Genomic DNA, 72089 nt, shown 5'->3' with positions numbered 1-72089 from the left:
ATGAAATCGAATATTTGCTAAGTGTTGTTATGTGTTTATCATTTACAGATTTACAACATACATTATGTCTTCTGCACTATCACTCAGGAGCATACTAGATGCTCACAAATTGACTGGTCCTAATTATGCTGACTGGCTTCGAAACTTGAGAATTGTTCTCAGGATTGAGAAGCTGGAATACGTGATTGACTCACCTAAGCCTACTGAACCTGCTAGTGATGCACATAATGATGAACATGTTGTGTATCGTAAGTTGATAGATGATGTAAATGTTGCTCAATGCATCATGCTAGCTTCCATGAACATTGAGCTACAGAAGCAACATGAGCATATGGATGCTCACACTATCCTCATGCATCTACAAGAGTTGTATGATGTGGCGGGGAGGATCGAAGGAGTTGTTCGGTTGTAGGATGTCTGAGGGATCATCTGTGAATGACCATGTACTTAAGATGATCAATTTGATTGAACGTCTTGGACAACTTGGTTTTGCCATGGATGGGGAGCTGAGCCAAGACTTGGTCTTGCAATCGCTTCCGAGTTCGTTCTCGCAGTTTGTTGTGAACTTTCACATGAATAAGTTGGATGTCAGCCTGCCTAAACTCCACAACATGTTGAAGACTGCGGAATCGAATTTTCCCCCTAAGAAGAGTTCTGTTCTTCTAATTGGTGAAGGTTCCAATCCTAAGAAAAGGAAGAGGAACTCTTCCAAGAAGAAGAAAGTAGGTGAAAAAACGCCGGTTCCACCAAAAGCTAAAGACCCCAAGAGCAAAATTGTTTGCTTTCACTGTAACAAGGTGGGGCACTGGAAGAGGAACTGCAAGGTTTACCTTACAGAATTGAAGAAGAAGAAGGGTAGTGAGACTACCGCTTCTAATTCAGGTATGTTCATGATAGAAGTGAATATGTCATTAAATCAAATTTCTACTTGGGTATTAGATACCGCCTGTGGTTCTTAAATCTGCAATTTGTTGCAGGGACCAAGGAGAAGTAGGACTCTTGAGGAAGAGGAGGTGATTTTACTGATGGGAAATGGAGCAAGAGTTGCAGCTGAAGATGTAGAATCATTTCATTTACATATGCCTACGGGCAAGACTATTGTTTTAAATAATTGTTATTTTGTTCCCTCGATTGTGAGGAATATTATTCCCATGTTAGACTTGGCTGGATTTTCATTTATTATTGAGAATAATGAATGTTCTATTCTTAGAGATAATATTCTTTATGGACGTGGTACTTTAAATAATGGTCTGTATAAATGTGACATAATTTACTTCAGATTGAACAAACTAATAAAAGAAAAGGGATGATGAAAATCTCACTTCATAGTGGCACTACTGTCTCCATTTAGTAGACATGGAGAGAGGACTGCAAATTTGCTAGGAATGGTACACACAGATGTATGTGGACCAATGTCTAAGCAAGCCATGGGTGGATTTTCATACTTCATTACTTTCATAGATGATAGATCTAGATTCGGATATGTGTTTGATGAAACACAAGTCTGAAGCCTTTGAAAATTTCAAAGAATATAAGTATGAAGTGGAGAAACAAACCATACATAGTATTATAATTCTTCGATTAGATCGAGGTGGTGAATACTTTAATGGAGTGTTTCTAGATTATCTCAAGGAAAATGGTATAGTCTCCCAGTGGACTCCTCCAGATTGGTATCTGAAAGGAGAAATCGAACTTTGTTAGACATAGTTCGGTCCATGATGAGCTATGAGAATCTTCCAGTATTCCAATGGGGTTATGCATTGGAAACCTCAGCATATTTACTGAATAAGGTGCCTTCCAAATCTGTTCCTCAAACTCCGTATGAGATATGGAAAGAAAGGAAACCGAGTCTTAAACACGTTAAGATTTGGGGATGTCCAGCTTATGCCAAGTAAGTTGACCCAAATAAGCTGGAATCTCGATCCGTAAAATGTAGTTTTGTGGGATATCCTAAAGAGACTTTAGGGTATTACTTTTACACCGATCATCGGGTGTTTGTCTCCAGACATGCTACCTTCTTGGAAAAGGAGTTTATCCTTGAAGGAAACAGTGGGAGCAAAATTGAACTTGATGAAGTTCAAGAAGCACAAACTACTACGGTTCAAGTGGAAACACTTGTTCTGACTGAACAACCTTTTGTGGAACAGCCCATTCATAGGTCAGGGAGAGTGTCTCGCCAACCTGAGAGGTAATATGGCCTTGTCATTGAGAATGACAATGAGTTGTCGATCATTGATGATGACGACCCTGTGACCTATAATGAGGCTATGAGTAGTGTTGACTCAGAGAAATGGCAAAGTGCCATGAAATCCGGAATGGAATCTATGTATACGGTATACGTAAGAATGATTAGAGCAGATGGCCAGGTGGAGACCTTTAAGGCCAGGATTTTGGCAAAAGGATTCAAACAAAGGCAATGGATTGACTTTGATGAAACCTTTTACCTGTAGCCCTGTTAAAATCAGTTCGGATTTTGCTTGCGATTGTTGTTTACTACGACTATGAGATCTGGCATATAGCCAGATGGTTTTCTTTCCGAGGGAAATGAAAACCTAGTGTGTAAGCTAATGCGAACCATATGTGGTTTAAAGCAAGCTTCTCGTAGATGGAATATCCGTTTTGATGAGACAATCAAAGAGTTTGATTTTATCAAAAACGTAGATGAACCATGCGTCTAAAAAAGGGTTAGTGGGAGCGCGGTAACATTTCTTGTATTGTATTGAAATAGAGTTGACACACATAACAACATAGCAGACCCACTCACAAAGCTACTTTCTGAAAGTCACTTTGATCGTCATAAAGACTAGATGGGTATTAGATACCAGAGTGATTGGCTTTAGTACAAGTGGGAGATTGAAAGGAATATGTCCTAAGTCCAATCATGTATTAGGATTTATGAATAACTTTTTATGTAATATGTTTTGATTTCATTGATATTAATAAAAGACTTGTTTTGTTTTTATTACGGGCTCTATCTATTTAAGTGTTTAAATAAGATATACCATAGTTTAGAGTAAAGCTTTTTATGGATTATGATGAGATCATAATAGTGAGACCTAAAAGATGATAACTCTAAACTTAAATAGTTCCTGGTCGTAGGATTACTAACTGGTAATTAATAATCCGCAAAGATCGGTACATACTATGCTTGCTTCATTATGAAGGATGTCTGTTCTCATAGACATTTGTGTGGTGACACTATAGCTAGTATGTAGGTGCTTATTATAGAATAAGTTCACTGAACATGACTCGCACAGCTGAACAACTGATGGAGTTCACTCACGTGTCAGCAGTTGTTCACATAGTGATAGTTGTACAAGTATCCTTAGACTTGAGGTCATCATAGTCATCTTGTGTACACTGAACTATGCTTTGGTTTAGTTCTTAGTCTCCAGGGACAATTATTAGGGCTCTACTGGGTATAGGAATTTGTACACGAAGATAGTGTATGATCAATATAGAATCTACCCCTTCCAGTGAAGGAAGCGAATGTTCAAGGCTGATCCACTTATGCTAGTTCAGGAATCTCTGGCCAGAGTGAATGAAATTAGAAAGGAGTTTCTAATTTGCATAGAACTACGCATAGTAAATGGTAAGCAAGTGATTGAATTAGATAGGCTTGACACGAGATCCATGCCTTGTATTTAATCGGGACATTGTAGGGAAGAAGGAGTTTATTGTACGGTAACTATTCACTGAATAGGTTCTTGGTATTCTAAGCAGTGAATTCATATTATCCGGATAGTCGCGATATGCTGAGAAGTATCCCTCACGATGTAGAATAAATGTGATTAATTAATTAATCATATTTAATAAATTAGAGAATTTATATAAATAATGATAAAATAATTTTATTATTATTTATTTCTACTACCGGCTTAATATTGAACCTACAGGCTCACACCATAAAAAGAGAATGATTTAATGGTGGAGGAATTAATTAATAATGGCTAATAATTATTTATTTATGAAATAAATAATTAATTGGCAAATTTAATAATTGATTAAATGAGATTTAATTGATTATAAATTAATTAAGAAAAGTTCTTAATATTATTAATTAAGGATTTAATTTTTGGAAATTAAATCAAGAGAGAGAATTATTTCTAAAGTGTTTAGAAAAAGGATTAATAATTAAAAGGTGTTTTAATTATTAATGAGAATAATAAATGGGATAATAATAATAATATTTATGGGAAAATTTTAGCTGAAAATTTTGCCTATAAATATACTATTATAGACCCTATATTTTATTAGAACCCCAAAAACCCAAAAAGTTTGGAAAACCCAATTCTCTCCACCTCCTTCCTCCTCCTTAACATCGTTTTCTTGGTGGATACCGGTGGAGTGCTTCACACTTGAGGAGCAACTGCTAAGGATCTCTGATCGTTGTCTCCGAATTATTTTAAAGGTTAGATTCGATCCCTATGTTTTTACCACGATTTATATGCTTTTATTTGGATTTTATATGTGTAAAAGTGTTTTGCCATTCCCCGCTGCGATTAAAAATCCAACAGGCGCTAGCTCTAGATCAAACATTCCACCTTGGGTGTTTTCAAAAGAATGTGATGAGCAACATTTCAAGACAACTCTTTTTCACATCATTCAACAGACATACACTGCTCTTCAAGCCACCACTAATACTAGCACCAAGAAGCTTCTACAATCACACCTCAACTCTCTACAAATACATCAAATACAAGCTCTTCAACATAATCAAGATGTCACTTCAATCAAAACAGAGATTTATCAAGTCAAGAAGGATGTCTCTGAAAGATTGGATGCTAAATTTCCAGATACAACAGTGCTTGACATCAACAGATAGTTGAGGAAGAATTCTAATCTTGCAACTAAAGTGGATTCCCTGGACACAAGACTGAAAGTAGTTGAAGCCTCTCTCACAGCTATTCATCCAGATCAAGCACATCAAACTCAGTTGCTACAAAAGCTGGTGGCTGCACAAACTTCTACCTCCACTCTACTTGATGATAACAAAAAGGGGGAGAAAGATTCAGCCATCCCAGTTAGTCAAGGAGAGCCAACCAGTGAGGGGGAGCATGTGATAAACGTTCAAATTAGTCAAGTAATAGTTCCAGAAATTGCTTTGCCAAAGCCACCAGTATTGGACAACATTGATCTGATCCAAATAGCAGCTGCTAAACTGAATTCAAACTCAAATCTCAAGATGCTTGATGTTGCAGCTGTTGAGAAGGAATCGGATGACAAGTGGAGGAAAATAGATGAAGAAATTCAAAAGAAATTTGGGCCAATTGATAAACCAGATAAGACTTTTCATCACTACTCACAAGTCAAGCAAATTCCTGTGAATGAAATGAGTCTAGGTAGCTTGGAAAAGGGCCAACCTTCATGCATAAAGTCTCCAAAGGCCAATCTGGTTTTGAAGCCTAAAAGAAACTATCCAAAGTTCTCAGACAAAAATCCTGTGGATCTTATATTTGAGACACCAAGGCCAGATGAAAAGAAGCTGTTGGCAAGGTCAATTGCATTTTTCAAAGATCCAACTGATTCAGTACTGAAAAGAAGAATTTCCAAGACCTACAGGAATGGTAAGGAAATCTATGTGGTGGTTGAACACCCTCAGTTTGTAGAAGCCAAGAAGGAAGAAAAGGAAAGAATTAAGCAAGAAAAGAAGCAGGCTGCTTTAGATGCTAAAAATCTCAAACAAAAGAAGAAGCAAGCTGTTAACTTGGACAAACTTCAAGCTGTGAAATCTACAACTGAGATTTATGAACAACCACATGTGATTACTGAAGCTCAAGATCAGCAAATGCAAAATGAACCTCAGCAAAAAATAAAATTCAGATACAAGCTCCATTCCAAAAGAAAATTGGACTTCAGTGATGAGGAAATGGAAGACTACATTCCCAAACAGTCTACAACTTCAACTCAAACATTCAAGCCCTCAGTGGTACATGAGGAATTCAAGGTGGATCCAACAAAGAATTTTCATGGTGAGCCTATAATTCCCAAGGATGAGCCAATAGACTGGGAAAGTTTGCCAATTCCTGAACTCAATTTACTTATCTTCAACAAGCCAAAGAAAACAATGATAAGAGAAACTAAGAAGGTCAAGCCTGTGACTCTCCGAACCAAAACCTTAGTCAAAACTCAACCAACTGTCAACAAGGGAGATCTACTCTACATCTGTGATATCAAGGAATTTTCAGATATAAATCTCTACTTGGATGAATTGGAAGAGGTAATAGGAATTGATGCTCACAGACATCTTACTAAAAGACTGTTGTTTAAGTACAAGGGAGGGAAAAAGATCACATGGCCTCTTCATAGGATTCTTCAAGAAAGCTGCTCTGTACTAATAAAGATCTTCTCATCCTTCAAGAAAAACTTTGGTTTTAATGTAACTGCAAGGAAATTGGTCCTAAAGAAGATAGAAGATCTAAGGAGTAATAACGCCAAAGATGCACTCCCAAAGACTCTATCAATTCCCTTCACAGGAAATAGAGTGCATTTGAAGCCTTATTGGCTGATGAAATTATGGATGACAAGGGTGTTAGAAGATTCTTCAGACTGGATGACCAATTGAGTATATCTAGCAATGAGACTCTATTGGAAATGCAAGAAAAACTGGATGTGTCAGATGCTGAAGAACTTTAATTCCACAGGCAGCTCCAAAATCAAATAGAGGAAAATAACAGGAAGCTTGGGAAGAAATCCAGACAATCAAGGAAATAAAAATCATCTGCTCAGAATAAAGGAGCACCTTGATAATGATTGTGAGAACTCTTTGTACATTTTATTTTGTTCAATTTTCAATAAGTATTGTAGCACTTATTAGTTTTATCTACTATAATTCAATCTGTACATTTAGGGTGTTTTGTTATCATCAAGTTTCTCTTAATTTATGGCTACAATTCCAGTAGAAATAAATTGGGGGAGATTGTTAGGAATATGTTGTGAACATGATGATAAGTTAAACAAAACACCTTAGTAGATTTAATTTAGTGAATTTTGTAGCTCTCGACGGATGTTCTAATATAGTCTCGATGGATGAACTTTATAGTCCCGATGGATGACAATTTGACATCCATCGAGAGTGTAGCTTATGTAACAATAAGTATTATAGCACATTTCTGCAAATAACATATTTATTTTAAGTAGATGCTGTAGGATTCTGTAAGTCATGATGACTACTAGATTGATGTACAAAATAGGTTGGCTAATTGTAAATATAAGATGACTTGTAATTCTGTACAAATGAAATAGAGTCAAGTGTCAGAAAGACTCCCAACAGATAATCTACAAAGACTCCCGACGGATGATCACCAAAGTTCCCAACGGATAATCAACAAGACTCCCGACAGATGACCAACATAGTCCCGACGGATGATCATATTCAAAATAGCTGTTGATAGTGACAACACAGTCACATGCATCGGGTTTGCAAAAGGAATGTGGCAGCCTGTTAAGCAGGATTTTGAGAACAAAGAAGCATTACCATTTCCATGCAAATGTGAAGATATTCAAAGATGCTGGACAGAGTAATGTAGGAGCATGATATTAGACTAGTTTTATTTTGTTTTATTATCTTGTCTTACTGTCATGTAACTTGGTGATATATAAACCAAGTATAGCAAGTAGAACAACTAACTAAGCAAGCACATTTTTCAGAGAGATAGATAAAGCTGTACTTGTTAAGAATTTCTCTGTAGTTTGTTTTGTTCACTTGTAAAGCATCTGTGTGCTATTCAAAGCATCACAGATTTCTCTATCTGATATATATATATATATATATATATATATATATATATATATATATATCTGGTGGATACTTTCAAATCCACCTAGAAAGTTTTAAAGCTTGTGTTTTATTACTTAGTGTTTTGATTTCTATCATTCTTTCATTCCGCATTACTGTAAATCAAACACTATTATATATATTAAGTTAGAACATTTTTAAAATCTTAAAAAGAAGCCAGAATTACATTCAACCTCCCCTTCTGTAATTCTTGTTGTATTGTTTAGGAAATAACAGCCACCATACACAGTAGAATGACAGTCTCGCAAGATACCCTTCATCTCATTATACGGAATGCCCCTCTTGATAATCTGATCTGCCCCTGTCTAAACAAGAATGGCTCATCCCATCGATACCACTTCACCTCATATAGAAACTTCTTCCTTTGAGCATAAGAAAGTTTTGGGGGAATAACATTACTCACAAGATAGTTCACAATGTCTCCAAACCATGGTTCTTCTTCTTGCACTCCATAGAGTTGCTCGTCAGGAAATGATTTATTGATCAACGTGTTATCTTGTGAAGCTTTGTCGTGATCTTCCAAATGAGAGAGATGATCCGCTACCTGATTTTTTGTACCTTTTTTATCCTTGATTTCCAGCTCGAATTCCTGAAGCAATAGAATCCATTGAATTAATCGAGGTTTTAAATCTTTCTTCGAGATAAGGTATCAAATAGCAGCATGATCAATAAAAACTGTCAGTTTTGTCCCAAGTAAGTAAGATCGAAATTTCTCGAAACCATAGACAATTTCCAAGAGCTCCTTCTTTGTGGTAGTGTAGTTCAGCTGAGCACCATTAAGGGTTTTACTAGCATAGTAAACCACATGAAAAATGTTCTTCTTCCTCTGGCCAAGAACTACTCCAACTGCATAGTCACTAGCATCACATATCATCTCGAAGGGCTCATTCCAATCAGGTGCAGTGATAATAGGTGTTGTAGTCAAATTATTTTTCAAAATCTCGAAAGCAGCTAGACATTCTTCATCGAATTTGAAAGGAATATCCTTCTCCAACAGATTGCACAAGAGTTTAGATATTTTGGAGAAGTCTTTGATGAATCTCCGATAAAAACCCGCATGACCAAGAAAAGTGCGGATTTCTTTAACTGAGATTGGTGGAGGATGATTTTCAATAATCCCCACCTTGGCCTTATCCACTTCAAGACCTTTGCTAGATACCTTGTGCCTAAGAATGATACCCTGTTGCACCATGAAGTGACATTTTTCTCAATTGAGCACCAGATTGGTCTCAACGCATCTTTTCAGCACCAAACCAAGATTATGCAGGCACTCTCCCTACGAAGTCCCGAACACAGAGAAGTCATCCATGAACACCTCCGTATTAGTGCCAATCATATAAGAGAATATGATCATCATGCATTGTTGAGTGGCATTTATGACACTACATAACGCTCCGTAAAGCTTTGAATTGGCGTTTTGTACTCGAGTTGTTAGTGTTTTTAACGTGTTTTTGTAATGTTTTTGCATTTCAGACATTATTCAGGAATACAGGTGAATTAGCATTATTTTGATGTTAATATGGTGTTAGGATGATGTCCAGAATAAAAGCTTGTGAAAAGACCAACTCAAGTTAACAAGAAAAGAAGAAGTCGGAAAATTTCTCCAGAGAGACGGCGCGCCTACGCTGTAGAAGCGCGCGGTTGCGCCCAAAGAGCAGAATGTCAGTGCGGCTGTGCTAGGTCATGAAATTTAAATCCTATTTCTTCTGGAATTTTGATCCGTTGGACTTCTACTCTGCATGGGCTGCTATATATACATAACTTATGCTCGTTTTTCATAACAAGACGTACCAGAGCTTAAGGAAGGCGTAAGAAGACCGTACAGCACAATTCAACCAAGGCGAAGAAGATCTAGTTTATTCTTGTGATTCTTTGTTTTAAGTTTTAACTTTGGATGTTAGTTTTCTTATTCGTGAACCTATACTCTTGTTTCGTACTTGGTTTATTATTTATTCAGTATAAAGACTACGTTTATTATACCACGCTTTCATCGGAACCCACGTTGATGATGAGTCCGATTATGGGCTAATCATTATCGTGGGGTTCTAATGGATTTATTTATGGATTTCTTTAGTTAATTAGTTTCGATTCCTTAGTGTGTGGTGATTGTATGATAACCTAGTATTGGTTGTGCTTATTCGTCTTATGAGCGTCGCGAACTTATAAGATAGCGTGTTAATCTTTAATGAAGCGAAAGTGAATTTAAGGGTTTAGAACTTGCCATGCTAGTATAGGTTCATGTATTTGATATGCATGATTCGTAGGTAATTTTAACCATCTTACTTGCCCTATGTAATCAAGATAGATAACTTGTGTGTTAAACCGTTATGTTGTCAAATTGTATAGACATATAGGGTCTCAATATAATTGGTATTTATTCAGCTTCTATCTCTTTTGTGGATGTTTGGTAGTATGGTATTCGTACAAAGAAAGTTGGCGTTTATCAACGCCTACAGGAAACTGCGGGACATTTCCTATCCGCTCGCGAATTGGGAGCTTGGTCATGTTCATCTTGTCTATCTGTTATTGTGTGATGAAAGAATAAAGCAAGGGTGAGCAACATGTATACTAGTTAACAATATATGAGCATTCTTATAGTACTCATGAAAGTCTTGGTCAAGCAAAAATGAACCAAGTTTGATATCCTAACGCAACCAAGTCACAAAATAATCAATATATATGAATATATACTTTTCAAAATCTTTAAAATCCTCTTTAATGCATAATATACACAGAGTTCCAGTTTATAACTATATAAAAATATCATTGCAAGGTGATCTCATATATCTAACCTTGTCTCAATGTTTTTCTAAAAATCTTTGTCATGCATAAGATAATCCTTTACTAGATATAAGTTGAAAAGATGAAGTTACAGGATACTCCCATATACTTATATCTTTTACGAATACTACTTGAACTACCACCGTTCAAGGTATAATCAGTTTCAAAAGTTCATCACATAAATGAGACTACAAGATTAGATTTGAATAGATTCAATCTTTGAAATATCATTTGAAAGAAATGAAGTTACGAGATACTTCATTAAGTCCCGATATATATACACACCTATATATATATATCATACTTTCCTTGAAAACCTCTGTTATGAATAGTATAAACAGAGTTATAATACCCAATGAATTTAGAAAGAAGAAAAACTTTGGCATAAACCCGATATCTTGCCAATCAGGCAAAGATACCCATTAAGTAACCTTTTCTACTAGTAGATGGATGAATTCCTCGCCGGTCATCAACCTGGCCGCATTAGGACCTCACGCTAGACCATTACCGGGCCACTCACGCATTGATGGACTGTCACCCAGCCTCTTACACCTTGATAGACCGTACCCCGGCCTGTCGCTTATGCCGAATCAATTAGATGGACTTACTTCCCGAATGTTGGGTAAGTAATCAAATTGTTTTCTCAAAACAGCAACCTTCTTGCGAATATAAAATACACCACAGAGCCGGATTCCTCAGATTTTTGAGCGAGTATTCAAGTCCCCTTCGAAAGGAAGATCTTAAATTTGAAAACAAGTTTTGGGATCCGCTCTAGCCTTTAAAATCATTTTGAAGACTCGAAAATATTTTTGAAAGCGTTTGGAATAAGGATGATTTGATAGAATAAATCAATTCCAAGATAGTCAAAGGATATCTTAATATTATGCTATAAATAATATTCAAATAATGAATAGCTTTTATCAAAGCAAATGAAGTAAAAGTTTTGAAAATAACTTTATGAAAATATTTAAGGTAAGAATGATTGACGATATCAATCATTTCTCGAATACTTGGCGAACAACAAAACATTATTCTTTAAGAAAATAATGAATATTATTTAATAAAATAAATGGAGTCATAAGTCCTCGAATGAATATTCAAACTAATATTCACTTATAATTTAAAACTATTGAATAAATATTATTCGATTAATCATTTTGTAAACTATATATATATATAATATACTCGGGAACCTAAACTCCCGGTTTAGAAAAATGTTAAACTTTGGGTCCCCTATACTAAGTGTATACGCAAATAATGCCTATCTCTAGCATAGGTATTATGCAGTTTATAACAATTGAATCAACAATGAGGTATCAATATTATGAAATAGGTATGCATACATATATATATATATATATATCATGCTCCAATATATCCCAAGATTTTCTAATAACAATCATGCATTTATCATAAGATAATGCATGTACATATAGACATCACAACAACAGTATAACGGGTAGAAAACTTACCTTAGTGTTCCGGGGCTAGACTTAAGCTTAGAGTGGGTCCGGTAACCTATGAATAACAACATAAGCCGGAATTAGACCACGATCGCTTAAGAAACTAGTCAAAACTCACTCATACCCTAACGGTCGCTTACGGTCGCTTATACGCTTAACGATTTACATTAATAGCTCATGTACCCTCGGCTCCACCAATTTTAATAAATTAACTGTTATGAATTTTATGGCGACTCTTTCGCGATAACTTTACTAACTGCCTTATTCACTTGAAATAATTCTCTCGTGTTTCAATTAATCATGTAAGGGTCTTAATTAGGGTCTCAAAGTTACTCGAGGTTTCGGGGTTCGCTTGCGAAATGTTGTTGCTTAAAACGGTCAGTTCTCATCGCTCGTAACTAGGATTTAGGCGAACGACTTATCAAAACGAAGCTGTAACATGAACTATCTAAACATGGAAAAGGTCAGAATCTTACAGTGAGTTCACGGGTCCTAAAGTTAAGCACATAAACTATTAAGGAAAATCGGGCATTATGATGGATAGAACTTAGCAGATTCCAATATTTTTACCACTTCAAATAAATTCATTTCAACTACAATCCATTCACAACTTTAAGATCCAACCCTAGGATACTTATTTTAGCAAAAATGAGCTAAAGATCCTCAATCCAATTTAATATTATACCATCTCCATAATCAACTAATCTACTTAACAATCAAAGTCCAATTCAAGTTTAATCATTCAAACAACTGCTCATCCATCCAAACCATCCCAAAATTCAAGTAAACAAACTTAGTACTTAAAGGTCCAGAAGTTTTATACCTTGATTTGTGAGGGGAAAGTTTCTAGGAAGCCTTAACACCTTGATCAATCCTTATACAAGCTTGGATCTCACAACCAATCAAGAAAATACAAAGTTAGATTTTGAAGTTTCTAAAAGTACGATTGAAAGAACTGTACAAATGAGGGTCTTACCATGCTTATTCGAACGATACTTGTGAACAAGAGTTGTAGTCCATCTCATTGTCTTTCCAAAGAGCTATAGAACACAATATTTGAATGAGAATTGAAGGAGATATGGTAGTTTGAAGTTGCTGGTATTGTTTTGGCCGGGAGCAAGCTTTCAAGGGGGAGAAAGAGTGAAATGCTTCTTGTTTTTCCCATTGATTAATTGTGTGGTGATTTTAGGCTTTGGTTAAGTTAACCTTGTCTTAATCAAGGTTAGTTTGTATGGCCACAAATGATCCTTGCAAAATATCTCTTTAACTATGCTTATGCAATGCTTATGCCATCTTGCTTGCATCATCCTTATGCCACATGTCCACTCCTTATGGTGTGATGATGTCACTTGCTCTTATCCACTTGTCTAATCCCCTTGCTTCTTGTACAATCTTGATTCCTGGTCACTTATTTATTTTACGGTTTGCTTAACTCTCGTCTTCGTTGTTCGTTTGAGGGATCATATACGGGATCTTATTACTTGGGTTTCCCTAAACCTTTCTTAATATTTTATATTCCTTAAATGATCCTCTCTTATAATCCTTGAATTTAAATCCTTTTAATCATGTTACCTTATAGTCAATTCTTTCGGTATTTGATGGATTTTCGGGAAAAATCAAAGTGTCCGGATTCGAATTCTGACGACCTTTACATATACTCATTTATTTTATGGAATACTAATACGATCTAAGAATTTCCATAACAGTATTCCTATATAGCGTGGTCTGATAATTTTCCTTAATCAGCATAGTCAGCAAAAGTTACTATTCATCAGGGTTTCAAAAAATTTCAAAAATTGGGGTTATTACAGTCTCCCCTCCTTAAAAGGATTCCGTCCCGGAATCAGATAGAAAACAGTTGGGGATACTTTCTTAGCATTGCACTTTCTAACTCTCAAGTCAATTTTTCCGCATTGTGGTTCTACCACCAAACTCTAACTAGTTTGATAAACATGTTCCTAAGCACTTGTTCCTTTTTGATTCATAACCCTCACTAGTTGCTCTACATAGGTTAAGTCTGGTCGCAGGTTTACATTTTCATATTCCCCTATGTGTCTCACCTCTAGATCATATTTCCTTAACATTGATACTTGGAACTCATTGTGAACTTGTTACAGGTTCGGGGGTAGGGCTAGTTCATTTGATAACCTCCCAATACGTCTTAATATCTCCAAGGGTCCAATAAATCATGGACTTAGCTTTCCTTTCTTTTCGAATCTCATCAATCTTTTCCAAGGGAATACCTTTAATGGTACTGGGTCCCCTATTTTATACTCTTTGTCCTTTTGGGCCAAACCGACGTACTTCTCTAGTCGATCTTGGGCTGCTACCAGCTGTCCTCTGATTAGATCTATTATGTCCCCCAATATAAGGGAGATTGACATATTTTTTTTGTACAGGGCCTCGTAAGGCGACATTCCGACACTGTTATATCATCTATCGTCGTAAGAAAACTCAATCTGTGCTAAGTGATCATTCCAAATTTCTTTCAAGTCTATCACACAGACTCTCATTATATCATCTAGCTCTGCAGCTTTCACTTCTCAATACTCATTCTTTTCCGGTTTACAATCATTACTATCTTCCATATAGAATACTATTCTGGATATACTTTTACTCGCTTGCATTCTATAACCTTTTAATAATTACGTCAACCTTAGTATCACGAACGCGTTTCGATTTCAGAGACAAACGCACTTACAGTACTCCTTTTCTAGCTGCTTCTAACTTTGGAAGCTTGATCAATCATATAGAAGAAAATAATTTATTAAGAGATCACTATGATCATGAACACTTGTTCTATTGCATAGTTAGTATAAAAGGTGGCCAACTTTAGTACTTGACAAGCAATTAAACAACATGTGGTATCCTACCAGGCTTCTATCACACAGATAGATAGTCATTCGGAAATACCTCCCCTTTTGGAAGGGTTGTTCTTCTCAGTTTACACGAAATGAAAAGGAGAGAAAAAGAACAATTTTAAGAAAATATTGTCACAAAATATCTATTTTGGAATCTACCTCTGAACTATAGAGGTTTATCATAGGAGAACGAAACATATATGTATATATATCAACATCAAGTATTATCGCATTGCAATTCACATGCCTGAATATTTACTATTCCTTCCATCATTCTATGGACCCATGCTCTTGCGCAAGCTTATAAACAATCACCTTTGAAAATCCCTCGACAGCAAAAATCGAATTTGGGATTTCATTCTAGACATCACCGTTACAAGAATCCATTGCTACATCGCAACCTTCTTCGTATAGTAATACTACTCTTTATCGATAAGAAGGAATAAATATATCATAGGTATATGTTCGGCTTAGTTGGTCTATCAATAATAACTTATACATCACCACGACCCGATTAGTGGTACTCAATCTCAACATCCATTCCAATACAACTCTTACGGTTGTAATCGGCTCATTACTCGCAGAATCATGGTTGCATTACTATAGTCCACTGCTGACCTACTTTAGTCATTCGTTTTCCATGAAATCTTAATATCTAACCATACAGAGTCCATACCTACCGTATCGAATTCTTCTAAGGAGGTAACATAATCACCATTCATGATTCATGAAGAACACTCCTAAACTTGACGTACATATGACATGAAGCAGATAAAATTGCAGAAGAGTTTTAATAAAAGCAACGATAGTAGGTTAATACCATTATTAACCATATGTCTTTATTGGGAGAGATGAAGCTCAAAGGTTCATTTAGTCCTTTCGTAACATGGTCCTATCTTATCTCAAGATAGGACCTTCTAAGATAGATAGCCCGCTCACGGCGATTACATGAATTAAATCTTTACCAAACTACTATTACGGTTGAGTATCGCATAATCATCAGAAGGAATGTCAATCTTTCACACCATAATACAACCTTCACGGCTTTAACCATCATCACTGTATTCCTCTGGCCTGAGCGCCTATGATTGTTCTCTTACATTTAGAGTGTCGACCATCTCATTGGCCTTTCCTGATAGTAATAGTTCCTTATAATCAATGTCTTTTGAACAATCTCCAACTAAATTTTCTACCTCATTTCCAATTACTACTTATGTGAAAATACTCTTCTTAAGTTCTTGTGAATAAAAAAAATCACCATTTTTCCATAAGTCACTGTCTTAGTCTTTAAATGTGAACATTATCACGGCTGACTCTCGATCATACTTAGGACGTCTTTTATCTTGGGTCCTTCTTGCTTTAACAATTCTTACCTCCATCGGTTCAATCTATACTTTCTCATGGTTTAACACGTGCCCCACTTGGCATCATTATTATTATGTCATATTTCCTTTACCAAAATTTTCTAATTTGGAAAAACTTAAATATCACCTCTCTTTTTGTAACTTCTCCAAGATTATCCTAAATCATTCCTCCTATACTCCCTAGGTATAGGGCATATCAAGATACCGTTATTAATACTAGAACCATTGTCTATATAGTTCTGAAAAACTTTCTCCAGTGGTCTTTAAATATTGTTGTTACTTTAATTCTTCCCAGTTCATACTTTGACACTCATATTGTCCTTATCAAGGGTGAAATGCCAACCTTATGCATTCCCCTAGGTTCATCTCAATTTATCGAGGTTATATCCTTAATTCCACCTTTAAAAAGGTACTTGCATCATTTCATGGATAAATCAAGTCATCTATCCCTGATAGGGTATCTTATTCAACCATTCTCACCTCGATAGTCTATACCTAGTTTCATAATAGCATCCTTATTCAAACGGAGGTCAATCCATATGCCTCCAAAAGATAACAACCGTTATCCACTTTTCTTGCTTGATTTGGTAATGATAGCAGGGATGTTCTGGAAGATATTGGTCGTGTTCAATGTGAACTTTTTAGTTCTAATTACTCATTTACCTCTGTTATTTATCTTAACAGTCATCTCAATGTTGGGATATCTTTTGTACCTGGTGTCTCCTTCTCTGGGTATCAAGCCACCGGTCTTACATACACTTCACATTCTTGAAGGTCACTTCCTTCATCCCATTTTCCTAATATCTTGTTATCCTGTCTCCTCAGTCCATCCGTGTTTCCTTATTAATCCATCGGTCTATCTCGAAGTTTCATTAAATACTCTCAACTTAAAGGGGATTAATTATACGTATCACTTACGCCTTCAAACCTTGAATTTATCTCCTAATCAGTCACCATCGCGCTGATGATGACACACTTCTCTATATTTATTGCTAGGGTTTCTTAGGGTTTCACATACCTAACTCCCTTATCGCTTCTCAACTCTATTTCCTTTATATCCCTTTATACTCCTTCCCCTTTCAGTCTTTTATTTTTATTTCTATTACAACCATTTCATGAACCAACACAACATACACATTAATTTCAAACATCCCGTTATTCTGGATTCGTGTCCTTCAGACAAATCTTGACAACTTTCACAACCTAGATTCATGAGTCATCATACTTGTCCGCCTCTGGCCTGGTTTTAAAACTTCTACACTATCTCTCTATCTTCCTTAGCCTTCCATCAGTGGGTGACCTCTCTCTTAGGAAGGTAAGTGGCAAAAACAGTCTTATGCGCTTCGTCAATCATTTAGAATCTCAAATGATTCCTCTATTTCCTTTAGCCAGGCTTTTGCCTCGACTGGGTCAACTTGTTCCTTGGAACTCTGAGAGCTTAGCGACTTAAAGGTCCTGAAAGAATTTTTCCACCGCATTATTTCCTCATTATGGTGGTTGGGGATAAAAGTACAAGTTTTGTTTAGGCAGGTCCATGAATTTCCCCATAGGAGTACCGTCCTGGTTCTCCCTATCTTGCTCAACTTCTGTTTTCTCAGTTTAAAATGTTTCATCCTTATCCCATAATCGAGTTTATCTTATGCGTTAAAATCCTTGTTTTCCACTTCATTATGTTATGGGTTCTATCTATCTTGACGGCGACCTCCCTGACTATCACATTCGAGGTTTCCCCTAAATCTTATTCCTCGAACTATGGCTTTCATCTAAGATCACGTCCTTAAGCTCTTGAATACTTGGAACCAAAATTCTGTAGGAATAACTTATTATTGCCTTATCATCTTTCTCGGTATTAATCTCTTCTCCAGTCATTGGCTCTCTGCCTTCATTCATCACTTTTTCTTGGCACAATATGATATTTTCCAATAATTTGGGCTGCATTGCAATCTCAACAACTTTATGGTACTGGCTCCGGTTACCTTCACTTCTATTTCCATTTTCTCAAAATCTCTTATCAACTCTCCCAAAGATATTATCATCTTGACTCTCTCCTTTCTACTAAGGGCGTTACCCACCATATTTGCTTTCCCTGGATGATAAAGAATCTCATAATCGTAATCCGTGATTAGCTCTATTTACCTCCTCTGGCGCATGTTGAGCTTTTTCGACGTGGAAATATACTTGAGCTCTTATGGTTTGTGTAAATCTCGCACTTCTCTCCACACAAGTAGTGCCTCCAATCTTTAGGGCAAAACTATAGTCGTGAGCCCAAGATCATGGGTGGGATATCGAATTTTATATTCCCTTAATTGTCTTGACACGTACGAGATTACCTTGTCGTGCTATATATGAAGCACCCTAATTCCTTATGCGAAGCGTCACTAGAAATTACAAAATCTCTTTTTCCATCCGGCAACGCCAACATAGGGGTCGTCACCAATCTTTGATTCAGTTCTTGAAAGCTGCTCTCGCATTTCTCTGTCCATTCGAACTTCTTAGTCTTACGAGTAAGTCGCATTAAAGGGGCTGCTATCTTTGCAAACTTGAATGAACCTACGGTAGTAACCGGCCAATCCTGCCTCTAGTAGTCGCCCTGACCACGATCATCAATCCCTCAGCAACAATCCCTTCTGGGACAACATCCTTAACCAGTACATCCTCAATATGAACATCATCCGGTCCCTCGTTAGGGTACTCCATCGGATCCACAATCTGATCTCCAATATGTAATAAAACAACATCGCGTTGTTGCTCCTCAACCTCAGGGTTCGGTGCCCCGCTACCCTATACAATAACGAACTATGTTGCTATCATGATATTTATAAGGGTTCCCATAAGGGTTTTAACTTTCGTTAGACTATGAACTTGGCAAGAGTTCTTATTATCTCGGTGAACTTATCATTTTAACTACACATCATCTCTGAGGTTTATAACGCTTAGCTCCGATACCATTTATGTAACACCCCCAAATCCGGGGTCGGGGATCTGGGATGTTACGAGTTCCATTCCATTAATAACACTTAATCTTAATAAACAACCAACTGCTGCGTACTGTGACCCCATAATATACACACACACCACAAGTTATAGTCTCAGAGATGAATACCAAAAATAACACAAGTCATTTAATTCCACAATTATAAGCCATTACACCTCAAAAGGGGTTCTGAATAAATTTACATATTCTTTGCCATTATTACAATTCATAAATATACATAATTCTGGTACATCAAAAGTTGAAAGCCTAGCCTATTGGTAGTTCATGCCTCAGCTACAGCGGCATCAACACCTACAGGAAACTGCGGGACATTTTCAATCCGCTCGCGAATTGGAAGCTTAGTCTTGTTCATCTTGTCTAGCTGTTGTTGTGTGATGAAAGAATAAAGCAAGGGTGAGCAACAAGCCCACCAAAATAACATGTATACTAGTTAACAATATATGAGCATTCTTATAGTACTCATGAAAGTCTTGGTCAAGAAAAAATTAACCAAGTTTGATATCTTAACGCGACCAAGTGGCAAAATAATCAGTATATATGTATATATACTTTTCAAAATCTTTAAAATCCTCTTCCATGCAAAATATACACAGAGTTCCAGTTTATAACTATATAAAAATATCGTTGCAAGGTGATCTCATATATCTAACCTTGTCTCAATGTTTTTTCTAAAAATCTTTATCATGCATAAGATAATCATTTACTAGATATAAGTTGAAAAGATGAAGTCACAAGATACTCCCATATACTTATATCTTTTACGAATACTACTTGAACTACCACCGTTCAAGGTATAATCAGTTTTAAAAGTTCATCACATAAATGAGACCACAAGATAAGATTTGAATAGATTCAATCTTTGAAATATCATTTGAAAGAAATGAAGTTACGAGATACTTCATTAAGTCCCGATATATATATATACACCTATATATATATATCTCATACTTTCCTTGAAAACCTTTGTTATGAATAGTATAAAGAGAGTTGTAATACCCAATGAATTTAGAAAGAAGAAAAACTTTGGCATAAACCCAATATCTTGCTGATCAGGCAAAAATGCCTATTAAGTAACCTTTTCTACTAGTAGATGGATGAATTCCTCGCCGGTCATCACCCTGGCCGCATTAGGACCTCATGCTAGACCGTTACCCGGCCACTAACGCGTTGATGGACTGTCACCCAGCCTCTTACACCTTGATAGACCGTACCCCGGCATGTCGCTTATGCCGACTCAATTAGATGGACTTACTTCCCGAACGTTGGGCAAGTAATCAAATTGCTTTCTCAAAATAGCAACCTTGTTGCGAATATAAAATACACCACAGAGCCGGATCCCTCAGATTTTTGAGCGAGTATTCAAGTCCCCTTCAAAAGGAAGATCTTAAATTTGAAAATGAGTTTTGGGATCCGCTCTAGCCTTTAAAATCATTTTGAAGACTCGAAAATATTTTTGAAAGCGTTTGGAATAAGGATGATTTGATGGAATAAATCAATTCCAAGATAGTCAAAGAATATCTTAATATTATGCTATAAATAATATTCAAATAACGAATAGCTTTTATCAAAGCAAATGAAGTAAAAGTTTTGAAAATAACTTTATGAAAATATTTAAGGTAAGAATGATTGACGATATCAATCATTTCTCAAATACTTGGCGAATAACGAAACATTATTCTTTAAGAAAATAATAAATATTATTTAATAAAATAAACGGGGTCGTAAGTCCTCAAATGAATATTCAAACTAATATTCACTTATAATTTAAAACTATTGAATAAATATTATTCGATTAATCATTTTGAAAACTATATATATATATAATACTCGGGAACCTCATCTCCCGGTTTAGAAAAAAGGTTAAACTTTGGGTCCCCTATACTAAGGGTATACGCAAATAATGCCTATCTCTAGCATAGGTATTATGCAGTTTATAACAATTGAATCAACAATGAGATAGAAAGATTATAAAACAGGCATGCATATATATATATATATATCATGCTCCAATATATCACAAGATTTGCTAATAATAATCATGCACTTATCACAAGATAATGCATATACATATTTACATCACAACAACTGTATAACGAGTAGAAAACTTGCTTGAGTGTTCCGGGGGTAGACTTAAGCTTAGAGTGGGTCTGGTAACCTATGAACAACAACATAAGCCGAAATTAGACCATGATCGCTTAAGAAACTAGTAAAAACTCACTCATACCCTAACGGTTGCTTACGGTCGCTTATACGCTTAACGATTTGCGTTAATCGCTCGCGTACCCTCGGCTCCACCAATTTTAATAAATTAACCGTTATGAATTTTAAGGCGACTCTTTCACGAGAACTTTACTAACTGCCTTATTCACTTGAAATAATTCTCTCATGTTTAGATTAATCATTTAAGGGTCTTAATTATGGTCTCAAAGTTACTCGAGGTTTCGGGGTTCGCTCGCAAAACGCCGTTACTGAAAACGATCATTTCTCATCGCTCGTAACTCGGATTTAGGCGAACGACATATCAAAACAAAGCTGTAACATGAACTATCTAAACATGGCAAAGGTCGGAATCTTACAGTGAGTTCATGGGTCCTAAAGTTAGGCACATAAATAGTTAAGGAAAATCGGGCATTATGACGGCTAAAACTTAGCGATTTCCAATATTTTTACCACTCCAAATCAATTCATTTCAACTACAATCTATTCACAACTTTAAGATCCAACCCTAGGCTACTGATCTTAGCAAAAATGAGCTCAAGATCCTCAATCCAATTCAATATTATACCATCTCCATAATCAACTAATCTACTTAACAATCAAAGTTCAATTCAAGCTTAATCATTCAAACAACTATTCATCCATCCAAACCATCCCAAAATTCAAGCAAACAAACTTAGTACTTAAAGGTCCAAAAGTTTTATACCTTGATTTTTGAGGGGAAAGTTGCTAGGAAGCCTTAAAACCTTGATCAATCCTTATACAAGCTTGTATCTCACAACCAATCAAGAAAACACAAAGTTAGATTTTGAAGTTTCTAAAAGTCCGATTGAATGAACTGTACAAATGAGGGTCTTACCATGATTATTCGGACAAGGCTTGTGAACAAGAGTTGTAGGCCATCTCAATGCCTTTCCAAAGAGCTATAGAACACAATATTTGAATGAGAATTGAAGGAGATATGGTAGTTTGAAGTTTCTGGTATTGTTTTGGCCGGGAGTAAGCTTTCAAGGGGGAGAAAGAGTGAAATGCTTCTTGTTTTGCCCATTGATTAATTGTGTGGTGATTTTAGGCTTTGGTTAAGTTAACCTTGTCTTAATAAAGGTTATTTTGTATGGCCACAAATGATCCTTACAAAATATCTCTTTAACCTTGCTTATCCAATGCTTATGTCATCTTGCTTGCATCATCCTTATGCCACATGTTCACTCCTTGTTGTGTGATGATGTCACTTGCTCTTATCCACTTGTCTAATCCCCTTGCTTCTTGTATAATCTTGATTCCTGGTCGCTTATTTATTTTACGGTTTTCTTAACTCTCGTCTTCGTTGTTCGTTTGAGGGATCATATATGGGATCTTATTACTTGGGCTTCCCTAAACCTTTCTTAATATTTTATATTCCTTAAATGATCCTCTCTTATAATCCTTGAATTTAAATCTTTTTAATCATGTTACCTTATATTCAATTCTTTCGGTATCTGGTGGATTTTCGGGAAAAATCAAAGTGTCCGGATTCGAATTCTGACGACCTTTACATACACTCATTTACTTTAAGAAACACTAATACGATCTTAGAATTTCCATAACAGTACTCCTATATAGCGTGGTCTGATAATTTTCCTTAATCAGCATAGTCAGCAAAAGTTACTATTCATCAGGGTTTTAAAAATTTCCAAAAATTGGGGTTATTATAGGTACTCTAGCGAGCGTGTATGCATACGCGTTCTCGATCTCGTAAGAAATCACTGGATCAAGCTGAGGAAGAAGTTGTAGTCGAGGAGAAAGTAAAAGAAGAGATCTTAGTTTAGAAAGAAGAAGAAGAGGTTCTTATTGCAATGGGAGAACTAGAAGCGAATCTGAAGGCTTTGATGGACTACACTCAACCGAAGATCAATGATATTCAGTCTAGCATTGTTCGACCAGCCATCTCGGCTAATACCTTTGAGATTAAGTCTAGCACGATTCAGATGATACAGAACTCAGTTCAGTTTGAGGGTTCTCCGACAGAAGACCCCAACATGCACAACAGAGATTTCATCGAGATCTGCGACACTTTCAAGTTCAATGGAGTTTCTGAAGATGCTATTAAGTTGAGTCTTTTCCCATTCTCTCTGCGGGATAAAGCTAAGTGTTGGTTACATTCTCTACCACCAGGGTCTATCACCAAATGGGAGGATCTTGTTCAGAAATTCTTAACTAAATTCTTTCATATGGCGAAGACTGCTTTAATCAAAAATGCACTTACTCAATTTGCTTAGCAATCTGGAGAATCTTTATGTGGGGCTTGGGATCGTTATGGTTTGGGTGCTACTTCTAGACCCATGCTTGATGCAGCATCAGGAGGAGCATTATGGGCTAAAAGCTACGATGAAGCTTATGAATTGATTGAACCGATGGCTGCAAATGAATACCAGAATCCTACTCAGAGACTATCTCAGGGCAAGGTAGCAGGAATTCTGGAGTTAGATACAGCTACTGCTATAGCTGCTCAGCTTAAGGCTTTGACGATGAAGGTGGATTATTTCGCTAATTATGGAGTTAATCAGATCACTAGTGTCTGTGAGCTTTTTGTTAGTGCCAATGAAATGGAGCAGTGTGATATTTCTAGTGAATCAGCTCAGTTCGTGAGCAACTTTCAGAGGTCACAGCAACCTGTGCCAGCCACCTATCATCCTAACAACCATAATCATCCTAACTTTAGCTAGAGAAATACTCAAAATGCGGTTCAGCAGCCTTATCGGCATTATCCAACAAAGCAGTACAACCCCCCTGGTTTTCAGTAACCGCAACGTGCACCAAGACAACAACTCCAGCTGCAACAGTCTAATGAAAAATTTGAATTGGAGGAGTTGAGGCTCATGTGCAAGAGAGCCAAGCGGAATCTATCAAGACCTTGGAAAATCAAATTAGGCAAATTGCCAATGCCTTGCTAAATCGTCAACCTAGTACACTCCCTAGTGACACTGAAGTACCAGGAAAGAGGGAAGCTAAAGAGCAGGTGAAGGCAAATACATTGAGGTCTGGGAAGGTTGCAAATCCCAATCACTCTCAAGTTTCGGATGAAGAAGCTGTAGCTGAAGAAGAAGTGAAGAAGGAAGCTGAAGTGGAACCAAGGAAGACTACTGTTGAACACACTCCTCCTGAGGGTAATACAGGGGAGAAACAGATATATCCTCCACCTCCCTTTCCTAAGAGGCTGCAGAAGAAAAGGCTGGATAAGCAGTTTGAGAAGTTTCTGGAGGTGTTCAAGAAACTTCATATCAACATACCTTTCGCTGAAGCTCTTGAACAGATGCCTAGTTATGTGAAGTTTATGAAAGGTATACTTTCTCGGAAAATGAAGCTTGATGACTTAGAGATAGTTGCTCTCATGGAGGAATGCAGTGTTGTGCTGCAACACAAGTTACCTCCGAAGCTTAAGGATCCTAGAAGCTTCACTATTCCTTGCACTATTGAAAAAGTGTCATTTGACAAATGCTTATATGACTTGGGAGCTAGCATCAATTTGATGCCTTTGTCAATCTTCAAGAAGTTAGACTTACCTGATCCAAAGCCTACTTATATGACCTTGCAGTTGGTCGATCGTTCTATTACATATCCACGAGGCATTGTGGAGGATGTCTTGGTCAAGGTGGATAAACTCATCTTTCATGCTGATTTTGTAATTCTTGATTTTGAGGAGGATAAGAAGATTCCCATAATCTTGGGAAGACCTTTCTTGACTACAGGATGAACCTTGATAGATGTGCAGAAGGGTGAGCTCACCATGCGAGTTCTGGATCAGGATGTAACTTTTAATGTGTTTAATGCCATGAAATTCCCTACGAAAAATGAGGAGTGCTTAAAAGGTGGAGTTGGTCGATTATGTGGTTACTTCAGAGCTTGATCAAGTGCTAAGGTATGATGCCTTAGAAAAGGCCTTGTTGGGGAATTTTGATAGTGAAGATGATGAAGGTGATGAGCAGTTGCAATATTTGAATGCTTCTCCCTGGAAGCGGAAGATGCATATTCCTTTTGAATCTCTTGGAATGGAGAAGCTGAACAAATCTCCAAAGTGCCTCAAGCCATCCATTGAGGAGGCTCCTACACTTGAGATTAAACCATTTCCTGAACACTTAAGGTATGCATTTTTAGGTGATGCATCTACTTTACATGTTATTATTGCATTTGACCTTTCAGGTAGTGATGAGGAAAAATACTTAAGAATTCTGAGAGAGTTCAAATCGGCAATTGGATCGACTATAGCAGATATTAAGGATATCAGCCCGTCCTATTGCATGCATAAAAATTCTGCTAGAGGAAGGTAACAAGCCTACTGTTGAGCAACAAAGAAGGCTCTGGATGCAGGGATCATCTATCCCATTCCTGACAGTTCTTGGGTGAGTCCAGTTCAGTGTGTACCAAAGGAAAGGAGGTATCACCGTTGTTGCTAATGAGAAGAATGAGCTCATTCCTAATCGAACAGTCACGGGGTGGAGAGTTTGCATGGATTACATGAAGCTGAACAAGGCCACGAGAAAAGATCACTTCCTTCTGCCTTTTATTGATCAGATGTTTGACAGGTTGGCTGGGCATGAGTACTACTATCTTCTGGATGGTTATTTGGGTTATAATTTTATTTGTATCGCTCCAGAAGATCAGGAAAAGACTATCTTCACTTGTCCATTTGGTATTTTCACCTTCGGAAGAGTTTCTTTTGGTTTGTGTGGAGTATCGGCCATATTTCAGAGATGCATGATAGCTATCTTCTATGACATGATTGGTCATAATGTGGAGGTGTTCATGGATGATTTCTCTGTGTTTGGTGATTCATTTGATGAGTGCTTGCAAAATTATGGCGACGTTCTTAAAAGGTGTGTTGAGACCAATCTGGTTCTTAACTGGGAGAAATGTCACTTTATGGTGCGACAGGGCATTATTCTTGATCACAAGGTCTCTAGTAAAGGTCCTGAGGTGGACAAAGCCAAGTTGGGGGTCATTGAAAATCTTCCTCCACCAATTTCTGTTAAGGGAGTTCGCAGCTTTATTGGTCATGCGGGTTTCTATAGGCAGTTCATCAAGGACTTCTCAAAAATCTCTAAACCTTTGTGCAATATTCTGGAGAAGGATTTTCTGTTCAAGTTTGATGACGAGTGCCTAGCTGCTTTTGAGTTCTTGAAGAAGAGTTTAATCACGGTACCTGTCATAACTACACTTGATTGGAATGAACCTTTTGAGTTGATGTGCGATGCAAGTGATAATGCAGTTGGAGCAGTTCTTGGGCAGAAAAAGAACAACATATTTCATGTGGTCTACTATACTAGTAAGACCTTAATGGTGCTTAACTGAATTACACTACTACTAAGAAAGAACTTTTGGCCATTGTCTACAGTTTTGAGAATTTTCGATCTTATTTGCTTGGGACGAAGATGACAGTTTTCACTGATCACGCTGCAATTTGATATCTCATCTCGAAGAAGAACTCGAAGCCTAGATTGATTAGATGGGTTCTTTTGCTTTTGGAGTTTGAATTAGAGATCAAGGACAGAAAGGGTACTGAGAATCAAGTCGTTGATCATCTCTCTCGTTTGGAAGATCCAAGTGCAACTTTACAGGATAAGATATTGATAAATGAGTCTTTTCCCGATGAGCAGCTGTTTAGAATACAAGAGGAAGAACCGTGGTTTGCAGACATTATGAACTATCTTGTGAGTAATATCATGCCTCCAGATTTGTCATACGCTCAAAGGAAGAAGTTTCTCCATGAGGTGAAGTGGTACATATGGGATGAACCATATCTGTTTAGGCAAGGAGCTGACCAAATCATCAGGAGATGTATTCCGTATAGCGAAATGAGGGGGGGTCTTGCGAGACTGTCATTCGACTGTTTATGGAGGCCACTATGGTAGAGAGAAGACATTATCTCGTGTCCTTCAAGAGGGATTCTTCTGGCCTACATAGTTTAAGGATACGCATCATTTTGTTTTGAAGTGTGATCGATGCCAGCATGTGGGTAATATGTCCAAGAGGGATGAGATGCCTCTTAATGTGCTTCTCGAGATTTAAGTCTTTGATGTTTGGGGAATCGACCTCATGGGGCCGTTTGTCTCATCTTGTATATATTGCCGACGGTCGATTATGTGTCGAAATGGGTTAAAGTCAAGGCTTTGCCGACAAATGATGCGAATGTAGTGCTTAATTTTCTTCATAAGCAGGTATTCACACGATTTGGGACTCCAAGAGTCATAATCAGTAACGAGGGATCACATTTTTGTAATCACAAGTTCACTGACATGATGCAAAGATATAATGTGAATCATCGCATTACTACATCCTACCATCCTCAGACTAATGGTCAAGATGAGGTGTCTAAAAAAGAGATCAAGCATATTCTAGAGAAAGTTGTGTGTCCATCAAGGAAGGATTGGTATTTGAAGCTTGATGAAGCTGTTTGGGCATATAGAACAGCATACAAGACTTCATTGGGAATGTCGCCGTTTCAGCTGGTTAATGGTAAGGGGTGTCATTTGCCTGTGGAGCTCGAACATAAAGCGTATTGGGCTTTGAAGAAGTTGAACCTTAATTTGGATAAGAAAAGAATGCTTTAATTGAATGAACTCGAAGAATTTTGGCTTCAAGCATATAAAAACAACAAAATGTACAAGGAAAAAGGCAAGAGGTGGCACGATAGAGGTCTAGTGCTCAAGTCATTTGTGTCGGGACAACAAGTTCTGCTATTTAACTCTCATCTCCGTCTTTTTCCTAGAAAATTGAAGTCGAGATGGTTCGGGCCTTTCATAATCAAAACCGTGGTTCCGCATGGAGCTGTGGAGATATTTGAGAATGATCCAGGCCAAGCATTCAAGGTAAATGGTCAGAGGTTGAAGCACTACTATGGGGATACGGCAAACCGTGAGGTGGTTAGTGCCGTTCTATTGTCTACTTGATCTCGAGATTCTACGTCAAGCTAATGACGTAAAACAAGCGCTTCTTGGGAGGCAACCCAAGTTTGTTGTACATTAGTAGGTAGAGGAAGCAGAAAGAAAAGAAAAAATATAAAAAAAATCAAAAAAAATAGAAAACTTCAGGGCCAACTACAGTAGCACGGCGCGCCAGCACTGTAGAGCAGGGCGGCCGCGCTGAAATTCCAGAAATTGCGCTCGCCCGCGCTGCCTAGCGGGCCGGTCATGCTGAAAATTCAGAAGCACGGCGCGCCCGTGCCAAGGTAGTGCGCGCCCGTGCTGGGTCTCTGTGTTCAAAAAAAATTATAAGTCAGAATGAGTGCAAATTCGGTAATTTCAATATAAAATCAATTACCACCCGAATTTTACTCACCCACATCCCAAATTTCCCTCTCCAAATCAAACCCATTATTCCCATAATCAATTCCCACTCCTTTTCCATAACTAATTCTCTACCAATCTCTTATATATATATATACACTTATACACAAACTTCTTCATCATTTCTCAAACTCTCAAAAACACAAATCTCTCTTACAAACTTCTATTCTCTCAAACTTATTAAATCTCAATGGCACAAAAAAGACAGCGAACTCAAGTAAGCAGCAGCACCACTGATTCTTCGAGTGCAGGTGGTGTGAGGCCTATGTTTTCAACTCCCAAGGCTGAGGCAAAGTATGTGAGGCTGCTTTCGAAGCCTCTAGCCAAAGAGCGTGGTTTTCTGCCATAGGGGAAAGATGGTAAGTTGTTGGAGATGATCTTGGAGATGGGCTGGGTTGTTTTTTGCGAGACACCCGCTGTTATGCCCATGAGTGTGGTGCGTGAGTTTTATGCTAATGCTAAGGCGGAGAAGAACGGTTTCACTGTGGTGAGGGGGATGACGGTGGATTATAGTGCTGAGGCTATTCGTAGGGTGATTGAGCAGCCCGAGAGGAAGGAGGAGCAGGAGAACTGGAACGAGAAGACTCTAGAGGAGTTTAACTTGGATTTGATTGTTGCTACCCTGTGTGTGCCTGAGACTCATTGGAAGTTCAAGAAGAGCACGAATGAGTATGCCACGTTCCCTGCTTCGTGCATGAACAGGTTTGCACGTGCATGAAATTATTTTATTTATGCTAACATCATGCCATCTTCTCACGTGCATGAGATTAATGTGGAGTGTGCGCGTTTGTTGTGGGGTATTATGCATGGAGACTATGTGGATCTTGGGATGGTTATCCATCAGGGTATTCTAAGGTTCTTGCGAGGGAGTACTATGGGTTCGATACCCTATGCGTCATTGTGACGGAGTTGTGTGTGGCGGTTGGCGTTAATGGGCCCGCACATGAGCAGCTGCAGCTCCCTAGTGCTCCGATTGATAGTTTGACGTTGTTGAATATGACAGAGTGGTATGGTGGGAAGCCCGATCCTAAGGGGCTTGGATATTCTTATGACCATCTTCCAGGAGGAAGGCCAGCGGATCAGACTTATGCTAGTGGGACTTCGTAGGCTCGTCGAGCAGTATGGAGAGCTCAGTTGGGAGAGGAGGCTGCTCCTTCGAGATCGCAGCAGCAGCAGCAGGAGGAAGCACATGGCAGTGCTGGTTTGAGTACCACGCATTATAGGCGTTTAGCCAGGAGGATGGATGCGATGCATGACATCCATAGCAGGTTTGCACATGACCTCACCCAGGCGTTGAGGACTGCATTCAGAGCCACGGAAGTTGACATCCAGTGGCTAGTATTCGCTGAGGATTCCCTGTATCTGCCTCCAGACACTCCTAACACTCCACCCCTTGAGGGTGATGATCCTGGGTCTGATTAGGTATGCCTGATTCCTTGTTATTACCTTCACTAAGGACAGTGAATATTTTAAGTTTGGGGGTAGTAGTTGTCACAGCCCCAAAATAAACTAACATAATATAACTAACAATATAAAGTTATTACAAAAGGCTGTTAACAATATAATCCAAGATCGCAAAGGTTTAGTGTTTGAATAGTCCAACACTACAACTATTACAACTTATATAAAGCTACCGGTCCTCACACCAATGCCAACTATACTACCTGAGCTCTCACATAACTCTCAACATCTCCACCGGTAGACTTACGAGCAGTCTACTTGAATCTAACCATACTTGCTAGCTGAAATATCAAGAATAAAAAGCAATAAGTGAGCCAAACGCTCAACAAGGTATATCATAAGACATAATTTAACATTATAGCAATTTATAACTGGAAATTGAGGTGTATGGCATCATATACAAGTCAAAACATTTGTAACCAAATCATTGCTCAAAATTATTTTGTGACACTACGGATTACATCCGGTGATCAGCCGCGAAGTAATCCCAAACCTCGCTAGGTTCTAAACAATTTAATGGGATCCCTAGGCATCTTTTAAGCCTAATATAATAAGTGTGAAAGGGACTTGCATCTTAGTCCAATTCACCAATCTCAAGAAAATATTATTTTATTTTAAAGAGCAATTATCTTTTATAAAACTGATGCCAAGAAGAACTTTACAAAGATCTAAACAAAGGGGTTTAAATCATCAATCAAGGATTCGAGTTATGAAACTCTTATCAGAAAAAAAATTTAACTTCTCACTAGCAGGGTTCTCAAAGATGGACAACAATGGTTTGACAACCAGGGAAGAAAGTATTGAAAAAGAATCATAAAGTTATTCAATAAGATAGAGATCTCAAATTTTGAGGGTTATATATGGCATATATCAAGTGACAAAGATTGGGTATGATAATAAGGATTTATGTAAAGAGTTGGTAAATTAGAGGTGTGAGAGTGAAACGGGATAGCGGTTAATCAAGAGAGATTACACAATCAAGGCAAATGAAGTATTATAGTTTATAAGGGTATCTCGAAATAGCCAAAACATTCGGTTTAAGTCAAAGGTAGGTAATAGGTCAAATTGGAACAAAATAGTGATAAGGGTATGATTTTATAAGAGCATACATAGACTTAAAGCAAGTCCAAAAGTCGTAAGCATGGCATAGCATTTGCAATATCTCAATTTAAAATCAGAGTATTTATAACGATGAATCATGGTGACAGAAATATTAATGAACACTATACGAGCATGCTATCATAAATCAAAGGAGTGGTTCGGAACACTTGCAACACATCTTAATAGTTCAGAATAATTCCCAATATATATCCCGAGTGGGTCAAAGGACACGTGCAATATATATAATTTAAGGAAAATATTGTTGGATTTTAAACGCAGCGGGGCATGGCAAAACACTTTTACACATATAAAATCCAAATAAAAGCATACAGATCATGAATAAAAATTCGAGGGATCGAATCTAACCTTTAAAAATAATTCGGAGACAACGATCAGAGATCCTTAGCAGTTGCTCCTCAAGTGTGAAGTACTCCACCGGTATCCACCAAGAAAACGATGTTAAGGAGGAGGAAGGAGGTGGAGAGAATTGGGTTTTCCAAACTTTTTGGGTTTTGTGTGGGTTAGAATAAAATTAGGGTCTATAATAGTGTATTTAGAGGCAAAATTTTCAGCTGAAATTTTCCCATAAATATTATTATTATTATTATTATCCCATTTATTATTCTCATTAATAATTAAAACACCTTTTAATCATTAATCCTTTTTCTAAACACTTTAGAAATAATTCTCTTTCTTGATTTAATTTCCAAAAATTAAATCCTTTAATTAATAATATTAAGAACTTTTCTTAATTAATTTATAATCAATTAAATCTCATTTAATCAATTATTAAATTTGCCAATTAATTATTTATTCTATAAATAAATAATTATTAGCCATTATTAATTAATTCCTCCACCATTAAATCATTCTCTTTTTATGGTGTGACCCTGTAGGTTCAATATTAAGCCGGTAGTAGAAATAAATAATAATAAAACTATTTTATCATTATTTATATAAATTCTCTAATTTGTTAAATATGATTAATTAATTAATCACATTTATTCTACATCGTGAGGGATACTTCTCAGCATATCGCGACTATCCGGATAATATGAATTCACTACTTAGAATACCAAGAACCTATTCAGTGAATAGTTATCGTACAATAAACTCCTTGTACCCTACAATGTCCCGATTAAATACAAGGCATGGATCTCGTGTCAAGCCTATCTAATTCAATCACTTGCTTACCATTTACTATGCATAGTTCTATGCAAATTAGAAACTCCTTTCTAATTTCATTCACTCTGGCCAGAGATTCCTGAACTAGCATAAGTGGATCAGTCTTGAACATTCGCTTCCTTCACTGGAAGGGGTAGATCCTTTATTGATCATACACTATCTTCGTGTACAAATTCCTATACCCAGAAGAGCCCTAATAATTGTCCCTGGAGACTAAGAACTAAACCAAAGCATAGTTCAGTGTACACAAGATGACTATGATGACCTCAAGTCTAAGGATACTTGTACAACTATCACTATGTGAACAACTGCTGACACGTGAGTGAACTCCATCAGTTGTTCAGCTGTGCGAGTCATGTTCAGTGAACTTATTCTATAATAAGCACCTACATAATAGCTATAGTGTCACCACACAAATGTCTATGAGAACAGACATCCTTCATAATAAAGCAAGCATAGTATGTACCGATCTTTGCGGATTATAAATTACCAGTTAGTAATCCTATGACCAGGAACTATTTAAGATTAGAGTTATCATCTTTTTAGGTCTCACTATTATGATCTCATCATAATCCATAAAAGCTTTACTCTAAACTATGGTATATCTTATTTAAACACTTAAATAGATAAAGCCCGTAATAAAAACAAAACAAGTCATTTATTAATATCAATGAAATCAAAACAGATTACACAGGAAGTTATTCCTAAATCCTCATACATGATTGGACTTAGGACATATTCCTTTCAATCTCCCACTTGTACTAAAGCCAATCACTCTGGTATCTAATACCCATCTCATCTTTATGACGATCAAAGTGACTTTCAAAAAGTAGCTTTGTGAGTGGGTCTGCTATGTTGTTATGTGTGTCAACTCTAATTCAATACAATACAAGAAATGTTACCGCGCTCCCACTAACCCCTTTGTAGACGCATGGTTCATCTGCATTTTTTATAAAATCAAACTCTTTGATTGTCTCATCAAAACGAATATTCCATCTACGAGAAGCTTGCTTTAAACCACATATGGTTCGCAGCAGCTTACACACTAGGTTTTCATTTCTCTTGGAAAGAAAACCATCTGGCTAATTGCCAGATCTCATAGTCATAGTAAGCAGCAATCGCAAGCAAAATCGGAACTGATTTTAACAGGGCTACAGTTAAAAGGTTTCATCAAAGTCAATCCATTGCCTTTGTTTGAATCCTTTTGCCACAAGCCTGGGCTTAAAGGTCTCCACCTGGCCATCTGCTATAATCTATCTTTTGTATACCTTATACATAGATTCCATTCTGGATTTCATGGCACTATGCCATTTCTCTGAGTCAACACTACTCATAGCCTCATTATAGGTTACAGGGTCGTCATCATCAATGATCGACAACTCATTGTCATTCTCAATGACAAGGCCATATTACCTCTCAGGTTGGCGAGACACTCTCCCAGATCTATGAATGGGCTGTTCCACAAAAGGTTATTCAGTCAGAACAGGTGTTTCCACTTGAACCGTAGTAGTTTGTGCTTCTTGAACTTCATCAAGTTCAATTTTTCTCCCACTGTTTCCTTCAAGGATAAACTCCTTTTCCAAGAAGGTAGCATGTCTGGAGACAAACACCCGATGATCGGTGTAAAAGTAATATCCTGAAGTCTCTTTAGGATATCCCACAAAACTATATTTTACGGATCGAGATTCCAGCTTATCTGGGTCAACTTTCTTGACATAAGCTGGACATCCCCAAATCTTAACGTGTTTAAGACTCGATTTCCTTTCTTTCCATATCTCATACGGAGTTTGAGGAACAGATTTGGAAGGCACCATATTCAGTAAATATGCTGAGGTTTCCAATGCATAACCCCATAGGAATACTGGAAGATTTGCATAGCTCATCATGGACCGAAGTATGTCTAACAAAGTTCGATTTCTCCTTTCAGATACCAATCTGGAAGAGTCCACTGGGAGACTATACCATTTACTTTGAGATAATCTAGAAACAGTCCATTAAAGTATTCACCACCTCGATCTGATCGAAGAGTTATAATACTATGTTTGGTTGTTTCTCCACTTCATACTTATATTCTTTGAACTTTTCAAAGGCCTCAGACTTGTGTTTCATCAAACACATATCCGAATCCAGATCTATCATCTATGAAAGTAATGAAGTATGAAAATCCACCCATGGCTTGCGTAGACATTGGTCCACATACATCTGTGTGTACCATTCCTAGCAAATTTGCAGCCCTCTCTCTATGTCTACTAAATGGAGACTGCAGTGCCACAATGAAAATAGATTTTCATCATCCCTTTTCTTTTATTAGTTTGTTCAATCTGAAGTAAATTATGTCACATTTATACAGACCATTATTTAAAGTACCACGTCCATAAAGAATATTATTTCTAAGAATAGAACATTCATTATTCTCAATAATAAATGAAAATCCAGCCAAGTCTAACATGGGAATAATATTCCTCACAATCGAGGGAACAAAATAACAATTATTTAAAACAATAGTCTTGCCCGTAGGCATATGTTAATGAAATGATTCTACATCTTCAGCAGCAACTCTTGCTCCATTTCCATCAGTAGAATCACCTCCGCTTCCTCAAGAGTCCTACTTCTACTTGGTCCCTGCAACAAATTGCAGATTTGAGAACCACAGGCGGTATCTAATACCCAAGTGTTAGGTCCCAATTTGTTTGTAGAAGGGGGGGTTGAATGCAAACAATACCGTTTAATCGAATAAAATGCGGAATAAAATTGTGAAACAAAATTCAAGTTAAATAAAACTTTTATTAAACTTGAAAGGTGTTACAACTACGGTATCGGTTACAAGGGATTAATCTCAAATCAATTATTACAAATCTAGAATAAATTCGACATGAACTTTTTCTATTTTTGTAATTAAAAGATCAAATGCTAAATACGATTTGAGATTAAGTTCTAGGGATTTTAATCCGCTAGATTGATACACAAGAACAAGATAAGTATTTCTAGTTGATTGGATTTAACTTTACAATCTAGAAATTGATCTTGAAGTTGCAGATGAGATGAAATATTTTTCTGCTCCTTTTTCTTTTGTTCTTCAGTTTGTGTTCTGTTTGATTGATAGTGAAATAATAGACTTCTGCTCCTTTTTATCAAACAGCCGAATGTAAACATGTACTGGCATGACAATCTTCTTTGGCCAGCAAGACTTTCGGTATGACAAAATTTACAACTAGCAAGACAATTAAAATGAGCTAGCAAGACTTTCGGTATGACTATTGATTGTCATACCGATTGTCATATTAGTTCAAATAAATTGTCTTGCTGAATTAATAACAGATTTTAATCTAAACAGAAATTCTAATAAGACAATTAAATGTATTGGCATGACTTTCGGTATGACTATCAATTGTCATACCGATTGTCATACTAGTTCAAATGAATTGTCTTGCTGAATTTAAGCAGATTTTAAACCAATTAAAATCTTGTAAATCCTTAATATTAATTCTAAATTAATTAATCAATTTAATTCAATTTAATCAATAAATTAATCTTTGCAGATATAATTTATTTTCTTAATTAAATTATATGACTTAATTAATTAATAGAGAATTAATACTAACCCTGAGCAGCATCCATTCTTCTGACAATCTTCTGAAAGTCACTGAGACTTATGAATCAATTCCGCCACTTCAATGCTGGCACTCGATGTACTGTCTGGTTCATGAGTGACTAACTTCGGTGACGTTTCTTCATGTCTTGACTTTGATATTCTGATTGAATCCTTGTAATAAATGATATCCTGACGAGATCTCTGTCACTTGATTAAATCCACGATTTTGATTTATATCACTGAGGCATGATCAAATTCTTGAACTTCTTCCAGTGAATCTTCAAGTCTGCAGATGAACAATGTTTCTTTATTCTTTGACAGATGTTACTTTGTGAGATCTCTCTGATGATAGATCCACTATTTACTTATTACATTCTTATTTGAGTTGAGTTAAATACTCGAATAAACGAGTAGGCTATGACATATGCCTTTCAATCTCCCCTATTTGTTTGTTAGACAATAACAACAAATACCTAGAGGATAACTCAACTAACAAATAAGAAAAAGATATAAACAGTAATGTAAAGTAAATAGCAGAAAAGTTCTGGATTATATTTAACATTTTCCAGATTCCAAATGAAATTTACAAGTGAATACAAGATAGATGTTCCTCTATCCTGAACATATAACTACATTAGACTATCTTGATTCATAAAGCTCTAATCATATTACATTGAGTTTTGAGCTAATTGACTTCAGTTGTCTTCTCTTCTGACTTCACCTTCTTCTAAATCTTGAAGCAATTCCTTGTCAAAGACACGATCTTTTTCTGAAGTGAAGCTTGCTGGTCTGACTGGTTGAACTCTAACCGACTTCAGCTTATTCTTGAGTTGATTGTATCTTTTAACATTCTTTTCACAATAAGCTTGAATCAAGTCAGCAGCTTGAGTCTTCAACATGGATGAATATCCAGCAGTTCTTAAATGATGTTCCATCCAAACCAGATGCTTAGCTGAGTAGTCTTTAAGAGATTGTACATCTAGCTGACAGATTTGAAGACAATCAGACTTAAAGAATCTCACCTGATGAGGATTGTTGACCACTTGAGGACTAGCCCTGCTGGCAAACTCTTTAAGCCTTTCTCGAAGAACTTCATTCAATTCTGAGCTTCTTTTGACTTTGTTTAAAAGAACCCAAATCTCTGACAAAGAACGATTCTCAAATAGATGAAGTGACACCTTGAATGATCCTTCACTCTGACAATATAAAAAAATGCTCATCTCATTTAGGGATCTATCAAAAGCAGCTGTGATCCTTGAGACTTCAGTCTTGATAGCATTCATGTACATGTCATTGTTAGGATTTGAGATTTCCAGCTTGTCAAGAAGATGTAAGAACTGCCTATCATTGTTAGTGCTCAGCTGAGGCATATCAAGTACTCTCCTAGCTTCATCCCATTTTTCACCAATCTTTAGTCTGACATCTCTTCTCCTTTCTTGAGCCTTAATGTCATGAAGACGTTGCTTTTGAAGAGTTTCTGTTCTTTGAATGTCTTTTCTCATGTCAATGATCTGAGAGACCTTCTTGAGTTCAGCTTCTTTTCTTTTCATCTCTGACTGCTCCTTCTAAAATTCTTTCTCAAACATAGGATCCACTTGAGCTTCTTCTTCCCATTCTCCAAAATCACTTTCCTCTTCAGCTTCAAATAACCCATCTTTATCTTCCTGAACTGGTTCAGTGGGAATGTCAAAAATATCAAAGTCATCCTATTCTCCACTGTAGTAGACATCATCAGCCTTTCCTTTGTTTCCAGCAGAGGTATCTTTTTCTTTCCCTTTGGCACTACTCCCTTTCTTCTCCCCCTTAGTTGAGGGATCCTCTACTGACTTTCCTTTGGAACCTCCATTACCTCCAGAGCCTGATCCTCCACCAGACGGTCCTTCAAAATAAGTTCTTTGTTCTTCATTAGGGCAATGAGAATTCTTGATCATGAAATATAGGTGCTTCATCCCTTCATTGAGATGTTCCATGCCCGTCTCTATCTTTAGAAATCTTGAGGAGTCCAGTGAATGATTCATCTCAACGAGGTCTTCAAGAGAAGTCATTCTTGTGTGTAGAGAGCAGAAGTTGGATATGTCATCAGCTGATAAAGTTGGAGTGTCCTGAATAGAATTGAGCTTTGGTATTACAGTGGTCTTTAGATCTGAGATGTCATTCCTTATGATTGCAAGCTGATTGTTGACAGAGGTGGAAGAAGAAGACCGTTCAACCACTTGTGCTTTGAATGCTTGAGCTTCAGCTTGGCTTTTAGCAAGTTCTTCTTTTAGGGCAGCAATCTGAGCTAACAGGTTTACAGTATCAGTGTCTGTGTGTGCTCTCACCTGAATTTCAGTCGTGTTTGGCTCACTCACCTCACGTGCTTGTGTTTCTCTCAATATAATTGCTCGTGAGGAGTCTTCCTGTTGCTGTTCTTCTGTACCTGCAGTAAAAATCACCCTAGCCTCTTCAAGAGAGGTCAGTGGTGGTGCAATGGGAATTCGTGAGTCCCGATCCTCAGTCAATACTATTAAATCTTTTGGAATAGATGTCTGAATTGCTTCAGGGATAGATTGACCGAGTTTCCCTCCACTTTCTCCAGATAAATCTGCGAGTGGAGAATCCCATAAGGGAGCCAGAGGTGTTGGATCTGGGAGGGGAGAAAATGACTCTATTAAAGATGGCGGATAGTCAGATTTTCCCTCTGAAGCATGTGACTGCTCTTCTGCCGTAACTATGGCAGGCACTGTAACCGACTCTACGTGCACTCCTCGCTGTGTGTCCTGAGTATGATCTGGGGAAGTGTATGGTTCCATTGTGAGTAATGGAATTGTGCTTGACTCAGTACAAGATGCCATGGCCCTATGGCGAATTTCAATAGATGCATCCTGTTGAGAGAATGCCTCTAGTAACTGTTCATTGGCCATTTCAAAGTCCATGTGCTGTTGGGAGGACAAGGATGGGCTTTCAGATGCCTCAGAATATGTTCTTCTTTTCTTAGGAGGAGGCAGAGCTGAGGGTTCACTCATATTTAACAATGTACTACTTCCTAGTAATCTTCTGGGTAACATTTTAGACAGTGGGGGAAAGGTTGAGATAGAATGTGACTCTGTGTTTGGCTCTATGACCTGGGATTGAAGCTGTGGTTCTACAACTTCATGGTCAGCCCTATCAACCACTGGGGGTCTTTCAACAGAAGTAGGAAGGGAGTGAGAGTGAGGAATTACTACCTGTAATGGAAGAGCATCTGATGTTGGAGGAGCCTGGGTGGCTTGAACCACTGGAGGTTGAGGTTGCTGTTCATGACCGGGAAGATTGAAAATAGGTAAAGGAATATAAGTGGCCATGAAAGCAGATACAAGTACTGGAACTTGCATGAATTTGAAGGTTGTGTCTTGGCGAGTGTAAATCTTTTTGCTAACTGGAGGGGGTTCGGTTACTGCAGAGTTAGCAAAAAGGGCTTTGTGTTCAGGTGTGAGAAGATGATCTGCTATAAGCATGAGAAAACGAGCATAGTAACATGATACCCTACGATTTGTAGAATGATCACGTAAAGCAGAAGTTAGACGTCTCAAGAGAATGGGAAAAAGTAGTTTGCCAAAATTGATCCTTTGATTGAAAACAACCGCCAGACCAATATACTGCAGAGTGAAAGTGATGTTATGAAAATTGGATTTTGTGCAGTTGGCAAACACTTTGTAAAGTGTATCGAAGAAAATATCCCATTCAGACACCAAATTTGATTTAGAAAGTTTGGTTAAATTGATCACCCCCTGATAGTGAATAGCATTGAAAAAATTTGTGATATCATTTTCAGAGGGTAAATTACAGAAATTGTCTAGTGGAAAATTTAACGCACGATTGACGACTGTTTCATCAACTACATACTGTGTGTTTGCGACGGTGAATGAAAAAGATTTTGAATCATCGGCCACAGTAGAGGTTGTGCAAATCAGTCTAAGTAGATCGACGTTTAAAATCACATTTGATTTAATAGCAGAGCTAACAATCGAATGGTCATTTAAAAATCTAATCCATGGCTTAAATTTTTCAACATCACATTTTTCCGGATTAAAATAACCAACCTGATTATGCGCGACAATTTGGAAATTGAGAGCCATTTAAAATAATAATAAGACACACGCTTTCAGAATTTTAAGAATAATATTAAGAAAATTCGAATTAATTAAATTAATTTAATAATTCGAATTAAATTAATTATAATCAAAAAATTTAGACAGAAATGTATCTCGTTAAAATTCTTAACTCACAAACGCAGTTTTGAAAAGCCAAAAGACACAAATCAGAAATTAAAATAAAAATAAAAAGTTCAAAATCAACAAACACAAATTGAATTTGAAGGGGCAAACTGATATATATAAAAAAATTTTGAAAATTTTGACAGCACTCCTGTATGTATATATATGTAAGTATATATCACAGGAGTGAAGATTCAGTTTGCTGAGTAAAAACTCGAGCAAGGAAGGAAGCAATTCGTTGGCTTTAGTTCGAAGAGAGAGAAGAGAGAAAACTGTTCGACTTAAACAAAATGAACTGTTGAAATGGTTTTAAAAAAAAACAAACACACGCCTTTATATTACAGCTGGTATGACAATCCGGGATTGTCATACCGATTGTCATACCAGGCAAAAGAAGGAAAAGAAAAAAATAGAATAAATACTAAAATTATAACTGGTATGACAATCTGATAGTCATACCGATTGTCATACCAGTATAATAATAAAAGGAAAATAATTATATATATATGGTTTATAACTGGCAAGACAATTGATAGTCATACCGATTGTCTTGCCAGTATAAAACTGTACTGAATAATATAATAAACAAAATTTAAACTGAAATGACTTTCAGCAAGACAATTTCAATTGTCTTGCCGATTGTCATATCAGCTTTAAACACAGAAACACACACATATATAAATTTATAAAGACTTATATAACTTAGTAAAAATATCAGAAAATATTTACAAAATAGTAAAACTGAAATACAGACTTATAATATTTACAGAAACAAAGACAATATATCAGAATTTATTATTTTTATTCTAAAAATAGATTTCTATTGAATTTTTAGAGGAAATAAAATATTCTGAGATATTTTAAATTAACAAGTAGGGAAAATAAAAATAGATAAGATAATATATATTACATAGAAATAAGCTAGAAATATGATAAAATGATAAAATAAATTTGCAAATGAATTTTTTTTTTTATTAAAGAAAAATTCATTTGTAAATTTATTCAAGAACAGATCACAGATATTAACTAAATTAATCACTAAAACTATTCAACATGCCCAATTTACCAACTAATCTGGTAAATGTGGATTCATCAAGTGGTTTAGTGAAAATATCTGCTATTTGTTCTTCTGTTGGAACAAAAAATAGTTCAACAGTACCATTCATGACGTGCTCTCTAATAAAATGATACATGATGTCAATGTGCTTTGTCCTCGAGTGCTGCACAGGGTTGTTGGTGATGGCTATTGCACTTGTATTATCACATAAAATAGGAATCTTGTTCAATACAGAGCCATAGTCTCGGAGTTGGTTCCTAATCCACAAGATCTGAGCACAGCAGCTTCCAGCAGCAATATATTCAGCCTCGGCCGTTGAGTTGGAAACTGTTTGCTGTTTCTTGCTGTACCATGAGACTAGCCTGCTTCCTAGGAATTGACAACTTCCTGAGGTGCTTTTCCTATCAACAACACTTCCTGCGTAATCTGAATCTGTATATCCAACAAGGTTAAAACCAGATTCTTTAGGGTACCAAATACCTAGATTTGGTGTTCCCTTAAGATATCTTAAGATTCGTTTAACAGCAACGAGATGAATATCTCTAGGATCCGCTTGGAACCTTGCACATAAACATGTAGCATACATAATATCTGGTCTACTTGCAGTAAGATAGAGTAACGAGCCAATCATACCTCTGTAGTTTGTGACATCTACCTTAATGGAGTTTTCACATGGTCCAAGCTTGACAGCTGTTGTTGATGGAGTCCTTGCTGATGCAGAATCCTCTAGATTGTACTTTTTGAGGAGTTCCTTGAGATACTTGGATTGACAAATAAATGTTCCATCTAACCTTTGATTTACTTGTAATCCAAGAAAGAACTTCAGCTCTCCCATCATGCTCATTTCAAACTTGATGTGCATTAACTTAGCAAATCTCTTACAGAGATTATCATTAGTAGACCCAAATATTATATCATCCACATAGACTTGGACTAATATAGTATCCTTCTTATGTGTTTTAGAAAAGAGAGTTTTGTCTATGACACCTCTAATAAAGCTATTTTCAATAAGAAATTCAGAGAGAGTGTCATACCATTTTCTTGGAGACTGTTTTAGCCCATAGATAGCCTTGAAAAGAAAGAAGACAAAATCCAAATGATCTGGATCTTCAAAACCAGGAGGTTGCTCTACATATACCTCTTCATCCAGCTTTCCATTCAGAAAGGCGCTCTTGACATCCATTTGATAAACTTTAAAGTTTGAAAATGCTGCGAATGCCAGAAATATCCTGATGGCCTCAAGTCTAGCCACTGGAGAATAGGTTTCATCATAATCAATGCCTTCAGCTTGAGAATACCCTTTAGCTACCAGTCTTGCCTTATTTCTTGTAACCACACCATCTTCATCTAGTTTATTCCTGAATACCCACCTAGTACCAACAGCTTTCTTGTGTACAGGCCTAGGTACCAGTTTCCAGACTTGTTGACTTTCAAACTGATTGAGTTCATCTTGCATAGCAATCACCCAATCTGGATCAGTCAGTGCTTCTTCAATTTTCTTAGGTTCCATCTCAGAAAGAAATCCTGAGAACAGACACTCATTTTGAGTAGCACGTCTAGTTCTGACTCCAACATCTGGATCACCAATAATCAACTCAAAAGGGTGAGCTTTATTCCAGACAGTCTGTCTTGGAAGATTTGATCTTGATGATTCGCCTTAAAATTCATTGTGATGTTGTGTCCTACTAGATGATCCTTCAGCATCTCCCCCTGAGTTGTTGCCATGTTGACTTGAAGATTCTCCGTCAGTAGCAGTGGTATCTCCATTGTTGCCAAAGTTTCCATCACTATTACCTTGAGTATCATCAGGATTAACAGGTTCTTCACCAGCAACAACCTCAGGTACTTGACCATGTTCTGATTCTGAATCTGACGTATCATCAAACTTCAGTTTCTCAGAAGGATCTTCAGTTTGGATACTAGGGAGTTTAGTGTCATCAAATGTAACATTGACACTTTCAGTTACTTTATGTTGATCAATGATATACACTCTATATGATCTTCTTCCATATCCAACAAAAATACCCTCATATGCCTTTGCCTCGAACTTACCACGACGATCATCTCCATCCTTGAGCACGAAGCATCTGGCACCAAATACATGAAAGTATTTGATAGAAGGTTTCTGTTCATTCAAAATCTCATAAGGAGTTTTCATGAAGTCTTTGTTGATTAGAGTTCGATTCTGAGTATAACATGCAGTATTGACAGCTTCAGCCCAAAAGTACATTGGAAGACCTGATTCACTTAACATCGTTCTTGCAGCTTCAATCAATGTACGATTCTTTCTTTCTACCACTCCATTTTGCTGAGGGGTCCTAGGAGCTGAAAATTGTCTGGTAATCCCTTTGTCTGTACAGAATCCATTGAGAAGTGCATTCTTGAATTCTGTCCCATTATCTGACCTTATTGCTCTAACAGGGACGTTAGAATCTAACTCAATCATCTTGATATGATCAATCACAACTTGTGGTGTTTCATCCTTAGAGTGAAGAAATAAAACCCACGTATACTTGGAATAGTCATCAACTATCACAAGACAGTAACACTTCTTTGACATAGAAAGGATATTAACTGGACCAAATAAATCCATGTGCAATAATTGCAGAACACCAGTTATGAAAGATGTGTCAGTGCCTTTGTGACTTGCTTTCTTTGACTTTCCTTTCTGGCAAGCCTCACATAGTCCTTCTGGAGAGAATTCCAGCTGAGGCAGACCTCTTACCAATTCTCTTTTGACAAGAGAATTCATTGTTTTGAAATTGAGATGAGAAAGTCTCTTGTGCCATAGCCAACTCTCATCTGACGATGCCTTTGCATAGAAACAATTGACTTCAAGATTGCTTCCAGAGTTCATGTCAGCTACGAACAGATTTCCTTTCCGGATTCCCATTAAGGAGGGTTTTTCACTTTTCTTGTGCAGAATCTGACACTTCAGCTTGTCGAATAAAACATTGTAGCCGTTGTCACAGAACTGACTAATGCTAAGCAGATTGTGTTCAAGTCCTTGCACAACATATACATTTTCAATGATAACATTTCCAGCTAGCAAACAGCCATATCCCTCCGTTAAACCTTTGCTGTTATCTCCAAAGGTAACCACTGGGCCAGCTTTCTCAACCACATTTGATAGCAGGGCTCTATCTCCGGTCATATGTCTTGACGATCCGCTGTCAAGAATCCACACTACCGGTTGTACCTGTTTAATGCCCTGCAATACAAATGGATTAGACCTTCTTCGGAACCCAAGCTTGGCTGGGTCCGGCATACTTGTAAAATTGGCCTTTATCAGGCAAAACAACATTCTTAATTTCAATATTCTCAACGTTCTCAATGACTGAACATTTGACCTTGTGAACAGCCTTGACAAATTTCTGTTTAGGCTTAGGCACAAATGTCTCCTTTCTAGCTTTAGGAGGACTAGCAGTCTTAGACCTATCATGCTTTCTATTATTCACATGCTGACGAGGAGTAGTCTTATCATTAGAAACATGCTTACCATTAAAATAAGCAAACAACAGATTAAAAGCACAAGACATACAATCAGGAACACCACATGCTTTATGAGAAGGATTAACAATAGGCAACTTATGCATGGTAGACATGGCATTTGTGTTATCCAACTCATGTGTGTCTGAGTTAGTCTCAGTTGCTTTCACAACCTTGACTGGAACTTTTGACACACTTGACTTGGAGACAGCTTTCCCATTAGCATTATCTTCAGCACGAATTTCTTCTTGAATAATAAAAGAGGTCTCATCAAATGGTTCAGCAATTGATTCTTTATAGAGGGGTTCATCAACACCCTTAAGCACATGTGGTACTTCCCTGCCTTTAGCACATACATGAGGAGGGGAGTTTATGCCTAATTTTCCAATAGCAGCATTGTAATCATAACCTATTCCATGTGTTTGATTAACAGCTTGCTTATTGTAAAACTCTTTGGACTTCGAACAAGAATTAAAGTAAGCTTTAACCTTAGCCTCAAGACCGGTGATCTTGTCTTTGAGAATAGTTTCGAGTTGTCTATAACAGTCAACTCTATTCTCTAGAAAAGATACTTGTTCTTTTAGTTTATCTTGATTAATGTGCACAAGTCTTAATTCATTGACCTCTTTCTCAAGGTCTTTGATTTGTTGATTTAACAATTCATTATCACGACGAGCACAATCTAAGGAACCTCCTAGATGATAAACTAATTCAGCATCAGTAAATTTTACCTCTTTTCTTGACGATGAGGTGCTTGCATTACTAGCCATGAGAGCAAGATTCCCAACTTCTTCATCTTCACTGTCAGTATCATCCCAGCTTCTTCCCTTTGCCAGGTACGCCCTTTCAGATTTACTCTTCTGATTAGAATCGTAAGAGTTCTTCCTAGCTTGTTTTGGCTTCCTGCATTCTGTGGCAAAGTGTCCCAACTTATTACAGTTGAAGCATCGAATGGTGCTTCGATCAACCATCCCTGTTTTATACCCACCACTGCTGGTGTTAGAGGATGAAGATCCACCTTTCTGGAATCTGTTGTAGTTGGACTTGTACTTGAACTTGGGATTCCTTTTGAATCTGACATTTGAGAATCTCTTGACAATCAGGGCCATTGACTCATCCTCCAATTGCTCCAGTTCTTCCAAGGAATAATAATCATCTCCTGATTGATTTGTAGTAGGAGAATCAAATTCTGCTACTATCACATTATCTTCAACCTTGGAAGACTGTACCATTCTTTCTGACTGTTGAGATTGTTGTTGATATTGTGGTTGTTGTTGTTGTTCATCAGCTACTAGAGCAGTAGACGTGCTGACCACTCTTCCTTTCCCGTAAACTTCCTTCTGCTGAATCTGCTCCAACTCATAAGTCTTTAACACACCATAGAGCCTTTCCAAAGAAATCTCACTCAGATCTCTTGCTTCTCTTATGGCAGTGATTCTATGTTCGAGATGAGTTGGCAGTGTTAAAAGGAACTTTTTGTTGACCTCCCTGATGGAATAGTATTTACCATTAATGTTCAGGTTGTTGATCAATGCATTGTACCTCTCAAACACTTCAGTGATTCCTTCTCCTGGATTGGATTTAAAGTATTCATACTCAGAGGTTAGGATTTCTAGTTTGTTCTCCCTAACTTCCTCTGTGCCTTCATTAATAATCTCAATAGTTTCCCAGATATGTTTGGAATCTTTACAATTCATCACATGTCTATTCATCAGGGGATTAATGGAATCTACTAAGATTAATTGAAGGCTAGCATCCAGGGAAGCTTCTTCTATTTCAGCAGGAGAGAAGTCCTCAGGATCCTTCACATAAGTTCTCGCTTTAGTGATCACCACATCATTTTCTATTACCTCTGGTTCCATAACCATAGGAATTTTTGGACCCTTCTTCAACACTTGCAAATATTTGGGATTAGCAACCTGTAAAAACAGTAACATCTTCTTCTTCCACATAACATAATTTTCTTTATCGAAAAGTGGAATTTTAACGGTTCCAACTTTTTGTGTAGTCATTATGAATTTTTTTGAGTGAATAAAAAAAATTCAAGAAGTGAAAGAAACACAAAAGTCTAGGATCTAGATTTGTACGTTAATCAGAAGGCTCTGATACCAATTGTTAGGTCCCAATTTGTTTGTAGAAGGGGGGGTTGAATGCAAACAATACCGTTTAATCGAATAAAATGCGGAATAAAATTGTGAAACAAAATTCAAGTTAAATAAAACTTTTATTAAACTTGAAAGGTGTTACAACTACGGTATCGGTTACAAGGGATTAATCTCAAATCAATTATTACAAATCTAGAATAAATTCGACATGAACTTTTTCTATTTTTGTAATTAAAAGATCAAATGCTAAATGCGATTTGAGATTAAGTTCTAGGGATTTTAATCCGCTAGATTGATACACAAGAACAAGATAAGTATTTCTAGTTGATTGGATTTAACTTTACAATCTAGAAATTGATCTTGAAGTTGCAGATGAGATGAAATATTTTTCTGCTCCTTTTTCTTTTGTTCTTCAGTTTGTGTTCTGTTTGATTGATAGTGAAATAATAGACTTCTGCTCCTTTTTATCAAACAGCCGAATGTAAACATGTACTGGCATGACAATCTTCTTTGGCCAGCAAGACTTTCGGTATGACAAAATTTACAACTAGCAAGACAATTAAAATGAGCTAGCAAGACTTTCGGTATGACTATTGATTGTCATACCGATTATCATATTAGTTCAAATAAATTGTCTTGCTGAATTAATAACAGATTTTAATCTAAACAGAAATTCTAATAAGACAATTAAATGTATTGGCATGACTTTCGGTATGACTATCAATTGTCATACCGATTGTCATACTAGTTCAAATGAATTGTCTTGCTGAATTTAAGCAGATTTTAAACCAATTAAAATCTTGTAAATCCTTAATATTAATTCTAAATTAATTAATCAATTTAATTCAATTTAATCAATAAATTAATCTTTACAGATATAATTTATTTTCTTAATTAAATTATATGACTTAATTAATTAATAGAGAATTAATACTAACCCTGAGCAGCATCCATTCTTCTGACAATCTTCTGAAAGTCACTGAGACTTATGAATCAATTCCGCCACTTCAATGCTGACACTCGATGTACTGTCTGGTTCATGAGTGACTAACTTCGGTGACGTTTCTTCATGTCTTTACTTTGATATTCTGATTGAATCCTTGTAATAAATGATACCCTGACGAGATCTCTGTCACTTGATTAAATCCACGATCTTGATTTATATCACTGAGGCATGATCAAATTCTTGAACTTCTTCCAGTGAATCTTCAAGTCTGCAGATGAACAATGTTTCTTTATTATTTGACAGATGTTACTTTGTGAGATCTCTCTGATGATAGATCCACTATTTACTTATTACATTCTTATTTGAGTTGAGTTAAATACTCGAATAAACGAGTAGGCTATGACATATGCCTTTCACCAAGTAGAAATTTGATTTAATGACATATTCATTTCTATCATGAACATACCTGAATCAGAAGCGGTAGTCTCACTACCCTTCTTCTTCTTCAATTCTGCAAGGTAAACCTTGCAGTTCCTCTTCCAGTGCCCCACCTTGTTACAGTGAAAGCAAACAACTTTGCTCTTGGGGTCTTCAGCTTTTGGTGGAACCGGCGTTTTCTCACCTACTTTCTTCTTCTTGGAATGGTTCCTCTTCCTTTTCTTAGGATTGGAACCTTCACCAATTAGAAGAACAGAACTCTTCTTAGGGGGAAAATTCGATTCCGCAGTCTTCAACATGTTGTGGAGTTCAGGCAGGCTGACATCCAACTTATTCATGTGAAAGTTCACAACAAACTGCGAGAACGAACTCGGAAGCGATTGCAAGACCAAGTCTTGGCTCAGCTCCCCATCCATGGCAAAACCAAGTTGTCCAAGACGTTCAATCAAATTGATCATCTTAAGTACATGGTCATTCACAGATGATCCCTCAGACATCCTACAACCGAACAACTCCTTCGATATCTCATATCGAGCTGTCCTCCCCGCCACATCATACAACTCTTGTAGATGCATGAGGATAGTGTGAGCATCCATATGCTCATGTTGCTTCTGTAGCTCAATGTTCATGGAAGCTAGCATGATGCATTGAGCAACATTTGCATCATCTATCCACTTACGATACACAACATGTTCATCATTATGTGCATCACTAGCAGGTTCAGTAGGCTTAGGTGAGTCAATCACGTATTCCAGCTTCTCAATCCTGAGAACAATTCTCAAGTTTCGAAGCCAGTCAGCATAATTAGGACCAGTCAATTTATGAGCATCCAGTATGCTCCTGAGTGATAGTGCAGAAGACATAACGTACAAAGTAAATCTGTAAATGATAAACACATAACAACACTTAGCAAATATTCGATTTCATTTCAAAACACTATATGAATCGGGTCTTTATTCATAAGTGGCTCCCACTAGTTTTCCTAATTTATTCAACCCCCTACGTGAAAAATTAAGCATTCATAATGCTAGTGGGAATAGGGATCCTACATTCCATTACACAACCCCGGCTGTGGCACGAAACGCCATGTAATGTTCAATAGGCAGACAACTCTTGTCAATTACATCTAATGTTATTCCCTAATCAAACTTTAGCCTCTTGAATAATTGAGTCACAGCTGTGGCACGACAAACTCAATATTCTAAGTCAAGTCTAACCCAACATTCCGTACAATTGAATCAGTCCCCAAAGGCCCACGGCTGTGGAACGTAACGACCTTTAGATTCTTATTCAATGTACACATCTCTATGTAATAGACAAGTATTTCTTATTTCGAAATCAAAGCCCTCGGCTGTGGCACGAAACGACAATGATTCAAAAAAAAGAACTACTTTTCTATCATGTTGGAAGGCTATGACCGACACAAGCCCGTTGTATCATTGGCCAATTACTACTTGATATTATTTAATTTTAGAGGGATTATATTACGTTACAATCATAATCATATTATAAAGAAATTCTTCCTTTCAAATTAAATATTTCAAATCAATAATCAATAATCAGATGATTCCCAGATCGGGTGGATCATTGTCAAGAGGCGTCACTTAATAACCCTTTCTTACGGATAGAAATCTGTTGTTGACAGAATCATCCTTTCTCTCATATCGAAAATTCATATTCAATTACGTGTTTCACAAATACAAGAATCTCATGATTGTATTCATAATATTGTTATTAAGGTTATGAAACAATTTCACTATACTAGGTTGTCTAACAAACGCCTTATGTTCATTTAAGTTCACCTAAATCTATCATCGCATGATAAACTAAGCATATATCACATATATCAACATGAATAAACATCAAGGTAGGCATGTTATATCATCTAGCATATTAGTCTAAGCATTATACATCTCTATGTATCACATGAAGCATTTAAAAGCAACTAAAACAGTTAAAATATAGCTTTAAAACACTTCATGGAAATATAAACAGTTCAAAACTTTTATATAAACTAAAATTGATCACTCCATTAGATCCGTCTCGAAAAAACGAATCCAACGGTATATTGAACGCCTAAAACGGAGTTACGAAACTCCCAGAAAATCAATTTTAAAATCAATAGACGGGCTGTAAAGCATTACAGGAACGCGTTACAGGACCTATAACGCATTCCGGTGATGCGTTACACCCCTTTTAAGCCATTAAAGGGTGTAACGCATTCTACGAATGCGCAACAGGCCTTCCCTCGCGCGTGCGCCACACGCGCCTGCCATCCGCCGCCGTGTCTGTTCCTTGCTTTGCTCCGTACCTGTCAGTCTGTGTTCTCTGTCTTGTTTGATTGTTTTTCTCCGTGCAGCACAGAAACAATAGCAGACAAAGTACAGATGCTGATATATATACATGCTTTCAATTTTTATATATATATATATATGATTTATTTAATTACAAATTTAATTACAACAACTTCAAAAATTCATAATAAATAATCTATATATCATAAAATTATGAAAAAATACCCAGACGATCTACAACACTTGTAGAACCCAGATCAACATTCAAAATTATTCTGAGAAACGATTTCTCATCAAACAAAATTAATCCATGATATAACTTGTAAAAATCATAATTAATTCATACAAGCACATAAAATTCTGAAATTTTTTACCACAGATCTATATGCATACAACCTATGCTCTGATACCATTATTGGATTTTAAACGCAGCGGGGCATGGCAAAACACTTTTACACATATAAAATCCAAATAAAAGCATACAGATCCTGAATAAAAATTCGAGGGATCGAATCTAACCTTTAAAAATAATTCGGAGACAACGATCAGAGATCCTTAGCAGTTGCTCCTCAAGTGTGAAGCACTCCACCGGTATCCACCAAGAAAACGATGTTAAGGAGGAGGAAGGAGTTGGAGAGAATTGGGTTTTCCAAACTTTTTGGGTTTTGTGTGGGTTAGAATAAAATTAGGGTCTATAATAGTGTATTTATAGGCAAAATTTTCAGCTGAAATTTTCCCATAAATATTATTATTATTATCCCATTTATTATTCTCATTAATAATTAAAACACCTTTTAATCATTAATCCTTTTTCTAAACACTTTAGAAATAATTCTCTCTCTTGATTTAATTTCCAAAAATTAAATCCTTTAATTAATAATATTAAGAACTTTTCTTAATTAATTTATAATCAATTAAATCTCATTTAATCAATTATTAAATTTGCCAATTAATTATTTATTTCATAAATAAATAATTATTAGCCATTATTAATTAATTCCTCCACCATTAAATCATTCTCTTTTTATGGTGTGACCCTGTAGGTTTAATATTAAGCCGGTAGTAGAAATAAATAATAATAAAACTATTTTATCATTATTTATATAAATTCTCTAATTTATTAAATATGATTAATTAATTAATCACATTTATTCTACATCGTGAGGGATACTTCTCAGCATATCGCGACTATCCGGATAATATGAATTCACTACTTAGAATACCAAGAACCTATTCAGTGAATAGTTACCATACAATAAACTCCTTCTACCCTACAATGTCCCGATTAAATACAAGGCATGGATCTCGTGTCAAGCCTATCTAATTCAATCACTTGCTTACCATTTACTATGCGTAGTTCTATGCAAATTAGAAACTCCTTTCTAATTTCATTCACTCTGGCCAGAGATTCCTGAACTAGCATAAGTGGATCAGTCTTGAACATTCGCTTCCTTCACTGGAAGGGGTAGATCCTTTATTGATCATACACTATCTTCGTGTACAAATTCCTATACCCAGAAGAGCCCTAATAATTGTCCCTGGAGACTAAGAACTAAACCAAAGCATAGTTCAGTGTACACAAGATGACTATGATGACCTCAAGTCTAAGGATACTTGTACAACTATCACTATGTGAACAACTGCTGACACGTGAGTGAACTCCATCAGTTGTTCAGCTGTGCGAGTCATGTTCAGTGAACTTATTCTATAATAAGCACCTACATACTAGCTATAGTGTCACCACACAAATGTCTATGAGAACAGACATCCTTCATAATAAAGCAAGCATAGTATGTACCGATCTTTGCGGATTATTAATTACCAGTTAGTAATCCTATGACCAGGAACTATTTAAGTTTAGAGTTATCATCTTTTTAGGTCTCACTATTATGATCTCATCATAATCCATAAAAAGCTTTACTCTAAACTATGGTATATCTTATTTAAACACTTAAATAGATAAAGCCCATAATAAAAACAAAACAAGTCTTATTATTAATATCAATGAAATCAAAACAGATTACACAGGAAGTTATTCCTAAATCCTAATACATGATTGGACTTAGGACATATTCCTTTCAAACATCACTAGAACGATAAGCGAGGGCAAAAACACTTGCCTTAAGAAGGCCAGACTATCTCTTATCTTGATTGTGAAAGCAACCGGGAGCACTACTCGACTTTGACGGAATGCTTACTATCTTCTCCTGAGCCTACACAAAATATTAGACCTCATCAAGATACACTCTCACAAAATCTCCATCCTAGTTAGAAAATTCAAATCATAGTGGCACTTAGACCTACTTACACGTTCGACTCTTAGTACACACAACATCATGTCCCAAGTAGTCATTCAGGAACATATAACACATTTAGTCACATAATATATTATTTAAACATAGTACACTAATAAGTATTGAATGATCTCACCCCACCAACACAATGACTCGAAGTGCTCGACTAGTCTAGTGCAATCCACTATCTTTCCAAACTCGAAGTGCCCTATCAAGCCAAACCCCATTTCACTTGACCACAACCCTGGACTAACCTCCTACTGACCTCTAACTACCCTAAGAAATCAATGGTCAACTCAGGCCTTACCTCTAAAGACTCAAAAACTAAGTGCAAAGTCAAAGTGCTTCTAAGTGCAATACTTAGGTGACATTGAATGGTTTCTAGTATCATTGACCCTTTTTACACTCAAATTACTACACTGGAATCTCAGAACCTAAGCCTAACTTGTGCACTTGAAATGACACCAAGGCCTACCCTAGGCCTCCCTGGGCCTACTCCCAAAGTTGACTTTCCCCTGATCCAGTGACACCCAAACTGTCATGTTTTGCTCTCACTTTATACACTTGGTTTTAACTCTAAACTCCCAAAATATGGCTCGTAAACCTCATAAATACTCCCTAGTATCAGTGTTAACCGAGGCCTAATGAGGACCTACCCATAACACCACTTTATGACCTCCAAACTACACCAAACCTAAATTATCCACTATTTCGGCAGATTCAGTTTTTCGTGTGTGCCCTCATTAAATGGTAGGTTTTATTTAATATAAGGCTTCTGGACTCAAGTATAACCCAAGTCCCAACTCTCTGCATATCGGTCCTACCAAAGCCTAAGAAATTCCCATTCAAAACTCACCTACAACTAGTGTGCAAATATGGAAAAACCAAGTATCCTACAAGCAATTCAAGTTAACAATTTTTCACGATTTCGGCTAAACATGAAAGATCATTTTTTACAAATTCGACTTTAAACACTTACCTAATACTAGTAATCATGCATACTATCTTACCTTAACTAATTTTAGCAAAATAACATGGCAACAACTCATATTATGTACAAACAAATTCGAATTTCAAGAGTTTAATCATGCATGCATGTTTTCGAATATAGTAGCAAAAGTATCATGGTTTTCCATCAAAATCTCATCTTAAAACTAACATGAAAGACTAGAAATGGCCATAAAATGAATGATAACTAACATGCAAAGAGTTTTATCAAGTTTTCTTTTACAAAAATACATAATACTAGCACGTAAGTAATGTATCTCATGGAGAAGTCTTGGATTCACAAGAATCAAGTTTTTTCTCTTTGAGTTTAAACAAAAACAGAACATGCAACCATAAATCATCATTTTTTAATCATAAGGATCTTTGGGAAGTGAGTAAACTAATCATTGGAAGTGAAATTACACTAGAAGAGGGTGAGAAGTTGATGAAAAATGGAAGGGAATGGGGGATAGAAGGTGTTCGGCCGAGAGGGTGAAGAAGGAGGAAGAAGAGAGAAAGAAAATGGAGTGGAGTGAAGTGTGGTGGAGTGTTTGAGTGTACAAGTGAGGTTAATCATCTCCTTTTTACTTTTATACACATGCAAGAGTAAGTGGATTTTGTTTTTACAAATTTACCCTTCTCCCACTTAAAGGCAAGATTTGCATGCAAGGCTAATTAAGTAATTTGGCTAGTGGAAGAGTGGTTAGTGGGGTTGAAAATTCCAATGGTACCATTGTATTTGTATTGGAAGTAAAATGCATGCATGGGTATCTAGGTAATTTGCTAATTATTAATTAAATTAATTATTAAGAATAAATTCTATAAACAAAAATATGATTTCAAAAATTACAAGATTAATGTCAGAAAATAGCTTAGAATTTTTAGAAATTTATAAAATCATTTTTGAAATTTATTGATGAAAATATTTTTAAAACGATTTTTTCCAAAATAAGGATACACTCTATAAATCATATTTAAGAGCAAATAATACATTTCTTGCTTTCAAAATTCTTAAATAATTTAGCACCATTATTATGCATCAAACCAATAACATAACACATATCCAAAAAAATTTATACACAACTATATCATAATTATAGAATATTCAATTAACTAATACATGGAATACCGGTTGTAACATCCTCTCCCCCTTCAAGGATTCTATCATCGAAATCTAAGAGAACAGATGAGGATACCGAGAACGCATCTCAGACTCTAGCTCCCATGTCGATTCTTCAACTTTGGGATTTCTCCAAAGCACTTTCACTATCTTTACTGACTTATTTCTAAGACTCTTATTTTTCCAGTCGAGTATTTTGACAGGTTGCTCCACATAAGACAAATCTTTCTGAATTTCTAACGGCTCATACTCTATCACATGATTGACATCCGGATTATACTTTTTAAGAAAAGACACGTGAAATACATTATGAACATGCTGATATTGAGGCAGTAGAGCTAACTCATAGGCTACTTTTCCTACTTGATTTAAGATTTCAAAAGGACCAATATAACGCGTGCCAATTTCCCCTTTTTCCCAAATCGAGTCAAACCCTTCCATAGTAACACTTTCAGCAATACAGCTTCACCTACTTGGAAACTCACATCCTTTCGGGCAGGATCTGCATACTTCCTTTGTCTGTCTTGAGCATCAATTAATCTCTTCCGAATTAAGGAGATTGTTTCCTTCATTTGCTGAACTAATTCAAGGTCGAGAACTTTTATGTCTTCTACCTCGTCCCAATTTATCGGAGACCTGCATTTTCTTCCGTATAAAGCTTCATATGGAGGCATTTCAATGCTGGAGTGGTAACTGTTGTTGTATGAGAACTCTATGAGTGATAAGTGATCATCCTAACTTCCTGCGAAATCAATTGCATAGCTGCGCAACATGTCTTCAATTGTTTGTATAGTTCACTCACTTTGACCGTCCGTCTGAGGATGATATGCGGTGCTCATATTTAGCTTTGTGCCCAAACTTCCCTGAAACTGTCTCCAAATCTCGAATTGAATCTTGGATCTCGATCTGAAACTATCGATACCGGTACGCCGTGTCATAACACAATTTCGCATACGTACATATGAACCAACCTATCCAATAAAGTCTTCTCATTGATGGGTAAGAAATGTGCTGATTTCGTAAGGCGATCAACTATATCCCATATGGCGTCATGTCTGAATTTTGTTCGAGGTAATCCTACTATGAAGTCCATGGTGATATTTTCCCATTTCCACTCAGGAATCTTCAATGGCTGAATCAATCTGCTCGATCTTTAATGTTTCGCTTTTACTCTTTGACAAGTGTAACACTTGAAGACCCATTCTGCAATTTCTCTTTTCATGTTTGGCCACCAAAATTTCTTTTTCAAATCTTGGTACATCTTTGTGCTCCCCGGGTGAATCAAAAATTTCGAGTTATGTGCTTCCTGTAGTATCTCGTTCTTCAATTCAATCGCTTGAGGGATCCAAATCCTTGATGCAAATCTTAATATTCCTTGCTCATCCTTTTTCGTACATATCTCTTCCCCCGTCAATTGATTATTCTCTCGATTCATCACTTCTTCTTGCCATTTCTTTATCTTCTGCAATAGTTCTGGCTGAAAAGTCATGCCGTGACAAATCTCTTCCGACGTCCCGCAAATACAGAGTTCTAACTCAAATCTTTCAGTCTCCTCAGATAACTCCCTTGGCATGGTTATCGTATTCAACCTTTCCTTCCTACTCAAGGCATCGGCTACTACATTCGCCTTTCCTGGATGGTAATGTATCGAACAGTCGTAATCCTTGATTAGCTCCAACCATCTCCGTTGTCTCATGTTGAGTTCCTTCTAGGTGAATATATACTTCAGGCTTTTATGATTCGTGTAGATTTCACACTTCTCCCCGTACAGGTAATGTCTCCATATCTTGAGTGTGAACACTATGGCTGCCAATTCCAGATCATGGGTTGGGTATTTTAATTCATGAGGTTTAAGTTGTCGTGATTCATATGCAATCACCTTTTTGTGTTACATTAGCACACAACCTAATTCTTTATGTGAAGTGTCAGTATATATCACAAAATCTCCTTTGTCGTCAGGTAGTACCAATACTGGCGCGGTAACCAATTTCTGTTTTAAGTCTTGAAAGCTTTCTTCACATTCCGCATTCCATTCAAACTTATGATTCTTCCTTGTCAACTTCGTCAGCGGCGTAGCGATCTTTGAGAAAACCTTTATGAACCTTCTGTAATATCCAGCCAATCCTAGAAAACTTCTTACTTCCGTAGGAGTCTTTGGTCTCTCCCAACTCATAATCGCTTCGGTCTTTGTGGGGTCCACCCTAATTCCTTCGCTTCCAATTATATGCCCTAAAAATTGAACTTCTTTTAACCAAAACTCACATTTTGAGAACTTTGCATACAACCTCTCTTCTCTAAGAATCTCCAAAACTATCCACAAGTGTTGCTCGTGCTCTTCTTCCGTCTTCGAATATATTAGTATATCATCAATGAATACCAAAATAAATTGGTCCAAGTATTTCTTGAAAACTCGATTCATTAAGTCCATAAAAGTTACAGGAGCATTTGTTAATCCGAAAGGCATTACTAAAAACTCATAATGTCTGTATCTCGTCCTAAATGTCATCTTTGGGATGTCTTCTAGTTTAATCTTTAACTGGTGGTATCCCGACCTCAAGTCAATCTTCGAAAAACATTTTGCTCCTTTCAGTTGATCAAATAAATCGTCTATTCTCGGCAACGGATGTCGATTCTTAATCGTCATTTTGTTCAACTCCCGGTAATCGATACAGAGTCTCATGCTTCTGTCTTTTTTCTTTACGAAAAGAACTAGCATTCCCCATGGCGGCGTACTTGGCCTTATGACTCCTTTATCCAAAAGTTCTTGTATCTGACTCGCTAACTCCTTCATCTCTGTTGGTGCCATTCTATAAGGTGCCTTCGAAACGGGTTCAGTGCCTAGAGCGAGATTAATTTTAAACTCGATCTGCCGATCTGGTGGTAGTCCTGGTAATTCCTCTAGAAACACATCTGGGAACTCTTTCACTACTGGGATCTCCTCTATGTTAGGAATCTCTTTCTCTGAATCTACCACATAGGCTAAATATGCTTCACATCCTTTCCTAAGTAGCTTGTTGGCTTGAATAGCGGTGAGAAATAGTTGCTCTAGCTTCTGTCCCTTAAATATCACCTTACTCCTATTCTTTGCTCATAAATAGACCTTCTTAGATCTATAATCTATCTGAGCATTGTTCTTTCCTAACCAATCCATTCCTAATATTATATCAAACTCCCCTAACTTGAAAAGTATCAAGTCGACTGAAAACTTATGCCCGGAGATGTCAATCTCATATTGAGGGCAAAACTGACTCACAGGTATCTTTTCTTGATTGGCAATTACTATGCTCATCACTTCACTCATATTCTTCTTATTACTGCTTAATCTATTAGCAAAAGTTTTTGATATAAAAGACCTTGTAGCTCCTGAATCAATCAATACTTTAGCTTCAACATTGTTTATCGAAAGCTTACCTGCTATCACCTCGGAATTCTGAACAGCATCCTTCATTTTCAGATTAAAAGTCCTTGTTGATGCTTGTGGAGTCACTGTAGGTGGTGGAGGTAATGCCAACATTTCTGGTGCTGCTGCGGTGCTAGCGCTTGCTATATTCATCATGCTTTGATTAATCCGGTTGACCTACTCTCCTTGGCGATATGTCCAATTTTTCCGCACTTATAGCATGTTGCTCCAGGTTTCTATACCTTACACTCATTGGCCAAATGTCCCTTTTGATTACATCGATAACATGTCATGTTGAGCTTGTTGTAAATTCCCGAATGCTTCTTCCCACAATGCCTACATTCGACCCTGGGTTGTTTATCATCATTTGCTTGACCCTGATTCTGCTGATGGTTTCTTTTATTGTCTTGTCACTTGTTCACTTCCCCTTTCTTTTGTGCATTTCATCCTTTCTGGAATCCAATTCTCTTCACATTTCTATCTTGCTGGTACCGTGATTTTGTCATATCCTTCTGATGAAACACTTTCCTCTTCTTAATATCTCTTTCCTTTCTGGATTGTACTCCATTACTTTCAATCAATGCCGCCTTCTGAACTACCCCAGCGTAGGTGCCAATCTCAAACACCGACACTCTATCTCGAATCCAATATTCGAGCCCTTGTTGAAATCTCTGAGCCTTCTTTTCATCAGTATCCACATACTTGGTCACAACTCTTGACAATTCTATAAACTTCTTCTCATATTCCAAGACTGTCATACTTCCCTGTTTCAATTCCAAGAATTTCATCTCCATCTGTTTCTGCATATATCGGGGGTAATATTTTTCCAAAAATAACTCCTTAAACCTAGTCCAAGTAACTAGTTGAACTTCTTCCAAAGCTTTGACTGAATCCCACCAATAAATCGCTTCCCCTTTTAAGAAATATGTGGCATATATGGTCTTCTGTTCTTCCCCTAGTCAAACTAATTCAAAAAATCTCTCTATTTCTCTTATCCAAGTGTTGACTCCTACTGGATCAGTGATATCATGAAAAGCTGGAGGGTTCACTTTTGAAAGTCATAATTTGTTGAGGTGGATCTGGTGGATCTGGTTGGGGTTGATCATGATTCTCTTGGTTTCGAAATTATTGTTGTTGGAATTGTTGTTGAAGAGTTTGTTGTTGTTGAGCAATTGCATTAGTCTGTTGTTGCAGAGTTTCCAATATTCGAAGGATATTGGGGTCGGTTGCAGAAGTAGTACTGGTTTGCTTTGTCTTTCTAGGAGGCATATTTCTGAAAAGAAAATTGGTAACAAGCAGGTATGATTATGACAGATATTTCAAGGCTAGGTTATCACAGGGGTAATTTGATCACATAATTTTAGATTTTTAACAAAGTTATACATGATTATAAGCAGGAAAGCGGAAAAAAAGATAGGTAAAATTGGGAAAACGAAAATGCATAAGTAAGTTTGGAACAATTGCGATAATCACAAGCATGATTCTGAAATAACAGGTTTAACAAAATAGTTAGGAGTATGGAAATCATTTCAAAGACAAGGTGCTATGAAATTAAGGGGGTCACATGCATTCGGATTTCAATTATTAGCAAAAGAGGTGATATACAATTCTAGAAATGAAAGTGAAGCTGAAATGAAACGGTAATTGAAACGAAATGATAATGAAAAGAAACGATAGTGCATTAATCATTAAAACAAAGTTATCTTACAACGCAAACAGAGTAAGGTTCGAATTTTAAAGGTCAACGACATCAGAGTTCTGAAAGGAAATAAAGAAACTACATAGTTAGAGAAATACAATCAACATAAAGGATAGCCAACTGGAAAGGGAATAGGAAGTCTGGCTCCTAATTCGACATATCGGTCATCTACCTAGGTCTCCTCGTTAACATCTCGAGCTATCGGGATCTCTTTCCACTGCTCTCCCTGAAGCACCTTCACAATGCCCTGAAGCACCTTCACAATGCCCTGAAGTTCATCCGCTACCATCTGGATGGTGTACTGGTTGTTGCGGTCACGGTGCGCTGGCGTCTCCCCGAGCTTAGTGTTAATGAACTGCGTCAAGGACTCGAGTCTCGCAATTAACTGTGCCTTAGGTTCCTTCTTAAGCCGAGTATCATCCTGAAAAGCTTCATCCGGTCGCTCCATAAGTCGGTCGTACTTCCCTTGGAGTCTATCAAACTGGAGCCTCAAGTCAGAGTATACGTAGAATGCTATAGTGTTTGATGGCGCCGAGGCGAAGAAGAATGCATCATTTGCTGAGAAACAATACATACGAAGGAAAATATTAGCGACTTACTCGAATAATATCTACTTATACTCTCGTATTTCCTATATATAAATATCCTATAACCTATGTGGACTGTTCAGGGACTCTAAACCTTAGCTCTGATACCAACACCTGTCACAACCCCAAAATAAACTAACAGAATATAACTAACAATATAAAGTTATTACAAACGGCTGTTAACAACATAATCCAAGATCACAAAGGTTCAGTGTTTGAACAGTCCAACACTACAATTATTACAACTTATATAAAGTTATCGGTCCTCAAACCAATGTCAATTATACTACCTGAACTCTCACATAAGCTTCGGCATCTCCACCGGTAGACTTACGGGCAGTCTACTTGAATCTAACCATACTTACTAGTTGAAATATCATGAATGAAAAGCAAGAAGTGAGCCAAACGCTCAACAAGGTATATCATAAGACAGAATTTAACATTATAGTAATTTATAACTGGAAATTGAGGTGTATGGCATCATATATAAGTCAAAACATTTGTAACCAAATCATTGCTCAAAATCATTTTATGACGCTACGGATTACAGCCGCTGATCAGTCGTGAAGTAATCCCAAACCTTGTTGGGTTCTAAATAATTTAATGGGATCCCTAGGCATCTTTTAAGCCTAATATAATAAGTGTGAAAGGGACTTGCGTCTTAGTCCAATTTACCAATCTCAAGAAAACATCTTTTATTTTGAAGAGCAATTATCTTTTATAAAACTGATGGCAAGAAGAACTTTACAAAGATCCAAACAAAGGGGTTTAAATCATCAATCAAGGATTCGAGTTATGAAACTCTTATCACAATGATTTGACTTCTCACTAGCAGGGTTTTCAAAGATGGACAACAATTATTTGACAACCAGGGAAGAAAGTATTGAAAAGGAATCATAAAGTTATTCAACAAGATCGAGATCTCAAATTTTGAGGGTTATATATGGCATATATCAAGTGACAAAGATTGGGTATGATTATAAGGATTTATGTAAAGAGTTAGTAAATTAGAGGTGTGAAAGTGAAATGGGATAGTGGTTAATCAAGAGAGATTACACAATCAAGGCAAATGAAGTATTATAGTTTATAAGGGTATCTCGAAATGGCCAAAACATTCGGTTTAAGTCAAAGGTAGGTAATAGGTCGAATTTGAACAAAATAGTGATAAGGGTGTGATTTTATAAGCGCATACATAGACTTAAAGTAAGTCCAAAAGTCGTAAGCATGGCATAGCATTTGCAATATCCCAATCTAAAATCAGAGTATATGTAACGATGAATCATGGTGACAGAAATATTAATGAACATTATACAAGCATGCTATCATAAATCAAAGGAGTGGTTCGGAACACTTGTAACACATCTTAATAGTTCAGAATAATTCCCAATATATATATATCCCGAGAGGCTCAAGGGACACGTGCAATATATATAATTTAAGGAAACCATCACTAAAATGATAAGCGAGGGCAAAAACACTTGCCTCAAAAAGGCTGGACTAACTCTCGTCTTGATCGTGAAAGCAATCGGGAGCACTACTCGACTTTGATGAAAAGCTTACTATCTTCTCCTGAGCCTACACAAAATATTAGACCTCATCAAGATACACTCTCACAAAATCTCCATCCTAGTTAGAAAATTCAAATCATAGTGGCACTTAGGCCTACTTACACGTTCGACTCTTAGTACACACATAATAGCATCATGTCCCAAGTAGTCATTTAGGAGCACATAACACATTTAGACACATAATATATTATTTAAACATAGTGCACTAATAAGTATTGAATGATCTCACCCTACCAACACAATGACTCGAAGTGCTCGACTAGTCTAGTGCAACCCACTATCTTTCCAAACTCGAAGTGCCCTATCAAGCCAAACCCATTTCACTTGACCACAACCCTGGCCTAACCTCCTACGACCTCTAACTACCATAAGAAATCAATTTCAACTTAGGCCTTACCTCTAAAGACTCAAAAAACCAAGTGCAAAGTCAAAGTGCTTCTAAGTGCGACACCTAGGTGACATCAAATGGTTTCTAGTATCATTGACCCTTTTTACACTCAAAGTTTGCTACTCAACTTACTACACTGGAATCTCAGAACCTAAACCTAACTTGTACACTTGGAATGACACTAAGGCCTACCCTAGGCCTCCCTGGGCCTACTCCCAAATTGACTCTCCCCAGATCCAGCTACACCCAAATTGCCCTGTTTTGCTCTCACTTTATACCCTTGGTTTTAACTCTAAACTCCCAAAATATGGCTTTTAAATCTCCCAAATACCCCCTAGTATCAGTTCTAACTGAGGCCTAATGAGGGCCTACACATAACACCACTCTATGACCTCCAAACTACACGAAACCTAAATTGTCCCCTGTTTCGGCAGATTTAGTGTTTTTGTGTGTGCACCTCATTAAATGGTATGTTTTATTTAATATAAGGCTTCTGGACTCAAGTATAACCCAAGTCCCAACTCTCTGCATCTCGGGCCTGCCAAAGCCTTAGAAATGCCCATTCAAAACTCACCTACAACTAGTGTGCAAATCTGAAAAAACCAAGTGTCCTACTCTAATCCTTCCACCTTAACTCCCCCTTTAAAACCAAGAAATCAACCTTAACCCAAGCAACCCTACTACACTAATACCCTAAAATAATACCTCAACAAGTGGGGAGACCATTCATACCCTAATGCACCTCCATGCAAAAAATTTACTACAAGCAATTCAAGTTAACAATTTATCACGATTTCGGCTAAACATGAAAGATCATTTCTTAGAAATTCGACTTTAAACACTTACCCAATACTATTAATCATGCATACTATCTTACCTTAACTAATTTTAGCAAAATAACATGGCAACAACTCATATTATGCACAAACAAATTCGAATTTCAAGAGTTTACTCATGCATGCATGTTTTCAAATATAGTAGCAAAAGTATCATGGTTTTCCATCAATATCTCATCTTAAAACTAACATGCAAGTCTAGAAATGGCCATAAAATGAATTATCACTAACATGCAAAGAGTTTTATCAAGTTTTCTTTTACAAAAATACATTATACTAGAACATAAGTAATGTATCTCATGGAGAAGCATTGGATTCACAAGAATCAAGGTTTTTCTCTTTGAGTTTAAATAAAAACACAACATGCCACCATAAATTTTCATCTTTTAAGCATTAGGATCTTTGGGAAGTGAGTAAACTAATCATGGGAAGTGAAATTACACTAGAAGAGGGTGAAAAATTGATGAAAAATGAAAGGTGAAAGGCATATGTCATAGCCTATTTGTTTATTCGAGGATTTAACTCAACTCAAATAAGAATGTAATAAGTAAATAACGGATCTATCGTCAGAGAGATCTCACAGAGTAACATATGTCAAAGGATTAAGAAGCATTGTTCATCTACAGACTTGAGTACTTAATTCACTGGAAGAAGCTCAAGAAATTGATCAAGCCTCAGTGATATAAATCAAGATTGTGGATTTAATCAAGTGACAGAGATCTCGTCAGGGTATCAATTAATTACAAGGATTTAGCCTAAAGAAAATCAAGAGTATCAAGGTCAAGGCATGAAGAAACGTCACGGAAGTTAGTCACTCATGAACCAGACAGTACATCGAGTGTCAACATTGAAGTGGTGGAATTGATTCATAATTGACAGTGATTTTCAGAAGATTTTCAGAAGAATGGTTGCTGCTCAAGATTAGTATTAATTCTCTATTAATTAATTAAATCATATAATTTAATTAAGAAAATAAATTATATCTGCAAAGATTAATTTATTGATTAATTAAATTAATTGATTAATTAATTCAGAATTAATACTAAGGATTTTCAGAATTTTTATTAGATTAAAATCTATTAATAATTCAGTAAGACAATATGATTTGAACTACTATGACAATCGGTATGACAATTGATAGTCATACCGAAAGTCTTGCTAGTTCATTCTGATTGTCTTGCTAGCTATTGGGATTGTCTTGCTAGTTCAAAAGGATAGTCTCACCGAAAGTCCTTCCAGTTCAAATGGATTGTCATGCCAGTTCATTTGATTGTCTTGCCGAAAGTCTTGCTGATTCAACTGGATTGTTTTGTTTACTTAAACAACAGAAAGCAGAAGACATTCTATCTATCAATCAAACAGAACACACAAGTCAAGAACACAACAGAAACAAAAGCAAATCATTTCATTTTTCATCTGCTTTATTCAAGATCAAAATTCTAGATTGTAAAGTTAAATCCAAACCACTAGAATTATTTATCTTGTTCTTGTGTAACAATCTAGCGGGTCAAAATCCCTAGAACTTAATCTCAAATCGCATTTAGCATTTGATCTTTTCATTGCAAAAATAGAAAAAGTTCATGTCAAATTTATTCTAGATTTGTAATAATTGATTTGAGATTAATCCCTTGTAACAGATACCGTTGTTGTAACACCTTTCAAGTTTAATAAAAGTTTTATTTAACTTGAATTTTGTTTCACCTTTTTATTCCCCATTTTATTCGATTAAACGGTATTGTTTGCATTCAACCCCCCTTCTACAAACAAATTGGGACCTAACAATTGGTATCAAAGCCTTCTGATTAATGTACAAATCAAGATCCTAGACTTTTGTGTTTCTTTCACTCCTTGAATTTTTTATTCACTCAAAAATTCATAATGACTACACAAAAAGTTGGAACCGTTAAAATTCCACTATTCGATAAAGAAAATTATATCATGTGGAAGAAGAAGATGCTATTGTTTTTACAAGTTGCTAATCCCAAATATCTGGAAGTGTTAAAGAAGGGTCCAAAAATTCCAATGGTTATTGAACCAGAGGTAATAGAAAATGATGTGGTGATCACCAAAGCTAGAACTTATGTGAAAGATCCTGAGGATTTCTCTCCTGCTGAAAAAGAAGAAGCCTCCCTGGATGCTAGCCTTCAATTAATTTTAGTAGATTCCCTTGATCCCTTGATGAATAGACATGTGATGAATTGTAAAGATTCCAAACATATCTGGGAAACTATTGAGGTTATTAATGAAGGCACAGAGGAAGTTAGGGAGAACAAGTTAGAAATCCTAACCTCTGAGTATGAATACTTTAAATCCAATCCAGGAGAAGGAATCACTGAAGTGTTTGAGAGGTACAATGCATTGATCAACAACCTGAACATTAATGGTAAATACTATTCCATCAGGGAGGTCAACAAAAAGTTCCTTTTAACACTGCCAACTCATCTCGAACATAGAATCACTGCCATAAGAGAAGCAAGAGATCTGAGTGAGATTTCTTTGGAAAGGCTCTATGGTGTGTTAAAGACTTATGAGTTGGAGCAGATTCAGCAGAAGGAAGTTTACGGGAAAGGAAGAGTGGTCAGCACGTCTACTGCTTTAGTAGCTGATGAACAACAACAACAACCACAATATCAACAACAATCTCAACAGTCAGAAAGAATGGTACAGTCTTCCAAGGTTGAAGAAAATGTGATAGGAGCAGAATTTGATCCTCCTACTACAAATCAATCAGGAGATGATTTTTATTCCTTGGAAGAACTGGAGCAATTGGAGGATGAGTCAATGGCCCTGATTGTCAAGAGATTCTCAAATGTCAGATTCAAAAGGAATCCCAAGTTCAAGTACAAGTCCAACTACAACAGATTCCAGAAAGGTGGATCTTCATCCTCTAACACCAGCAGTGGTGGGTACAAAACAGGGATGGTTGATCGAAGCACCATTCGATGCTTCAATTGTAATGAGTTGGGACACTTTGCCACAGAATGCAGGAAGCCAAAACAATTTAAGAAGAACTCTTATGATTCTAATCAGAAGAGTAAATCTGAAAGGGCTTACCTGGCAAAGGGAAGAAGCTGGGATGATACTGACAGTGAAGATGAAGAAGTTGGGAATCTTGCTCTCATGGCTAGTGATGCAAATACCTCATCATCAAGAAAAGAGGTAAAATTTACTGATGCTGAATTAGTTTATCATCTAGGAGGTTCCTTAGATTGTGCTCGTCGTGATAATGAATTGTTAAATAAACAAATCAAAGACCTTGAGAAAGAGGTCAATGAATTAAGACTTGTGCACATTAATCAAGATAAATTAAAAGAACAAGTATCTTTTCTAGAGAATAGAGTTGACTGTTATAGACAACTTGAAACTATTCTCAAAGACAAGATCACCGGTCTTGAGGCTAAGGTTAAAGCTTACTTTAATTCTTGTTCGAAGTCCAAAGAGTTTTACAATAAGCAAGCTGTTAATCAAACATCTGGAATAGGTTATGATTACAATACTGCTATTGGAAAATTAGGCATAAACTCCCCTCCTCATGTCTGTGCTAAAGGCAGGGAAGTACCACATGTGCTTAAGGGTGTTGATGAACCCCTCTATAAAGAATCAATTGCTGAACCATTTGATGAGACCTCATTTATTATTCAAGAAGAAATCCGTGCTGAAGATAATGCTAATGAGAAAGCTGTCTCCAAGTCAAGTGTGTCAAAAGTTCCAGTCAAGGTTGTGAAAGCAACTGAGACTAACTCAGACACACATGAGTTGGATAACACAAATGCCATGTCTACCATGCATAAGTTGCCTATTGTTAATCCCTCTCATAAAGCATGTGGTGTTCCTGATTGTATGTCTTGTGCTTTTAATCTGATGTATGCTTATTTTAATGGCAAGCATGTTTCTAATGATAAGACTACTCCTCGTCAGCATGTGAATAATAGAAAGCATGATAGGTCTAAGACTGCTAGTCCTCCTAAAGCTAGAAAGGAGACATTTGTGCCTAAGCCTAAACAGAAATTTGTCAAGGCTGTTCACAAGGTCAAATGTCCAGTCATTGAGAAAGTTGAGAATATTAAAATTAAGAATGTTGTTTTGCCTGATAAAGGCCAATTTTACAAATATGCCGGACCCAGCCAAGCTTGGGTTCCGAAGAAGGTCTAATCCATTTGTATTGCAGGGCATTAAACAGGTACAACCGGTAGTGTGGATTCTTGACAGCGGATCGTCAAGACATATGACCGGAGATAGAGCCCTGCTATCAAATGTGGTTGAGAAAACTGGCCCAGTGGTTACCTTTGGAGATAACAGCAAAGGTTTAACGGAGGGATATGGCTGTTTGCTAGCTGGAAATGTTATCATTGAAAATGTGTATGTTGTGCAAGGACTTGAACACAATCTGCTTAGCATTAGTCAGTTCTGTGACAACAGCTACAATGTTTTATTCGACAAGCTGAAGTGTCAGATTCTGCATAAGAAAAGTGAAAAACCCTCCTTGATGGGAATCCGAAAAGGAAATCTGTTCGTAGCTGACATGAACTCTGGAAGCAATCCTGAAGTCAATTGTTTCTTTGCAAAGGCATCGTCAGATGAGAGTTGGCTATGGCACAAGAGACTTTCTTATCTCAATTTCAAAATAATGAATTCTCTTGTAAAAAGAGAATTGGTAAGAGGTCTGCCTCAGCTGGAACTCTCTCCAGAAGGACTATGTGAGGCTTGCCAGAAAGGAAAGTCAAAGAAAGTAAGTCACAGAGGCACTGACACATCTTCCATAACTGGTGTTCTGCAATTATTGCACATGGATTTATATGGACCAATTAATGTCCTTTCAATGTCAAAGAAGTGTTACTGTCTTGTGATAGTTGATGACTATTCCAAGTATACGTGGGTTTTATTTCTTCACTCTAAGGATGAAACACCACAAGTTGTGATTGATCATATCAAGATGATTGAGTTAGATTCTAACGTCCCTGTTAGAGCTATAAGGTCAGATAATGGAACAGAATTCAAGAATTCACTTCTCAATGGCAACTGTACAGACAAAGGGATAACCAGACAATTTTCAGCTCCTAGAACCCCTCAGCAAAATGGAGTGGTAGAAAGGAAGAATCGTATATTGATTGAAGCTGCCAGAACAATGTTAAGTGAATCAGGTCTTCCAATGTACTTTTGGGCTGAAGCTGTCAATACTGCATGTTATACTCAGAATCGAACTCTAATCAACAAAGACTTCATGAAAACTCCTTATGAGATTTTGAATGAACAGAAACCTTCTATTAAATACTTTCATGTATTTGGTGCCAGATGCTTCATGCTCAAGGATGGAGATGATCGTCGTGGTAAATTCGAGGCAAAGGCATATGAGGGTATTTTTGTTGGATATGGAAGAAGATCATACATAGTGTATATCATTGATCAACGCAAAGTAACTGAAAGTGTCAATGTTATATTTGATGACACTAAACTCCCTAGTATCCAAACTGAAGATCCTTCTGAGAAACTGAAGTTTGATGATATGTCAGATTCAGAATCAGAACATGGTCAAGAACCTGAGTTTGTTGCTGGTGAAGAACCTGTTAATCATGATGATACTCAAGGTAATAGTGATGGAAACTTTGGCAACAATGGAGATACCACTGCTACTGACAGAGAATCTTCAAGTCAACATGGCAACAACTCAGGGGGAGATGTTGAGGGATCATCTAGTAGGACACAACATCCCAATGAATTTCAAGGCGAATCATCAAGATCAAATCTTCCAAGACAGACTGTCTGGAATAAAGCTCATCCTTTTGAGTTGATTATTGGTGATCCAGATGTTGGAGTCAGAACTAGACGTGCTACTCAAAATGAGTGTCTGTTCTCAGGATTTCTTTCTGAGATGGAACCTAAGAAGATTGAAGAAGCACTAACTGATCCAGATTGGGTGATTGCTATGCAAGATGAGCTCAATCAGTTTGAAAGTCAACAAGTCTGGAAACTGGTACCTAGACCTACACACAAGAAAGTTGTTGGTACTAGGTGGGTATTCAGGAATAAACTAGATGAAGATGGTGTGGTTACAAGAAACAAGGCAAGACTGGTAGCAAAAGGGTATTCTCAAGCTGAAGGCATTGATTATGATGAAACCTATGCTCTAGTGGCTAGACTTGAGGCCATCAGGATATTTCTGGCATTCGCAGCATTCTCAAACTTTAAAGTTTATCAAATGGATGTCAAGAGCGCCTTTCTGAATGGAAAGCTGGATGAAGAGGTATATTTAGAGCCACCTCCTAGTTTTGAAGATCCAGATCATTTGGATTTTGTCTTCTTTCTTTTCAAGGCTATCTATGGACTCAAACAGTCTCCGAGAAAATGGTATGACACTCTCTCTGAATTTCTTATTGAAAATAGCTTTATTAGAGGTGTCATAGACAAAACTCTCTTTTCTAAAAAAACATAAGAATGATACTATATTAGTCCAAGTCTATGTGGATGATATAATATTTGGGTCTACTAATGATAATCTTTGTAAGAGATTTGCTAAGTTAATGCACAGCAAGTTTGAAATGAGCATGATGGGAGAGCTGAAGTTCTTTCTTGGATTACAAGTAAATCAAAGGTTAGATGGAACATTTATTTGTCAATCCAAGTATCTCAAGGAACTCCTCAAAAAGTACAATCTAGAGGACTCTGCATCAGCAAGTACTCCATCAACTACAGCTGTCAAGCTTGGACCATGTGAAAACTCCATTAAGGTAGATGTCACAAGCTATAGAGGTATGATTGGCTCGTTACTCTATCTCACTGCAAGTAGACCAGATATTATGTATGCTACATGCTTATGTGCAAGGTTCCAAGCGGATCCTAGAAATATTCATCTCGTTGTTGTTAAACGAATCTTAAGATATCTTAAGGGAACACCAAATCTAGGTATTTGGTACCCTAAAGAATCTGGTTTTAACCTTGTTGGATATACAGATTCAGATTATGCAGGAAGTGTTGTTGATAGGAAAAGCACCTCAGGGAGTTGTCAATTCCTAGGTAGCAGACTAGTCTCGTGGTACAGCAAGAAACAGCAAACAGTTTCCAACTCAACGGCCGAGGCTGAATATATTGCTACTGGAAGCTGCTGTGCTCAGATCTTGTGGATTAGGAACCAGCTACGAGACTATGGCTCTGTATTGAACAAAATTCCTATTTTATGTGACAATACAAGTGCAATAGCCATCACCAACAACCCTGTGCAGCACTCAAGGACAAAGCACATTGACATCAGGTATCATTTTATTAGAGAGCACGTCATGAATGGTACTGTTGAACTATTTTTGTTCCAACAGAGGAACAAATAGCAGATATTTTCACTAAACCACTTGATGAATCCACATTTACCAGATTAGTTGGTAAATTGGGTATGTTGAATAGTTTTAGTGATTAATCTAGTTAATATCTGAGATCTGTTCTTGAATGAATTTACAAATGAATTTTTCATAAATGAAAAATTCATTTGCAAATTTATTTTATCATTTTATCATATTTCTTGCTTAATTCTATGTAATTTATATTATCTTATCTGTTTTATTTACTCTACTTGTTAACTTCAAATATCTCAGAATATTTTATTTTCTCTAAAAATATTTTTCTATGAATTTTATTTGCTAAAATTCAACAGAAATCTATTTTTGGAATAAAAATAATTAATTCTGAAATATTGTCTTTGTTTTTATAAATATTTTCTGTAAGTATACAATTGTCTTTCTACTGGAATGACAATCGGCAAGACAATTAAAATTGTCTTGCTAAAAATCATTTCAGTACATATATATATATATTTATTTATGTGTGGTTATTTTGATTTTAATGCTGCTATGACAATCGGCAAGACAATTGAAATTGTCTTGCTGAAAGTCATTTCAGACTAATTGTGTTTTGTTTTGTTTATCAGTATAGTTTTATACTGGCAAGACAATCGGTATGACTATCAATTGTCTTGCCAGTAATAAACCTTATATATAAATATTTTCCTTTTATTTTATACTGGTATGACAATCGGTATGACAATCAGATTGTCATACCAATTATATATTATTATTATTGGTTTTATTTGTTTTTTTTCGGATTTGCCTTGTATGACTATCGGTATGACAATCGGTAAGACTATCCCGAATTGTCATATCGGTTGTCTACTTATAAGTTTTGTTGTTGTTTTATTAAGTCATTCATTTAGTTTTTGTTTTTCAAAATTTCAACAGTCTCTCTTCCTCTCTCTCTCTTCGAACAACAAACACCAATTCCATCGCCATTATCTCCTTTGCTCGAGTTCTTACTCAGCAATCTTACTCCTGTTATATATACTTACATATATATACATACAGGAGTGCTGCCAAAAAACAAATTCAAAATTTTTTTTCGAATCATTTTTTTTCCTTCAAATTCAGTTTGTGTTTGTTGATTTTGGTTATTTTTAATTTTAATTTTAATTTCTGTTTTGTGTCTTTTGGCTTTTCAAATCTGCGTGTGTGAGTTAAGAATTTTAACG

Source organism: Apium graveolens, chromosome 11 (genome assembly GCF_009905375.1).
Source record: "Apium graveolens cultivar Ventura chromosome 11, ASM990537v1, whole genome shotgun sequence".
Taxonomy (NCBI): Eukaryota; Viridiplantae; Streptophyta; class Magnoliopsida; order Apiales; family Apiaceae; genus Apium; species Apium graveolens.
The sequence above is the reverse complement of the archived record's forward strand: the minus strand, read 5'-3'. Positions refer to the sequence as shown.